This window comes from Aegilops tauschii, chromosome 6 (genome assembly GCF_002575655.3).
Source record: "Aegilops tauschii subsp. strangulata cultivar AL8/78 chromosome 6, Aet v6.0, whole genome shotgun sequence".
Taxonomy (NCBI): Eukaryota; Viridiplantae; Streptophyta; class Magnoliopsida; order Poales; family Poaceae; genus Aegilops; species Aegilops tauschii.
This window is the reverse complement of record NC_053040.3, coordinates 487,514,630-487,586,718: the sequence shown is the minus strand read 5'-3', so window position 1 is coordinate 487,586,718 and position 72,089 is coordinate 487,514,630. Positions and strand designations below refer to the sequence as shown.

The window sequence follows — 72,089 nt, the reverse complement described above, 5'->3', positions numbered from 1 at the left end:
GGCTGGTCTCACCTCGATGTCGGAGGGGGCGGTGACGGGGACGACGGCGGGGATGATGGAGGGGCCGGGGGGACTCCTAGATTTCTGCGAAAACAAAAACCCTATAAGCTATCAACTAATCATAGTGCTCTCCAATTTTAGCATTCAAAGTAGGATCGGAGTAGTTTTCCACTTTGAGCATTCAATAAGCAAAATCAAATCACAAAATAAAGTAGTATTCAAATTAGGATGCATTCAATTATAAGAAAAACTACATCATCTCCATGCGTCCGTACATCGTCGAATATTATCACTAATACACCTCGAATACTATCATACATATAGCATCGCTAGTACAGCTAGAACTGTAGCGCCCGACGGATATCGGCGTGGGCGGTGGACACCCAAAGGGACGGAACCATCACAGGATCATAGCTCCAGTGAGATCCCTGAAGAACCTGCCAGGTATTGTCGAACCTGCCCTCCAACGCAACCATGTAGCGACAGACGTGCTGGTCCTCCTCGCTGACACGGTGACGTACCTCCTCCGCGGTGTCCGGAAGCCTCGGCACCGTCACTGGCACACGCGAGCGCCACCAAACAAGGATCGGGTCAACGACGGGCTGGTTCCTCACCAACCTACGCCCACCGGAAGGTAGCACCTCCCAAAACCAGCCCGGCGGAGCCCAGTCCCGGACATGGCCCCTCTGATCAAGCCGGCCTCCTCCGCCGAGTCGACGACGAGGATGCGGGATAGGCATCGTCGACGTCGATGCGGAAATAATTGCTTTAACTAAAAAAACAAACTAGTTTTATTAATTTCCTTGCTAAAAATAAAGTACTTCTATAGTAAAATAAACTAGTTTTGTTAAATCAACTAGTTCAACTACTAATTAAGCACTTACTATAAATAAAATAAAGTAGTTTTATTAATTAATCAACTAGTTCAACTACTAAGCACTTACTATAAATAAATAAAATAAAGTAGTTCTTACTAAAAATAAACTACTTCTATATATAGTAAAATTTAATAAAGTAGTTTTATTAATTAATCAACTAGTTCAACTACTAAGCACTTACTATAAATATATAAAATAAAGTAGTTCTTACTAAAAATAAACTAGTTTAACTAGTTCTACTATTTTTCTAACTAATTCTATTAAACACTTTCTCTTCTTATTCTATGAACAAAATTACAACAGAAAAAATCATAAAAATTCTATGAACAAGATAAAAATTCTAACATTTGCATATTCTAACAGAAAAAAATCATAAAAAATCTATGAACAGAAAAAAATTCTAACATTTGCATATTCTAACAGAAAAAAAATCTATGAACAAAAAAATCTATGAACAACTAAATTAGGAAAATTCATATGAGCTCACAAAGGGGGCGGCGATCGACGAGGAGGCAGGGCACGGGGGCGACGGTGAGGGGCGCGGCCACGGGCGACGAGGATGCAGGGGGCAGCGACGGCGATGGTGAGGGGCGCGGCGACGGGCGACGAGGAGGCAGGGGGCGGAGGTGAGGGGCGCGGCGACGGGCGACGAGGAGGTAGGGGGCGCGGGGCGGCGACGGCGTCTGGGCGGCGCGGGACAGCGTCGGAGGCAGGGCGACGACGGCGACGGCGAGGCGCAGAGGAGCAGCCTGGCGGCGTCGTCGGGGCGGGATCGAAGAACTGAACGAAAAATTTCACAAGTGCTGTATATATAGACAGAGCATTGGTCCCGGTTCGTGACAGCAACCGGGACGAATGCGACCTTTAGTCCCGGTTGGTGCCACCAACCGGGATCAAAGGCCTCTTTTCAGCAGCCCAAAGGGCGGGAAGCGGTGGCCTTTGGTCCCGGTTGGTGGCACCAACCGGGACTAAAGGGGGGCATTGGTTCCGGTTGGTGCCACGAACCGGTACCAATGCGCCCCTTTAGTCCCGGTTGGTGCCACCAACCGGGACCAAAGGCCTCTTGCTGCCCGCGTCGCGGCCAAAAGTTTAGTCCCACCTCGCTAGTTGAGAGGGCTCGAGAGTGGTTTATAAGCGCTGCTGCGCCCACCCTCTCGAGCTCCTCTCAACTGCAGGCTTTCGGGCCTAATCTGTCACTATGTGTCTGTGGGCCTACTGGACCTCCTGCGGGCCTGAATCCTGGTCCATGGATGGGTTTCTAGTCGTATTCAGGCCGTGGTGGCCCAGTAGGTGGCATATTTTTTATTTTTTGCCTTTTTTTTGTTTTCTTTTTTGCTTTATTATTTTGTTTTGTTTCTACTTACAACAAAAAACTTATTTATTTTATTTTGTTTTGTTTCTAATTACTTTTTTTTCAAACATTTCGCTAGCTGAGAGAGCCCAGTAGGTGGCCCAGTAGTCCCACCTCGCTAGCTGAGAGAGCTCAGCACCTGTTTATAAGCTGCGTTGCAGCTCAGGTGCTGAGCTCCTCTCTAATATGCAGGCGTTACACATGCCTACCTTTGTCACTGCCATGTTGAGCCTATTGGGTCTGCGGGCCTGCATCCTGGCCCATGTGCAGATGGGTTTCTAGTCGTATGCAGGCCGTGTGGCCCATTAGGCGGCATTTTTTATTTTTTTCCAGTATTTTTTTGTTTTTTGAATTATTTATTTTCTTTTGATTTTTGCTTTATTTTTTTATTGTTTTTGCTTTTAGCTCAGAATAATTATAAACTTTCTGTTACTCCATTAGTTTCCAAATTTGAATAGTTTAAATTTCATCCGGAAACTCGTCTGTTACAAAGGGATTTCATTTTTTAAAACTTATTTGAACTCCTGACTTTTTGTGTGTTCAAAATGCACCATTCAAAGCCACATCATCATTTTTCAATCCTTTCTGACTTCATTTGTTATTTTTCATGCATTTACTAATTATTTTGAGCTATAAGACCCTAAAATTGAAAAGCATTTCAAATGAACTCTGAAAAGGTTGAAAGTTGGCATGATATCATCATTTCATCCACATAGCATGTGCAAGAAAGTTGAGAGGGTTACGGCAAAAACTGGATGCACTTCGTGTACAAAACGGACAATCTCTTTCAAAGTATCAGGATTTCATCCGGAAACTCGTCTGTTACAAAGGGATTTCATTTTTTAAAACTTATTTGAACTCCTGACTTTTTGTGTGTTCAAAATGCACCATTCAAATCCACATCATCATTTTTCAATCCTTTCTGACTTCATTTGTTATTTTTCATTCATTTACTAATTATTTTGAGCTATAAGACCCTAAAATTGAAAAGCATTTCAAATGAACTCTGAAAAGGTTGAAAGTTGGCATGATATCATCATTTCATCCACATAGCATGTGCAAGAAAGTTGAGAGGGTTACGGCAAAAACTGGATGCACTTCGTGTACAAAACGGACAATCTCTTTCAAAGTATCAGGATTTCATCCGGAAACTCGTCTGTTACAAAGGGATTTCATTTTTTTAAACTTATTTGAACTCCTAACTTTTTGTGTGTTCAAAATGCACCATTCAAAGCCACATCATTATTTTTCAATCCTTTCTGACTTCATTTGTTATTTTTCATGCATTTACTAATTATTTTGAGCTATAAGACCCTAAAATTGAAAAGCATTTCAAATAAACTCTGAAAAGGTTGAAAGTTAGCATGATATCATCATTTCATCCACATAGCATGTGCAAGAAAGTTGAGAGGGTTACGGCAAAAACTGGATGCACTTCGTGTACAAAACGGACAATCTCTTTGAAAGTATCAGGATTTCATCCGGAAACTCGTCTGTTACAAAGGGATTTCATTTTTTTAAACTTATTTGAACTCCTGACTTTTTGTGTGTTCAAAATGCACCATTCAAAGCCACATCATCATTTTTCAATCCTTTCTGACTTCATTTGTTATTTTTCATGCATTTACTAATTATTTTGAGCTATAAGACCCTAAAATTGAAAAGCATTTCAAATGAACTCTGAAAAGGTTGAAAGTTAGCATGATATCATCATTTCATCCACATAGCATGTGCAAGAAAGTTGAGAGGGTTACGGCATAAACTGGATGCACTTCGTGTACAAAACGGACAATCTCTTTCAAAGTATCAGGATTTCATCCGGAAACTCGTCTGTTACAAAGGGATTTCATTTTTTAAAACTTATTTGAACTCCTGACTTTTTGTGTGTTCAAAATGCACCATTCAAAGCCACATCATCATTTTTCAATCCTTTCTGACTTCATTTGTTATTTTTCATGCATTTACTAATTATTTTGAGCTATAAGACCCTAAAATTGAAAAGCATTTCAAATGAACTCTGAAAAGGTTGAAAGTTGGCATGATATCATCATTTCATCCACATAGCATGTGCAAGAAAGTTGAGAGGGTTACGGCAAAAACTGGATGCACTTCGTGTACAAAACGGACAATCTCTTTCAAAGTATCAGGATTTCATCCGGAAACTCGTCTGTTACAAAGGGATTTCATTTTTTAAAACTTATTTGAACTCCTAACTTTTTGTGTGTTCAAAATGCACCATTCAAAGCCACATCATCATTTTTCAATCCTTTCTGACTTCATTTGTTATTTTTCATGCATTTACTAATTATTTTGAGCTATAAGACCCTAAAATTGAAAAGCATTTCAAATGAACTCTGAAAAGGTTGAAAGTTGGCATGATATCATCATTCATCCACATAGCATGTGCAAGAAAGTTGAGAGGGTTACGGCATAAACTGGATGCACTTCGTGTACAAAACGGACAATCTCTTTGAAAGTATCAGGATTTCATCCGGAAACTCGTCTGTTACAAAGGGATTTCATTTTTTAAAACTTATTTGAACTCCTGACTTTTTCTGTGTTCAAAATGCACCATTCAAAGCCACATCATCATTTTTCAATCCTTTCTGACTTCATTTGTTATATTTCATGCATTTACTAATTATTTTGAGCTATAAGACCCTAAAATTGAAAAGCATTTCAAATGAACTCTGAAAAGGTTGAAAGTTGGCATGATATCATCATTTCATCCACATAGCATGTGCAAGAAAGTTGAGAGGGTTACGGCATAAACTGGATGCACTTCGTGTACAAAACGGACAATCTCTTCCAAATGCATTTTATTTTTATTTATTTTACTGCTGCTATTTTTATTTATTTTTCTGCTGCTATTTTTACTTAATTTATTATGGTTTATTTATTGTAGTTACTATAGTTTATTTTATTAAGGTTTATTTAGTTTTATTTATTTTATTAAGGTTTATTTATTTTATAAATATAAAAAAATGAAAATAGATGCGCTTATAGAGAAAATTCAACCTAAATTCATAATAAATTTCTATGAAATTTACTGTGAATTTAGGTCAAATTCCCTGTATAAGGGCATCTATTTTCACTTTAAAAGGCAGAGAGGGACGGGCTTATAAACTGGTGTGAGCCCCCTTCGGTTGGCGAGGTGGGACTAAACACTGGCCGCAACTAGAACCAGCCCTTTAGTCCCGGTTTGTGGTATGAACCGGGACTAAAGGGTGGTGGGCCAGGAGCGTGGCCCATTGGTCCCGGTTTGTACCACCAATCGGGACCAAAGGGTCCATACGAACCGGGACCAATGCCCACGAGGCCCCGGCCGGCCCCCTGGGCTCACGAACCGGGACCAATGCTCACATTAGTCCCGGTTCGTGACTGAACCGGGGCTAATGTGAAAACTGCCCTGTGACCAAAGCCCTGTTTTCTACTAGTGCTCGTACCTACACAAGCAAATAAGAACCTTGCAACCAACGCGATAAAGGGGTTGTCAATCCCTTCACGGCCACTTCCAAAAGTGATATCTGATAGAGATGATAAGATAATATTTTTGGTATTTTTATGATAAATACTGAAAGTAAAGATAGCAAAATAAATGGTGATAGAAATAACGGGAGATTAATATGATGGAAAATAGACCCGGGGGCCATAGGTTTCACTAGTGGCTTCTCTCAAGATAGCATAACTATTACGGTGGGTGAACAAATTACTGTCGAGCAATTGATAGAATTGAGCATAGTTATGAGAATATCTAGGCATGATCATGTATATATAGGCATCACGTCCGCGACAAGTAGACCGAAACGATTCTGCATCTACTACTATTACTCCACACATCGACCGCTATCCAGCATGAATCTAGAGTATTAAGTTCATAAGAACAGAGTAACGCATTAGGCAAGATGACATGATGTGGAGGGATAAACTCAAGCAATATGATATAAACCCCATCTTTTTATTCTTGATGGCAACAATACAATACGTGTCGTTTCCCCTTCTGTCACTGGGATCGAGCACCGCATGATTGAACCCAAAGCTAAGCACTTCTCCCATTGCAAGAAAGATCAATCTAGTAGGCCAAACCAAACTGATAATTCGAAGAGACTTGCAAAGATATCAAATCATACATAAATAAATTCAGAGGAGATTCAAATATTGCTCATAGATAATCTTGATCATAAACCCACAATTCATCGGATCTCGACAAACACACCGCAAAAAGAGTTACATCGAATAGATCTCCAAGAAGATCGAGGAGAACTTTGTATTGAGATCCAAAGAGAGAGAAGAAGCCATCTAGCTAATAACTATGGACCCGAAGGTCTGAGGTAAACTACTCACACATCATCGGAGAGGCTATGGTGTTGATGTAGAAGCCCTCAGTGATCGATGCCCCCTCCGCCGGAGCGCCGGAAAAGGCCCCAAGATGGGATCTCACGGTACAGAGAGTTGCGGCGGTGGAAATAGGGTTTCGTGGTGCTCCTCGATGTTTTTGGGGTATAAGAGTATATATAGGCGAAGGAAGTCGGTCAGGGGAGCCATGAGGGGCCCACGAGGGGGAGGGCGCACCCAGGGGGCAGGCGCGCCTCCCTGCCTCGTGTGTTTCTTGACGTCCACTCCAAGTCCTCTGGATCACGTTTGTTCCAAAAATCACGCTCCCGAAGGTTTCATTCCGTTTGGACTCCGTTTGATATTCTTTTTCTGTGAAACACTGAAATAGACAAAAAAACAGCAATTTGCACTGGGCCTTGGGTTCGTAGGTTAGTCCCAAAAATAATATAAAAGTGTATAATAAAGCTCATTAAACATCCAAAACAGAATATATAATAGCATGGAACAATAAAAAATTATAGGTACGTTGGAGACGTATCAGCGGCGTGGTGCTGGGCGAGGGCGGCGGAGCTGCTAGGCTCCGAGGAAGATCTCGTGGCGCCGGTCGTTCGATGGGCTCGCGGGGTCATGGCGGCCATGGTCGCGGTGGCCGGCGGCTCGGCCTGTCAGAGGTGGCTGGATCGGGCGGCGGCCCTAGAAGGTGGCGGCAAGTGAAGCTCAGGCTTCCCGCGGCGGCATGGCGTGGTGCTGTCCCTATCCAAGGCGGATCTGCATCGCCGATCTCGTGGTTTTGCCGCGGATTGGTTCAGATCAGAGACGGTGATGAGTGTGCGGGATCATCTCAGCGGCTCTCGCGGTTTGGCGAGGTGGGGTGAGAGCCCTCCTCCCAGGCTCCAGTGGTGGCGCACTCACGCAGTGGCTAGTGCGCCAGGGCTCCTACGGTGGCACTGTTGTTGCGGTTGGTCGCCGGATCTAGGAGGCTAGATCTAGGACTTTGAAGGCGGTCGAGACAGTGCACAGGTTGTCGGGTGGATTTCTTGGAACGGATCCGGGTGAAAACTTGTTCTTCGGTCGTTGGCCGGAGCCGGTGATGACGATGCCCTTATCATCGTTTCCTTCATGAAGGTATCATCGAGGTGAAGCTCCCAACCCCACCCAATACCTCCGGGGTAAACCCTAGATCAGCTGATCGGATGATGGCGACATTCATGTGTCGTTACCCCCTTGGGGCGGCATTCTTGGAGAGGCACTCGGGCTCGAGGGACCAGCTGATGGCCTCTTCGGTGGAGCGGTGATTATTTCTACATATTCATGGCGGCGGTTCTCGACGGCATGGAGCAGTGGAGGCTTGGCGTCAGTTGTGTGGCGATGGACACGCGCAGGAGGTCGAAGTTGTCTGGCGTCGTGGTGGCATCGATGGCAGAGAGGCCTGACAAGGTCGATGCGTCAGTACATGCTTTGAGAATAGATCGAGGGAAGAGGAGGCGACGGCCCTTTGCAGCGTGTGCGTGTGGTACTCACTGAGAGTGCGCCGGACCAGAGTGTTACCCAGTCCCGCCTATGTGGCTTGGATGGGGCATCCGGCGTTAGATGTTAGGCTTTTGTGCGATGTTTGTTTGGTATTTGGCCCGAACATTCGGCACCCCTTCATCAAGAGGATAGGAGTAGCGACATATGTCGTCTAGATGGTGGCCTCGGGCTTACTGTTATATCTCTTTGTAAGGTCTTTGTGAATAATAAATAATATGGCCGCATGCATCTCCCAGATGCAGAGGCCGGGGTGATTCCTCCTTTTCTAACAAAAAGAACAAGTTATGTGCCCAAGCAAAAAATATAATCACTAGGAGAGCACTAGCCAGTCCAAGAACTGAATAAAGTCAGCAACCAAAAGTGTAATAGGATAGAACCATGTCCCACAACGAACTGGATGATCTAAGTTCATAAGTAATAGACTGCGGACTGTAGACCGTCACTTTGAGTACAATTGACATATGATGCGCACATAAAAAAGTAGTGGAAGAGGAAACCACAGAAATGAAAAGATTATGTAACTGTCTACTGTATATCTGCACAAGTAGAAAATGCTCAGTTATTTGGCAGTGAAAGCCTAATTCATTCAAGTGTGGAGTTAGGGCATATATAAGCAGTACAAGGACGGACTAACTGCAGCTATACTGGTCATGGACATGAAGTGCTACAAGTACTGACGATGCATACATAACCAACCCATCCCCTTGCACTCCAAAAATCCTAACTCTACTTAGATTATCATGTACTCCCTTCGTTCGGAATTACTTGTCGTAGAAATGAATGTATCTAGACGTATTTTAGTTTTAGATACATCCATTCCCGAGACAAGTAATTCCAAACGGAAGGAGTATATGGTGCAATGGATGGAGGGAGCACCGGCGCTGCGCCGGTGCCAGCGCTGCAGTGAAGCATCGCCGACGGCGTCCGGTGCTGTGATGGAGAGCCAACACGCCAGAAGGAAGGAAAGCTCCACATCTACCACACACGGACACAAACACCAAAACTTGCCTGTAGCCGCCTACGTACATGACGCTGGCTCGGAGTCGATCGACGCCAGTCATACTCGACTACGAAACGGACGGACTTGATCTACCTATATAGCCGGCAGGTAGTACTAATTTATATACAAAGTCGATCCGATCGATCGCCACCGGTCCTGTGGTACTCCTCTTCGTTGCTCTCCATCGGTCCATCCAACGGCGCCTTCCCCAACTTGATCGATCTGCACCGCCGATATGGAAGTGACCAACAGCGACGGCAACGGCATCTGCTTCCCCTACGACGTGCTCCTCCACATCCTCCGCCAGCTCCCCTGCCGCCCGCTCGCGGAGTCCCGGCGGGTCTGCCGCGCGTGGCGCACAATCGTCGACGGTCACAAGCTCCTCTTTCGATACATCTTTCCAGCCTCCTTCCCTGACATCTTCACCAAGAATTCTAACTGCGACGATAAATCCTCGTTCTTCGCCCCGTCGTTGCCGGCGCGCTCGGCTCGGCTACACGGAGCTCATGACGGGCCTGTCTTTCGCCATCCTGTTTTTCGGCATGGTTTGGCCTCTGTGATCCATCACTGCAATGGCCTCCTCCTCCTCCACAACAACGATTATTCATCATATTATGGTTCATATTATGTCTGCAACCCCGCGACCGTACGATGTGCTCCCCTCCCGAAGAAGGGGTTGCGGTTGTCAAAGGACAAGTGCATGTTCCTTGCTTTCGACCCGGCCGTGTCGCCGCACTATCAGGTTTTCAAGCTCCCATCAGAAAATACCCAAGAATATACCGGGATTACTACACTAGGGGCTGAGGAGCCAGAGGATAAGGTGATTTCTGTATTGGTGTTCTCTTCACAGACCGGCCAATGGGCTAGCCGGGAGTTTGTGCCGGGGCCTTGCGCCGCTGGGCATCTCTGTGACATGGTGACTGCGCCACGATATACGCGTGTGGGTATGTGGAAGTCGGCTGAGTACTGGCGGGGGTCGCTCTATGTACATTGTCAGAACAACATCATCATGATCCTGCACATTTCGGATGGGACGTATGACATGGCTCAACTTCCGGGGAAAGCTTACGATGAAAACCAATATCTGGGGTCTTCCAAGCTGCTCGACAGGGCCGTGGTAGCGAACTACGAGAGTGGGGTTCACTATGTGGCGCTTGACAAATTCAACCTACAGGTATGGAGATTGACGGAACTAGTCGATGGCCAGGTGTGCTGGATGCTAGCACATGAGGCAGACCTTAGTCTGTATGAAGTTAAAATACGAGAGCAGTGGCAGCCTAGAGTGTTGTGGGAGGTGGTCGAAAAGAATGCATTAGTCAGCTTGTACGAACCTCCCGACACGAAGGAAATCATATGATGTTGATGGCGACGGTGACGACGATGAAGAAGAATGCATCCATGAGGAGGATGACTCCGATGACACAACCGACAATGATGATGAGGATGGTCACAATCATAGAGGAGATGCACATGAAGATGAAGATGGTGAAATCAAAAGCGAAGAGGGCTCTGAGTACGACTCGGAAGACTCTCCCACCGACATCGACGAAGAAGACGAATCCAATGGTGAAGATGGCTCTAAGTACTACTGGGACTCAGACGAGGACAACTTCATCGACCTCGATGAAAGTGTCGTCCACTTCAAGGACGAGGAGTCTTGGCAAAACTACAGGGTTTGGGGAATACATCCACACAAGGATGTGGTGCTCCTACGCAATGCGATCTTCGGCCACATCGTGGCATACCATTTCAAGACCTCAAGGATACAACATTTAGGATGGCATCTCGTGCGTGGTGTTGGCCCTTCTGGCGCCCACGCCGCGTTCCCTTATCGCCCATGCTATGTGGATGCGCTTCCGGCAACTAAACTACTCTATAACAGAAGGTATTATTACAATCATTATTGATCATGATCTGGCCCATAGTGTGTAACTCCTTGGAAGGGAAGAAGAAGCATGATGAAGGTAGAGCCTATGTAGTACATATCCTCGAATACGTTGCGACTTTGCTATGGATGATGAGCTACGTGTCGGATCGAGGACGGTTGATGGATCAGAGAGATATAATGAATTTTTGTTTCTTTTAATTACCAGCCCGTTTATCAGCTGGATGCATATGAAAGCAGATGGATGATCTATGCAAACTTGAGAGAGGATCTAAGAACTTATATATTTAGTCCTGGCTAATTATTAATTAGTAGTACTTCGCATAGCTAGTACTAAAAGATTTGCATGGATTCATCCTCGCTGCGTTAGATAAGATAATGCAACATGCAAACGAGAGAACGAAAGTGTGTGTACATGCTGTGGTACAGGCATATATAACATTGTTGGCTGTATATAAACTCATTGCAGGATGCATGCATGTGCTTTTGTGTAAGTTTTCATTTCTGAAAACTGATAAGACAAAACAGCAGCATGTGTTCATCGAGTTCCGATCTCGGCAGCATCTCGCAAACTCAACTAAACTGCCTAAACAAACCAAAACCAACGAACCAACACTCTCTCCATTATTACAGTTCACCTACGAGGCCACACAGAGAAGTGACCAGCAGACCTCGACCACATTAAACTGAAAACAGAGAAACTGGAATAAAAACACTGGCATCTACTAGCACATAATATCATACACCAAAATAGCTTAAACCATCATAGTTTGGACACCAAAGCTTGATCCAGCAATACGAAGCACAATTGCAGAGCATGCTCATGGCGTCTATGTCGCATTCCCTTACGGCCCATGCTACATCGACACTGACCCCGCGACTAGACTACCATACCATCATCATGGTCTGTGGGGGGCAATCCTCCTTTTCTAATTTTTTTTAAGGTTGGTGATATGGCCCGACTCTCTGTAAGGAAAAACAAGCATGGTGAAGAAGATGGACCAAGGTTGCACATGGAATGCATTGTGCCTTCGAGGATAGCATGTGGAGAGAGGGGCCACTTGTCAAGCTGGATGCATGCAAGATCTTTTCCCACTTGGTCGATACGGTCAACAGATTGCAATGTGTACCATCCAATTCTTCGCGAATACTGAACAAATATACACCTCATTTTACTTGATTGGGATATCTTCTTCTCATGTACATCTACTTCCTCCTCCTCTTTTTCAATATATATAAAATGTACAACCCAAAATGCCTCCGAGCACCACCATGAATTGCATCATCCGTGCTCGGGGGCCTCCCAGCTTCTTTATGGTACAAGACTTACCCCACAGGCAACAAATGACGGCCCGAACATTCACAATTTTAAAAATGTACATGCCTATATATATCCATATGAATCATATCTTCTTGTTCCGTCGTGTTGATAATCATAAGCTCTCTGTTCAGTTGCTCTTGATGAGCAACAGGCCGATGCCGGTGACGATGAGCATCGCCGGGAAGCCGAACTAGAGGTGGCTGAAGAAGGAGAGGGTGTAGCCAAACTGCTGGGACCGGCGCGCCTGGTCGCAGACGATGGGATTCGCCGCCGACACCAGCAGCGACAGGTTGCCGGCCACCGTGCTCACCCACGCCAGGATCAGCCATGCGTTGGTCTACGCCACGGGGTCGATCGCCGCCGCCGAGGCTGCCACCCGTGCGCCGAGCAGCAGGACTGCAACGAAGAACGAAGCTATGCAGAGTGTGTTAGTAGTATGTTTGGTGTGTTTGTGGTGCAGGGATTTTATCATGTTCAGCTGGTTCTGGTGTTCTTTAGTAGAATGAATGATTTGCCTATCTGAAACAAAAGTTGGGACCCAACATTCTGGCTAGCATCATCCAATACATTCAGACATCCAAACGGAATCATGTCATTGTTTCATTTCCCAGGTTAATGTATTCAGATTAGTTGTGATATTCCCGGGGGAAAAAAGATATGCTATGATATAGTTTTCTAATATTTTGGAGGCATCTAAAACATCTAGACTTCCAAGCTGAATAATGCTAATATGCAAATTAGGTATACGTGAAACATTAAGTATACGTCCCTATCAAAAAAAAAAATTGAACAGTACAGATGCAAGCGCTCATATACACGCGCATACATTCATCCCTATGAACCCACACACGCACACCCTACCCCTATGAGCATCTCCGAAAGACTGAGCCGGCATATTATCTTGAAATTTACGAAGTCACCTCGTCGTCGACGGGAACGTCTTCACCCACTGAATGCGCATCGCCGAAAATTCTGAAATAAATCCAGAAATAAATGCGAGCACCAGGATTTAAACCCTGATAGGCATCCAACCACAGGTTGGTTCGCATCGTCCCTACCAAATTCACATAAGCTGGACATGGGCTCGATGAGAGTTGCACTACGTGTATACAACTCAATATGTACGTACTCCAATGTACGCTGGCCGTATATTAGCCGGAATTGGTCAAATACCAAGTACGTACGTACAGTACAGAGATTGGATCTTGATAGCTAACGGACGGTCGGGATCTTGCTAGCTAGCAGTCCTTTTTTTACAACTCGATCGTCGATCTTTGCCACCTTCTCTAATTGTCTTCGTCGCTCCCCATCGATCCCTCGACCGGCGCCTTATCCGAGTTGATCGATCTGCACCCCTGCCGGACGCCCAGATGGACGGGACCGACGGTGACGGCAACGGCGTGTGATTCGCCTACGATGTGCATGTGCTCGTCGACATCCTCCGCCGCGTTCCCTGCCATGCGCTCGCCGTGTCCCGGCGAGTCTGCCGCATGTGGCGCGCTGTCCTCGACAGCCACAAGCTCCTTCTCCCCTACATCTTTCCCGGGACACTTTCTCTGGCATCTTCACCGACAACTTTGGGAGCGACAAATGAATCCTCCTTCTTCGCCCCATCGGCGCCGCCACGCGGAGCTCATGACGGACCTGTCTTCCGGCGTCCTCTCTTCCGACACGACTCCTTCGTGCTCCACCACTGCAACGGCCCCCTTCTCCTCAAGAGCGATTCCCTTCATCGTTACGTCTGCAAACCAACAACGGCATGATACGCTAGCCTGCCATTACCGGCACATGTGCTATGGGAGTCCACAAGGGCATGTTCCTCGCCTTTGACCCGGCCGTGCCGCCGCACTACGAGGTGTTCCTCCTTCCAAGAGGAACGATCCAACCAGACGACGAAGAAAAGATCCAACAACAAGGCACGAAAGTGAAAAAGACCCAACAACAAACTTCGATTGAGCCAGAGACCAGGATCGAGATTATAGACATGGAGCAACTGCACTTACCTAAATTGTTTGAAGAAGAGCAACTATCTGATGAGGACAAAGAAGTGATAGAGATCAAAGAGCATTTTGGTTATGTCCGAGAGTATGATACAACACCGCCATCAAGATTAGATGTGATAGCCGAGGTATTGTAGGTACCTTCACAACAAGCCGAGGCTTCTCTGTTGGCCAGCCTGGGCGCCGGTGCGCCGGTCGAAAGTTTCTGCCGGTCTGCCCCCAGCCGCCCGATATGGCCACGCGAGACCGTCAGATCGCAGCTCCTCTTCTATCTTTTTCTCACCTTATCCTCCGGTCCAACACACACAGAGAGGAGCGAGCCAGTCAGGGCCGCCATGGATGCACGACCACGAAGCACCGCCGGCTCACACCGCCCGCCGCGCTGTCGCAACAGCATGCCTCACCATCGCCGCTGCCGTCGCCCCTCGCCGTCGCCGTTGCCGCTCGCCGTTTGGAGCACTGGTGCCCCATGGCCCGCCCCCTCTTATGCAGCAAAAAAAAAGGACCGAGCAAAAAAGAAAAATCGAACCCCGCCGCTCACCATCCTCGTTCCTGAAAAGCTGCAGTTCTAGAAGCCCACCCATGGTTGCAGCAAAAACCCCACGCAGGTGGAAGCTTCCACGGTTGTCTGTTTGTAGCAAATCTGAGTGCCGGTTGTAGCTTTCCTGCTGCCGGTTGAAGCAAAAAATGCAGCTCCACCGGACCGCCGTTGCAGCTCCGCTAGACTACGGTTCCAGCTCTTGTGGCCATGGTTGCAGCTCCCCTTGCCTGGTAGTAGCACGCCATGCCAGCGGCCGTGTCGTCCGCCGTCATCGATGCAACAAAAATGATCGCCGGTAGTAGCAAAACCACCAATGGTTGTAACAAAAAATCGTCGTCCGTCGTTTCGCCATGACTGTTTGTAGCAAAAAGAGATGCAAGTTGTAGCACCGATGCTCGTCGGTTGTAGCAAAAAATCCTCATGGTCGTAACCTTGACGTCTGCTGGTTCCAGCAATTTTGCGCCGAGGTTGTAGCACTGAGGCTTGTCGGTTGTAGCAAAAAATCACCATGGTTGTACCCTCGACATCCGCCAGTTCCAGCAAAATTGCGCCGAGGGGTGTAGTCCCATCATGGACGGTTGCAGCTCCAACGTGGCCGGGTTCGGCGAGTTAGGCAGAGCTGTGGCGCGAATCCAAAGCGGATCTGGCCGAGGGCGGCCGGATCGGCTGATTCCCGTAGCGACGGCGCCCTGAGAGGCCTCCGGGCGACGACAGTCGACCATGACAGCGGGGCCTGAGAAGGAGGCGGAGAAAGGAGAGACGAGCGACCAGAGAAGAGAAAAAGGAGGAAGAAGACGCACGTGGGCAGGCCCCCATCCTATGTGTCGCTAGCCGTGTCGCTGGATGCGTTCACGCGTGAACGTGACTGGCCGAAAGGTTCGACCGGCGCTCCGTCGTGAAACGTTTTCCTTCTCTGTTGGAGCTACAACAAAAGATGCATGTCCATGTGCCGACAACCGATGAGTTAAAAGGATAAGGCGATCTCTGTTTGGGTGTTCTCGTTGCAAACAGATCAATGGGTAAGGCGAGAGTTTGTGCCGGGACTTTATGCCCCTGGGACATGTATGAACTGCTCCACACCCTAGTTATGTGAACATATGGAAGTCAGCTGACTACCGGCAGGGATCGCTCTATGTATATTGTTTTTTTTAATGGAGGCAAAAGCTTTGCCTTAAGCAGAAGAGAATTGCCCAGTTAATTAGTGGAAAACCGGGCGAAAACCGATACAACAAGGGCCAAGTGCACTCCCTCACAATCAAGCACACATGACTAGGCCCACTCTTGCCGACAACATGTTGAACACACAACTTCCACCGCTGCCGGAAAGAAGAATCCATGACTACTATGAGAGGAGCAGCCACGGGACCCTCCCGCAGAAATGAAGAGCATGCACTCCACATGGCCCGCGCCCCTGATATGACAACGAGCAACATTGAAGGCAATCTCGTCGCCCGGACGACACAAAGCTGAAGCTCTCAATGCTGTGGGAGGCGGTCAAATACAACGAAGCATTAGTTAGCTTGTTCGAGTCACGTAACATTAAGGTTGCATATGATGAGGAGAATGACCAGAGTGACACAATTAATGGTGTTGTTGGCAAATTCAAAAGCGAAGAGAGTTTCAACTACTCTTGATGAAAGTGACACCAATGATGACAAGGAGGACGACAGCGAGGAGTATGAGCCATACAAGATCATAGGATCACACCCGCACAAGGACATGGTGCTCCTTCGAACAAGCTATAGCATGACGGCATATCATCTTAAGACCTTGAGAATACAATATTTGGGATGGCGGCTCGTTAGAAAAGCTCACTCGCATGGGCATGGTATCATCAACGCTTTTCCTTACCGTCCATCCTCAGGGACAGTCCTGAGATTTCAGGGGGCCCGGGGCAAGAAAACACAGAAGGGCCCTAAGGTCACATTTTTCTGATCAGAAGTGCCAATAAGAACTCTTTTCGCTCGAATTTGTGGTTTCTTATCACCTCAACTATCTAAAAAACCGGGGTCACATTGTGAAGCTTGGTCGCACTTGTCAATCTACACATATTTCCTTTGTATTATGTGAATTAATAACACTTTCGTGCATACTCAAATTATTATCATCGTATAATTTTTCAGTATAGGTTGTTCTTCAACACTGGAATTCCTAGCAGTAGAAATACTTATATATGTTTAAGAAAAATGTCAATATCTCCTTTCTGGAACTCAATCAATTCGTACATATGTTTTCCTTTTTTATGGATAATTTCTAGCTAACATGTTTCTAAATTAACAATAATTTTGCTAACTACTCCCTCCGTTCCTAAATACTTGTCTTTCTAGGCATTTCAAATGACTATCACATACGGATATATGTAGACATATTTTAGAGTGTAGATTCACTCATTTTACTCCGTATGTAGTCACTTGTTGAAATGCCTAGAAAGACTAGTATTTAGGAACGGAGAGAGTAGAACACAAACATATGATACAAGAAATTAAGAACAGTGGTACTTAAACTAAGAAAAGAACAGTGCTGATGAAACAAAAAATGCTAAGAAAGGCATGTAACAAGGTACCTGGATATGGCTAGAAAATTAGAAATTGTTCTAATTTTGCTGCTTCTTGCGAGTCATCAGCAAAAATGCAAGTTCCTCTTTTCTAGTCCCAAATCAAAACAAGAAATCTGAGTGCGAGGAAGAGATATATACGAGGATGAACTTCACAAATGAATGAATGATCTGACGAGACTACAGAAAGACGGGGTTTTCGTTGAAGATGAAGTTGATTGGAATCTGAAAAATCGCATTATCTACTTCCACTAATCACGCCTAACAGGCAAAACCACAATTAGAAGACGCGAACGGGGGCGTCTTGATTCGTTGCCGAAATTGGGGAAGAGGAGCAGTAGCCGAGAAGATTGCGGCGTGCGGCAAGCCGGTGATTAGTCGATCTGTTAGGTTTCTTTTTTTCCTTTTTTATAATCAAGCGAAAGCGATCTATTATATGGCTATAAACATCACGCATGTACCCCTAAAAATCACGCACGTACAGGGAACCAACATCGAGCCCCTCTCGCCATCCCTCAGGGCCGGCCCTGTGCGTGGGGCCGCTTCGTCAGCGAGAGGAGGGCCTTTTCCCACCGTTTCTTCCCGCTTTCCCTTCTCGGCTTCCCTCTCATTCTCCATTCCTCCTGCCAATCTCCTCCTCCTCCCTTTCCAGCCGGCCATCATGCCGCCGAAGAAGTACGTGGTCCCCTGCGCCGCGACGGGTCCGACCGCCGTCGTCGCCCAGCCGAAGCAGAGGAAGCCGAGGGTGCCGCCGTCCAAGCCCCCCGGCATGTCCAACGCCGACTGGAGGGCGGAAGTTCAGTGCCGGGAGGCTGTCACCACCGGCCATCGGAAGAAGAAGAAGCGGACGGCCAGGACCGGCGAGCCGCGCATCAAGTGGGCGTCCAAGAAGGACGACTGCCTCGCCGAATCGTGGAAAGTCGTCTGCCTCGACCTGGTCACCGGCACGAACCAGAGCATCGAGACGTATTGGGAGCGCATGATGTCTATTACACAACCTTCTTCTTGTATACGTTGTTGGGCCTCCAAGTGCAGGGGTTTGTAGGACAGTAGCAAATTTTCCTCAAATGGATGACCTAAGGTTTATCAATCCGTGGGTGGCGTAGGATGAAGATGGTCTCTCTCAAGCAACCCTGCAACCAAATAAAAAAGAGTCTTTTGTGTCCCCAACACACCCAATACAATGGTAAATTGTATAGGTGCACTAGTTCGGCGAAGAGATTGTGATATAAGTGCAATATGGATGGTAGATATAGGTTTTTGTAATCTGAAAATATAAAAACAGCAAGGTAGCAAGTGTTAAAAGTGAGCGTAAACGGTATTGCAATGCTTTGAAACAAGGCCTAGGGTTCATACTTTCACTAGTGCAAGTTCTCTCAACAATGATAACATAATTAGATCATATAACAATCCCTCAACATGCAACAAAGAGTCACTCCAAAGTCACTAATAGCGGAGAACAAACGAAGAGATTATTGTAGGGTACGAAACCACCTCAAAGTTATTCTTTCCGATCAATCCATTGGGCTATTCCTATAACTGTCACAAACAGCCCTAGAGTTCGTAGTAAAATAACACCTTAAGACACACATCAACCAAAACCCTAATGTCACCTAGATACTCCAATGTCAACTCAAGTATCCGTGGATATGATTATACGATATGCATCACACAATCTCAGATTCATCTATTCAACCAACACATAAAACTTCAAAGAGTGCCCCAAAGTTTCTACCGGAGAGTCAAGACGAAAACGTGTACCAACCCCTATGCATAAGTTCACAAGGTCACTGAACCCACAAGTTGATCACCAAAATATACATCAAGTAGATCACGTGAATATCCCATTGTCACCACAGATAAGCACATGCAAGACATACATCAAGTGTTCTCAAATCCTTAAAAACTCAATCCGATAAGATAACTTCAAAGGGAAAACTCAATCCATTAAAAGAGAGTAGAGGGGGGAGAAACATCATAAGATTCAACTATAATAGCAAAGCTCGCAATACATCAAGATCGTGCCAAATCAAGAACACGAGAGAGAGAGAGAGAGAGAGAGAGATCAAACACATAGCTACTGGTACATACCCTCAACCCCGAGGGTGAACTACTCCCTCCTCGTCATGGAGAGCGCCGGGATGATGAAGATGGCCACCGATAAGGGATTCCCCCTCCGGCAGGGTGCCGGAACAGGGTCCCGATTTGTTTTCGTGGCTACAGAGGCTTGCGGCGGCGGAACTCCCGGTCTAGGTTTCTTTCTGGGGTTTTTTTTATTTATAGGAATTTTTGGCGTCGGTCTCACGTCAGGGGGGCTCCGAGTCGTCCACGAGATAGGGGGCGCGCCCTCCACCCTCGTGGATGGCTCGGGTCTCTTCTGGCCCAACTCTTTTACTCCGGAGGCTTCTTTTGGTCCATAAAAAATCATCAAAAATTGGCACGTCAATTGAACTTCGTTTGGTATTCCTTTTCTGTAAAACTCAAAAACAAGTAAAAAACATAAACTGGCACTGAGCTCTAGGTTAATAGGTTAGTCCCAAAAATCATATAAAACAGCATATAAATGCATATAAAACATTCAATATGGGTAATATAATAGCATGGAGCAATCAAAAATTATAGATATGTTGAATACGTATCAAGCATCCCCAAGCTTAATTCCTGCTCGTCCTCGAGTAGGTAAATGATAAAAATAGAATTTTTGATGTGGAATGCTACCTAACATATTTATCAATGTAATCTTCTCTATTGTGGAAATAATATTCAGATCCATAAGATTCAAGACAAAAATTTAATATTAACATAAAAACAATAATACTTCAAGCATACTGACAAAGCAATTATGTCTTCTCAAAATAACATGGCCAAAGAAATCTATCCCTACAAAATCATATAGTCTGGCTATGCTCTATCTTCATCACACAAAATATTTAAATCATGCACAACGCCGATGACAAGCCAAGCAATTGTTTCATACTTTTGATGTTCTCAAACTTTTTCAATCTTCACGCAATAAATGAGCGTGAACCATGGACATAGTACTATAAGTGGAATAGAATGGTGGTTGTAGAGAAGACAAAAAAGGAGAAGATAGTCTCACATCAACTAGGCGTATCAACGGGCTATGGAGATGCACATCAATAGATATCAATGTGAGTGAGTAGGGATTGTCATGCAACGGATGCACTAGAGCTATAAGTTTATGAAAGCTCAACAAAAGAAACTAAGTGGGTGTGCATCCAACTTGCTTGCTCACGAAGGCATTTTGAGGAAGCCCATCTTTGAAATATACAAGCCAAGTTCTATAATGAAAGATTCCCACTAGTATATTAAAGTGACAACTATCATGAAGATCATGGTGCTACATTGAAGCACAAGTGTGGAAAAGGATAGTAGCATTGCCCCTTCTCTCTTTTTCTCTCTCTTTTTTTATTCGGGCCTTTCTCTTTTTTTATGGCCTCTTTTTTTTCGTCCGGAGTCTCATCCTGACTTGTGGGGCAATCATAGTCTCCATCATCCTTTCCTCACATGGGACATTGTTCTAATAATGAAGATCATCACACATTTATTTACTTACAACTCAAGAATTACAACTCGATACTTAGAACAAAATATGACTATATATGAATGCCTTCGGCGGTGTACTAGGATGTGCAATGAATCAAGAGTGACATATATGAAAGAATTATGAAAGTGGCTTTGTCACAAATACGATGTCAACTACATGATCATGCAAAGCAATATGACAATGATGAAGCGTGTCATAATAAACGGAACGGTGGAAAGTTGCATGGCAATATATCTCGGAATAGTTATGGAAATGCCATAATAGGTAGGTATGGTGGGTGTTTTGAGGAAGGTATATGGTGGGTGTATGGTACCGGCGAAAATTGTGCGGCACAAGAGGCTCTAGCAATAGTGGAAGGGTGAGAGTGCGTATAATCCATGGACTCAACATTAGTCATAAAGAACTCACATACATATTGCAAAAATATATTAGTTATCGAAACGAAGTACTACGCGCATGCTCCTAGGGGGATAGATTGGTAGGAAAAGACCATCGCTCGTCCCCGACCGCCACTCATAAGGAAGACAATCAATAAATAAATCATGCTCCAAATTCATCACATAACGGTTCATCATACGTGCATGCTACGGGAATCACAAATTTTAACACAAGTATCTCTCAAATTCACAACTACTCCACTAGCATGACTCTAATATCACCATCTTCATATCTCAAAACAATCATAAAGAATCAAACTTCTCATAGTATTCAATGCACTTTATATGAAAGTTTTTATTATATCCCTCTTGGATGCCCATCATATTAGGACTAAATTCATAACCTAAACAAATTACCATGCTGTTCTAAAAGACTCTCAAAATAATATAAATGAAGCATGAGAGTTCATCTATTTCTTCAAAATAAAAGCACTGTCGTGCTCTAAAAAGATATAAGTGAAGCATTAGAGCAAATGACAAACTACTCCAAAAGATATAAGTGAAGATCAATGAGTAGTCGAATAATTATGTAACTATGTGAAGACTCTCTAACATTTAAGAATTTCAGATCTTGGGATTTTATTCAAACAGCAAGAAAAACAAAATAAAATAAAATTATGCTCCAAGCAAAACACATATCATGTGGTGAATAAAAATATAGCTCCAAGTAAGGTTACCGATGAACGAAGACGAAGGAGAGGATGCCATCCGGAGCATCCCCAAACTTAGGCTCTTGGTTGTCCTTGAATATTAACTTGGGGTGCCTTCGGCATCCCCAAGCTTAGGCTCTTGCCACTCCTTATTCCATAGTCCAACGAATCTTTACCCAAAACTTGAAAAACTTCACAACACAAAACTCAACAGAAAACTCGTAAGCTCCGTTACTATAAGGACGCCAGCGCCCCCCGCCTCCTCGGGCCCCTCTCCCACTCGCCCCCCCCCCCCGCTCACCCTCTCGGCCTCTGCGCCTCTCCCTCTCCCCCCAGCTCCACGTCGCTCCCTCCTTCCCCACCGCCCGACGCGGTCGCCGCCGTTCTCCGTCGTTCCCGCGGCCACCGAGCCCCGTTCCCCTCCCCGACGTGTCCACGAGCTCCGTCGCGTCGAGCCCGTCCTCCCCGACCACCTGCTCAAGCCGGGACCCCCTACATCACCCCCCAACGCCGTCGCCTTCTTCCTCGGGTCGCCGCCGTCTCCTTCGACTCCGGCGACTGCTGCTGCTACTAAGCCACCCACGGGCCTTTCTTGCGCCGTGCGGTGAGCCCCTCATCCTCTCCCCTCGCTCTCCTGGCCTCTTGAGCTCTTGTAGCCGCCGCTCTGCTTGCGCCCGAACGCGTCGCCGCGGAGCTCGCCGCCGGCAAGGCTCCGGTGACCTTTTGGTCACGGGCTCAAGCCCGTTGCACTCCCCACAGCGCGTAGATGCTCCCCAGCCCCTCCGCTTGCTCGATAGCACGCCGTAGCCCCGTTTCCGTCGGGCACCCGTGCACGCCGCCGCCTCCGCCGCTCGCCGGCGCCGATTCCGGCCAAGTCCGGCGAAGCTACGGCCACCACTGGATGCGGCGCTGCGAGCTCCTTCGAATGAGCCTAGCCCCGCTCCTCCCCGAGCCCCGTAGCGCGATTCCGGCCAACTCCGGCGAGGGGCCGCCTCTGTTTTGGTCGCCGGAGTCGCTCCGGCGCCGGCTGCCGACGTGGCTGGCCTGGGGCCACCCCAGTGCCACTGCCAGTGGGCCCCGTGGGTCCCAGTTGACTGGGTTGACCCAGTCCACTGCTGACTGGGCAGGCCCCAGCCGCTGACATGCGGGCCCCGCCGCATAATTAACAAAAAAATGTTTTTATAAATAAAACTAATTAATTAATCTAATTAGGCACTGACAGGTGGGGTCCAGTAGTTAATTAATCTAATTTTAGTTAATTTAATCTTCTGATTAGTCCACTGTCTATGACAGGTAGGACCCACCTGTCTGGTTTGACTGGTCAGCCGACCTGTTGACCTGCTGACGTCAGCATTATCTCATGCTGACGTCATAATTCATTTTTGCTAAATTCAAATAATTCCAGAAATTCAAATAATCTTCGAAAATTCATATCTTTTAAACCGTAACTCGGATGAAAATGTTTTTTACATGAAAGTTGCTCAGAACGACGAGACGAGTCCGAATACGCAGTCAGTTCGTCCACCACACCTCCCTAACCTATCGAACTAGCAACTTTCCCCCTCCGGTCCGTCTGTCCGAAAACGCGAAACATCGGGAATACTTCTCGGATGTTCCCCCCTTCGCCGGAACCACCTACTGTCGCGTTAGGAGACACCTAGCACCGCTCATTGTCATGTCACGCATTGTCTTGTTTATGTTTGCATTGTATTTACTGTTTCTTCCCCCCTCTTCTCTCCGGTAGACTACGAGACTGACGCTGCTGCTGCCCAGTTCGACTACGGAGTCGACGACCCCTCCTACTTGCCAGAGCAACCAGGCAAGCCCCCCCCCTTGATCACCAGATATCGCCTATTCTTCTCTATACTGCTTGCATTAGAGCAGTGTAGCATGTTACTGCTTTTCGATATCCTATCCTGATGCATAGCCTATCCTTGCTACTACTGTTGATACCTTTACCTGCAATCCTACATGCTTAGTATAGGATGCTAGATTTCCATCAGTGGCCCTACATTCTTGTCCGTCTGCTGTGCTATACTATCGGGCCGTGATCACCTGGGCGGTGATCATGGGTATATACTTATGTACTATATACATGACACATGTGATGACTAAAGTCGGGTCGGCTCGTAGGAGTACCCGCGAGTGGATCTTTGTGGCGGAGCAACAGGGCAGGTTGAGACCGCCCAGGTGAGAGGTGGGCCTGGCCCTGGTCGGCGTCCGCGGTTACTTAACACGCTTAACGAGATCTTGGTATTTGATCTGAGTCTGGCCATTTGGTCTATACGCACTAACCATCTACGTGGGAGTAGTTATGGGTATCCCGACGTCGTGGTATCAGCCGAAGCTCTTTTGACGTCAGCAACTGAGTGGCGCGCGCCGCATTGGACCGTAAGCTCGCGCTTGTATTAAGGGGGCTAGTTCTGCTTCCGGCCGCGTACGCAACGTGCAGGTGTGCATAGGGCGATGGGCCCAGACCCCTGCGCGCATAGGTTTAGACCGGCGTGCTGACCTATCTGTTGAGCCTAGGTGGGGCTGCGACGTGTTGATCTTACGAGGCCGGGCATGACCCAGAAAAGTGTGTCCGGCCAAATGGGATCGAGCGTGTTGGGTTATGTGGTGCACCCCTGCAGGGAAGTTTATCTATTCGAATAGCCGTGTCCCTCGGTAAAAGGACGACCCGGAGTTGTACCTTGACCTTATGACAACTATAACTGGATACTGAATAAAATACACCCTTCCAAGTGCCAGATACAACCCGGTGATCGCTCTCTAACAGGGCGACGAGGAGGGGATCGCCGGGTAGGATTATGCTATGCGATGCTACTTGGAGGACTTCAATCTACTCTCTTCTACATGCTGCAAGATGGAGATGACCAGAAGCGTAGTCTTCGACAGGACTAGCTATCCCCCTTTTATTCTGGCATTCTGCAGTTCCGTCCACTGATATGCCCCTTTACACATATACCCATGCATATGTAGTGTAGCTCCTTGCTTGCGAGTACTTTGGATGAGTACTCACGGTTGCCTTTCTCCCTCTTTTCCCCCTTTCCTTCCTATCTGGTTGTCGCAACCAGATGTTGGAGTCCAGGAGCCAGACGCCACCGTCGACGACGACACCTACGACAATGGAGGTGCCTACTACTACGTGCAGGCCGCTGACGACGACCAGGAGTAGTTAGGAGGATCCCAGGCAGGAGGCCTGCGCCTCGTTCGATCTGTATCCCAGTTTGTGCTAGCCTTCTTAAGGCAAACTTGTTTAACTTATGTCTGTGCTCAGATATTGTTGCTTCCGCTGACGCGTCTATGATCGAGCACTTGTATTCGAGCCCTCGAGGCCCCTGGCTTGTATTATGATGCTTGTATGACTTATTTATGTTGTACAGTTGTGTTGTGATATCTTCCCGTGAGTCCCTGATCTTGATCGTACACATTTGCGTGCATGATTAGTGTACGGTCAAATCGGGGGCGTCACAAGTTGGTATCAGAGCCGACTGCCTGTAGGAATCCCCCTTTCCACACTCCTTGGCCGAAGTCGAGTCTAGACATTACAAAACTTTTACTAACATGGCTGTGTGTCTTACGGGCCCACGTCGCCATTGGGTGGTACTAGGATCTTTTACTCCTCGACCTTTACTCTGGGACTCTGAACTCTCTTCTACTCGGGTTAAACGAATTTACTAACTCTAACACTAGGATCCCGTGACCGCATTCACCCCAAAGTTGGATAAGCCATAGTTGTTTCTTAGAATAGTAATTTGAACAATTCACACACTGTCATTTGACTCCTTTGAAACGTCTTTGCTTTCAGATGGAACCCACGAGGCAGGTCGTGCGCCACACGACGGCCATTGGTGCCTCGGGATCACCTGCTGTGCTAGCTGAGATGATGACCTATCTGGGTTATCGCTGGCACCCTGAGTACACCGTCTACGAGGAGTACCAGGACTTTAACTAGGAGCAGTACTGTGCCATCGTCCACCTCTACTCTCGGGAGTATGACTCCACTACTGTGCTGCACACCGCACATGGTGTTGGTGTGACCATCGATATGGCTGTCCACGATGCTGCCTATGCTGCTCTGACACGTCTTCGTGGAGAGTATCGGGAGTTGGACACCTCCCCTTTCAGGCACATTGCTATCGCATCTGATGTTGGTGCGGAGGGATACTATACTGCTGCCTACTCCACTGTCACCCGAGAGCCCTTCTACCACCAGAACCTGGTTCTGCATGCTGATGGGCTGGATCGAGCTAACAGAGCTCTTCGCCATGAGATGTACACCACCCGTCAGCACCTTTACCGTGCTCTGACGCTACTACACCCCTTTGTCCGATCTGGACAGCTACCGCGTACTACGATCTACCCAGCCAGGACCGTGATGCCCCACGGTGTCGGTTGGCCAGAGGTGGGAGGCTACTCCCCCGCACTTGGTCCTCTTCTGCCACCTGAGCGTCGGGCTCTACACATGAGTATCCGTGGCCCAAGTCTGCTGACGTGGAGGGCTATCCGTTGCCTCACTACCAGCTGTCGGGCTACGATTACCTCCACAGTACCTCTTGGCACTGATGTAGGCTTGCTTGTAGTGTTAGATGCATTCGCCGCGAGCCTGTGTGCCGCCTATGATGTTTTAGTCTATGTACTGAACTCTATGTACTGAACTCTATGCATGACCCCTTTGTAAGTTATGCCGACTACTATGTAGTAGCTATCGTGCTCCTTTCATTATGCATGTCTCATCATGAATGATTCTTGTCTTTGCAAATTTCTCAATGCTGAACTACCCCTGTTATATATTAGCAGGATGGTTAGACCAGGTGGTCGTGGTCGTGGTGGCAATGCCCCACCACCACCTGAGTACATGGCTGGTATGATCCAACAGTTCGAACTGAACCGCCAATTCATGGAAAATATGACGGCTCAGTTTCCTCGCCCCAATATGAACCAGCAGCCAACCCAAGTGACTCTTCAAGATTTCATACGCCTCAACCCAACCATCTACCGCAGCTCAACTCAGCCTCTGGATGCTGATGACTGGCTCCGTGACATCACCTATGAGATGGAGTCTGCTGATGTAGCCCCTGCCAGCTATGTCACCTTTGCTTCCTTCTTCTTGAAGGGACCCGCAGCTCAATGGTGGGACAGCCACAGGCGTACTCTGCCAGCTGGAACAATCATCACCTGGCCAGACTTCCAAGCAGCTTTCCGTGCCCGCTTCATTCCTCAGGGAGTCATGGACCGGAAGAAGCGTGAGTTCCGCAACCTCACCCAAGGCAACAAAACTGTTGAAGCTTATCAGCGGGAGTTTCTGGACTTGTCTCGCTATGCTGAAGAGGACATTGCAACTGATGCACGCAGACAGGAGAAGTTTCGTGATGGCCTTCAAGCTGACATCAAGCTCGCACTTCTAGTGCATGACTTTGCTGATTTCGCCACCTTGGTGAACAAGGCCATCAATGTCGAAACTGGTCTGCAGGAATACCAGAGCTCTCACAGGCGCAACCGTGACACGGGCTCATCTTTGGGCTCGCCCTCACAGAAGCATAAGATATGGATCCCGAACAGCATGTACCGTCCAAATGCATCTGCCCCAAGGCAGAACTATGCTGCACCTCGTCTGCCTCCGCCACCATCTAGGCAGTCAAGACTTCCAGCTCCACCATCCCAAGCTCCTGTTCCCACTCCCAATAATGGTATGTGCTACAAGTGTGGACAACCAGGTCACCGTGCCAGGGACTGCCATCAGAATCAGAATCAACTTGCCCTTCCAGCAACGGGCCGTGGTAACAATCAGCCCCGCAACAACAATGCTAAGTCTTATGGTCGTGCTCATGCCAACCACGTTGATCTCAACGAAGCTCAAGACCAGCCTGCTACTGTGATGGGTACACTCCTCGTAAATTCAGTACCAGCATCCGTTTTATTTGATACAGGTGCATCACATTCATTCATGTCAGAAGATTTTGCATACAAGCACGACGTTAAATGTGAGGAGATGAACACCTCTGTATTGGTCAAAACCCCCGTGGGACAGTGTCAAACCTCCTTGGTTGGCATCGATGTCCCCGTGGAAATCGAAGGGCTGGAATTCTATGCCTCTCCCATTATCCTGAAGTCGTCTAACATCGACCTCATTTTGGGTATGGATTGGTTGAAAGCGCATACTGCTTCTATTGTTTGCACCACTAAGACCGTCCATCTGCTACACCCTTCAGATGAAATAGTTGCTTACCAAGCTCATCTGGTGCAAAATGTCGAGGCAAGGCTCTATGCATTGAATGCATTGAACGCTGCACCACTCGAGGGCATTGAAAACATTCCCGTCGTGCGTGAATTCCTCGACGTCTTCCCTGAAGAACTTCCAGGGATTCCCCCTGCTAGAGCTGTCGAATTCATCATCGACTTGAAACCAGGCACCACTCCTATAGCCAAGCGACCCTACAAAATGCCGCCGCATGAACTCCTTGAGCTTAAGGAGGAAATCGACAAATCTCTTCGCAAAGGATTCATTCGCCCAAGTTGCTCTCCTTGGGGAGCACCTTCTCTCTTTGTCAAGAAGAGGGATGGGACAAACCGGTTAGTTCAAGACTACCGTCCTATAAACCAAGCTACCATTCAGAATAAATACCCTCTTCCTCGGATCAATGATCTATATGATCAACTGGCGGGTTCGTCAGTGTTCTCTAAGCTCGACTTGAGGTTGGGCTACCACCAGATCCGTGTTCGCGAGGAGGATATCCCAAAGACCGCCTTCGTGACTCGCTATGGTTCATACGAGTACACCGTCATGTCTTTCGGTTTAACCAATGCTCCAGCCACCTTCTCTCGTCTGATGAACTATATATTCATGGATTACCTCGACAAGTTCGTCGTGGTTTATCTGGATGATATCCTGGTATTTTCCAAGAACGAAGAAGAACATGCTGAACATCTTCGACTTGTGCTGGAAAAGCTACGAGAGCATCAACTATATGCCAAGTTCTCCAAATGTGAATTCTGGCTACCGGAAGTAACCTATCTTGGGCATGTCATCTCTAAGGATGGTATTGCCGTCAACCCCGAGCGAGTTCAGGCTATTCTTGATTGGACTCCTCCCAAGAACGTTAAGCAAGTCAGAAGTTTTCTCGGTCTCGCCAGCTATTGCCGTCGATTTGTCGAGAACTTCTCTAAGATCGCCAGGCCTCTGACTAACCTGTTGCATAAGGGTGTCAAGTTCCAATGGACAGACAAATGTCAGGAAAGTTTCCAGGCACTTAAAGACAAGTTGACTTCTGCCCCAGTTCTAGCTCCACCTGATACTAAGAAGGACTTCGTCATTTACTGCGACGCTTCCCCTCAAGGATTAGGCTGTGTCCTAATGCAAGACCGCAAAGTGATTGCTTATGCCTCTCGGCAATTGCGCCCTCACGAAGAGAACTACCTAGTTCACGACCTCGAACTAGCTGTTGTCATTCATGCGCTGAAGCAGTGGCGACATTACCTTCTCGGTAATCGTTGCGAGATCTTCACTGACCACCAAAGTCTGAAGTATCTGTTTACTCAGCCAGATCTGAACCTCCGTCAACAGAGATGGATGGAGCTTGTTGCAGACTTTGACTTGGGTATTTCCTATACACCAGGCAAGGCTAATGTAATGGCTGATGCCTTGAGCCGCAAGTCTTACTGCAACCACCTCCAGGTTCACAAAGTTCAGCCCTCGCTTGTTGAAGAATTCAGGAAGTTGAACCTCCATATTGTTCCTCCGGGTGCACTCGCTCCCCCTCCTAAGGAGTTTGGCAAGGTGAACCTCCACGTTGTTACCCAGGGTTCCCTCAATACCCTAGTTGCTAAACCAGATCTCGTGGATAGCATCAAAAGGCTACAGAAGTATGACTCTGAAGCCCACAAGATTAAGCGCTACCTCGCAGAAGGAAAGCCCTCATTCTTCACCATTGCTGAAGATGGCACCCTATACTTCAAGGGCCGCCTAGTGGTGCCATGTGCAGAGAAAAACCTGGATATGACACAGGAAGTTATGAAAGAAGCTCATGATACGCCTCTATGTATCCATCCTGGTAGTACAAAGATGTACCAAGACATCCGTCAGAGATTCTGGTGGTCTAATATGAAGCAAGACATTGCTCGTTATGTTGCTGAATGTGACGTTTGCCGTCGTATCAAAGCAGAACATCAAAGGCCTGCTGGAACTCTGCAACCTATCTCTATTCCTGAATGGAAATGGGACCATGTTGAGATGGACTTCGTCACTGGATTTCCCAAATCACAGAAAGGTAATGATGCTATTCTTGTCGTCATTGACCGGCTTTCCAAAGTTGCACATTTTCTGGCAGTCAAAGAAATGATCACTGCTAGCCAGTTGGCAACGCTCTATATGTCCAGGATTGTTTCACTCCACGGTATTCCATTGGTTATCAGCTCAGACCGTGGCAGCTTATTCACTTCAAGATTCTGGGCAAGTTTCCAAGAAGCTATGGGAACTCATCTGTCATTCAGTACTGCGTTTCATCCTCAATCGCAAGGGCAAGTTGAACGCATCAACCAAGTTCTCGAAGACATGCTTCGAGCTTGTGTTATTTCCTTCGGCAAGAAATGGGAGGAATCTCTCCCGTATGCTGAGTTCTCTTATAATAATAGCTATCAAGCTAGTCTGAAGATGGCCCCCTTCAAAGTGTTATATGGACGAAAGTGCCGAACCCCTCTGAACTGGTCAGAAACTGGGGAACGTTCACTCTTCGGTCCGGATATTATCCAAGATGCCGAAGAACAAGTCCGCATTATCCGTGGGAATCTCAAGACTGCTCAGTCACGTCAGAAGAGTCAGTATGACCGTCATCATAAAGACATGGTCTATCAACCTGGCGAAAAGGCTTATCTTCGAGTCACACCTATGAAGGGTGCTCACCGCTTCGGGATCAAGGGCAAACTAGCTCCTCGCTATATTGGCCCATTCACTATTCTCGAAAGGCGTGGAAAAGTGGCATACCAACTGGAGCTACCGCCGAACCTTTCTCAGGTTCACGATGTGTTCCATGTGTCACAGCTCCGCCGTTGCTTCAAGGACCCAATCCGAGCTGTGGATCATGAAGTGCTCGAATTGCAGCAAGACCTCTCCTATAAGGAGCATCCGGTCCACATTCTCGACCAAGCTGAACGCCGCACACGTCAGAAGGCGATCAAGTTTCTCAAAGTCCAGTGGTCGCACCATTCTGAAGATGAGGCCACTTGGGAACGAGAGGATCGTCTGCGCGAAGAATACCCCGCACTGTTTCCTTCTACCTCCTAAATCTCGGGACGAGATTTCTTGTAGTGGAGGAGATTTGTAACACCCCGAGAATCATGCTACAGTACTCTCTGTGATTAAGCTAATCATGTTGCTAAACAGGGCTTGATCACATTGGAATCACATTTCTTTTCAAACTCCTAATTCAAACTTCAATTAAATTTAAAGTGGAAAATAAAAGTTTTCAAAAATTTAAACAAAAATGTTCGGGCCATGCCAAATATTACAAGGGTAATTATACTAAAGAAAACATATTTTTATAAAATGCCTAAATAAATTAAATTGAAATAAAACAGAAAAGAAAATAAATAAATAAAAAGAAAATACAAAAGAAAACAGAGCAAACAAAGAAAGAAAAGAGAAGGAGAAGCCCCCCCCACTGGACCCCTGGCCCAACTGGGCCGACCCCAGGCCCAGCCGGCCTAGCCCACCTCCCCGGGTCGCCCTCCCCTTCCCTGTTCCCCCGGGCGGGGTCGGAACAGGGGCAGGTCCCCGCCGCACCCCCTCGCCGGCGACGGGGGAGGATAAGGACGCCAGCGCCCCCCGCCTCCTCGGGCCCCTCTCCCACTCGCCCCCCCCCCCCCCCCCCCCCCGCGCTCACCCTCTCGGCCTCTGCGCCTCTCCCTCTCCCCCCAGCTCCACGCCGCTCCCTCCTTCCCCACCGCCCGACGCGGTCGCCGCCGTTCTCCGTCGTTCCCGCGGCCACCGAGCCCCGTTCCCCTCCCCGACGTGTCCACGAGCTCCGCCGCGTCAAGCCCGTCCTCCCCGACCACCTGCTCGAGCCGGGACCCCCTACATCACCCCCCAACGCCATCGCCTTCTTCCTCGGGTCGCCGCCGTCTCCTTCGACTCCGGCGACTGCTGCTGCTACTAAGCCACCCACGGGCCTTTCTTGCGCCGCGCGGTGAGCCCCTCATCCTCTCCCCTCGCTCTCCTGGCCTCTTGAGCTCTTGTAGCCGCCGCTCTGCTTGCGCCCGAACGCGTCGCCGCGGAGCTCGCCGCCGGCAAGGCTCCGGTGACCTTTTGGTCACGGGCTCAAGCCCGTTGCACTCCCCACAGCGCGTAGATGCTCCCCAGCCCCTCCGCTTGCTCGATAGCACACCGTAGCCCCGTTTCCATCGGGCACCCGTGCACGCCGCCGCCTCCGCCGCTCGCCGGCGCCGATTCCGGCCAAGTCCGGTGAAGCTACGGCCACCACTGGATGCGGCGCTGCGAGCTCCTTCGAATGAGCCTAGCCCCGCTCCTCCCCGAGCCCCGTAGCGCGATTCCGGCCAACTCCGGCGAGGGGCCACCTCTGTTTTGGTCGCCGGAGTCGCTCCGGCGCCGGCCGCCGACGTGGCTGGCCTGGGGCCACCCCAGTGCCACTGCCAGTGGGCCCCGTGGGTCCCAGTTGACTGGGTTGACCCGGTCCACTGCTGACTGGGCAGGCCCCAGCCGCTGACATGCGGGCCCCGCCGCATAATTAACAAAAAATGTTTTTAAAATAAAACTAATTAATTAATCTAATTAGGCACTGACAGGTGGGGTCCAGTAGTTAATTAATCTAATTTTAGTTAATTTAATCTTCTGATTAGTCCACTGTCTATGACAGGTAGGACCCACCTGTCTGGTTTGACTGGTCAGCCGACCTGTTGACCTGCTGACGTCAGCATTACCTCGTGCTGACGTCATAATTCATTTTTGCTAAATTCAAATAATTCCAGAAATTCAAATAATCTTCGAAAATTCATATCTTTTAAACCGTAACTCGGATGAAAATGTTTTTTACATGAAAGTTGCTCAGAACGACGAGACGAATCCGAATACGCAGTCAGTTCGTCCACCACACCTCCCTAACCTATCGAACTAGCAACTTTCCCCCTCCGGTCCGTCTGTCCGAAAACGCGAAACATCGGGAATACTTCCCGGATGTTCCCCCCTTCGCCGGAACCACCTACTGTCGCGTTAGGAGACACCTAGCACCGCTCATTGTCATGTCACGCATTGTCTTGTTTATGTTTGCATTGTATTTACTGTTTCTTCCCCCCTCTTCTCTCCGGTAGACTACGAGACTGACGCTGCTGCTGCCCAGTTCGACTACGGAGTCGACGACCCCTCCTACTTGCCAGAGCAACCAGGCAAGCCCCCCCTTGATCACCAGATATCGCCTATTCTTCTCTATACTGCTTGCATTAGAGTAGTGTAGCATGTTACTGCTTTTCGATATCCTATCCTGATGCATAGCCTATCCTTGCTACTACTGTTGATACCTTTACCTGCAATTCTACATGCTTAGTATAGGATGCTAGATTTCCATCAGTGGCCCTACATTCTTGTCCGTCTGCTGTGCTATACTATCGGGTCGTGATCACCTGGGCGGTGATCATGGGTATATACTTATGTACTATATACATGACACATGTGATGACTAAAGTCGGGTCGGCTCGTAGGAGTACCCGCGAGTGGATCTTTGTGGCGGAGCGACAGGGCAGGTTGAGACCGCCCAGGTGAGAGGTGGGCCTGGCCCTGGTCGGCGTCCGCGGTTACTTAACACGCTTAACGAGATCTTGGTATTTGATCTGAGTCTGGCCATTTGGTCTATACGCACTAACCATCTACGTGGGAGTAGTTATGGGTATCCCGACGTCGTGGTATCAGCCGAAGCTCTTTTGACGTCAGCAACTGAGTGGCGCGCGCCGCATTGGACCGTAAGCTCGCGCTTGTATTAAGGGGGCTAGGTCTGCTTCCGGCCGCGTACGCAACGTGCAGGTGTGCATAGGGCGATGGGCCCAGACCCCTGCGCGCATAGGTTTAGACCGGCGTGCTGACCTCTCTGTTGAGCCTAGGTGGGGCTGCGACGTGTTGATCTTACGAGGCCGGGCATGACCCAGAAAAGTGTGTCCGGCCAAATGGGATCGAGCGTGTTGGGTTATGTGGTGCACCCCTGCAGGGAAGTTTATCTATTCGAATAGCCGTGTCCCTCGGTAAAAGGACGACCCGGAGTTGTACCTTGACCTTATGACAACTAGAACTGGATACTGAATAAAATACACCCTTCCAAGTGCTAGATACAACCCGGTGATCGCTCTCTAACAGGGCGACGAGGAGGGGATCGCCGGGTAGGATTATGCTATGCGATGCTACTTGGAGGACTTCAATCTACTCTCTTCTACATGCTGCAAGATGGAGATGACCAGAAGCGTAGTCTTCGACAGGACTAGCTATCCCCCTTTTATTCTGGCATTCTGCAGTTCCGTCCACTGATATGCCCCTTTACACATATACCCATGCATATGTAGTGTAGCTCCTTGCTTGCGAGTACTTTGGATGAGTACTCACGGTTGCCTTTCTCCCTCTTTTCCCCCTTTCCTTCCTATCTGGTTGTCGCAACCAGATCTTGGAGTCCAGGAGCCAAACGCCACCGTCGACGACGACACCTACGACAATGGAGGTGCCTACTACTACGTGCAGGCCGCTGACGACGACCAGGAGTAGTTAGGAGGATCCCAGGCAGGAGGCCTGCGCCTCGTTCGATCTGTATCCCAGTTTGTGCTAGCCTTCTTAAGGCAAACTTGTTTAACTTATGTCTGTGCTCAGATATTGTTGCTTCCGCTGACGCGTCTATGATCGAGCACTTGTATTCGAGCCCTCGAGGCCCCTGGCTTGTATTATGATGCTTGTATGACTTATTTATGTTGTAGAGTTGTGTTGTGATATCTTCCCGTGAGTCCCTGATCTTGATCGTACACATTTGCGTGCATGATTAGTGTACGGTCAAATCGGGGGCGTCACATTCTACTTGGCACTTTATTGAAACAAAAGCTATAAAACATGATTGCTACAGTAGCTTAATCATGTGAACACACAAAAACAGTATGGGTAAATATTGGGTTGTCTCCCAACAAGTGCTTTTCTTTATTGCCTTTTTAGGTAGGCATGATGATTTCAATGATGCTCGTATAAAAGATAAGAATTGAAACATAAAGAGAGCATCATGAAGCATATTACTAACACATTTATGAAAACAATAATCAACTAGCATAGGAAGGCAAAACAAGCATAACTTTAAAACTTTAAGCACATAGAGAGGAAATTTGATATTATTGCAATTCCTACAAGCATATATTCCTCCCTCATAATAATTTTCAGTAGCATCATGAATGAATTCAACAATATAACTATCACATAAAGCATACTTTTCATGAGCCACAAGCATAGAATTTTTATTACTCTCCACATAAGCTCTCATGAATATAAGTGGGAGCAAACTCAACAAAATAACTATCATGTGAGGCATAATTCAATTGAAAATTAAAATCAAGATGACAAGTTTCATGGTTACCATTATTGTTTATAGCATACATGTCATCACAATAATCATCACAAATAGGAGGCATGATATCATCAAAATAAATATTTTCATCGAAACTTGGGGGACTAAAAATATCATCTTCATCAAACATAGCATCCCCAAGCTTGTGGCTTTGCATATCATTAGCATCGTGGATATTTAAGGAATTCATACTAACAACATTGCAATCACGCTCATCATACAAATATTTAGTGCCAAACATTCTAATGCATTCTTCTTCTAGCACTTGACACAATTTTCCTTTCCATCATTTTCACGAAAGACATTAAAAAGATGAAGCATATGAGGCAACCTCAATTCCATTTTTTTGTAGTTTTCTTTTATAGACTAAACTAGTGATAAAACAAGAAACAAAAAGATTCGATTGCAAGATCTAAAGATATACCTTCAAGCACTCACCTCCCCGGCAACGGCGCCAGAAAAGAGCTTCATGTCTACTACACAACCTGCTGGGCCTCCAAGTGCAGCGGTTTGTAGGACAGTAGCAAATTTCCCTCAATTGGATGACCTGAGGTTTATCAATCCGTGGGGGGCGTAGGATGAAGATGGTCTCTCTCAAGCAACCCTGCAACCAAATAACTAAGAGTCTCTTGTGTCCCCAACACACCCAATACAATGGTAAATTGTATAGGTGCACTAGTTCAGCGAAGAGATGGTGATACAAGTGCAATATGGATGGTAGATATAGGTTTTTGTAATCTGAAAATATAAAAACAGCAAGGTAGCAAGTGGTAAAAGTGAGCGTAAACGGTATTGCAATGCTTTGAAACAAGGCCTAGGGTTCATACTTTCATTAGTGCAAGTTCTCTCAACAATGATAACATAATTAGATCATATAACAATCCCTCAACATGCAACAAAGAGTGACTCCAAAGTCACTAATAGCGGAGAACAAACGAAGAGATTATTGTAGGGTACGAAACCACCTCAAACTTATTCTTTCCGATCAATCCATTGGGCTATTCCTATAAGTGTCACAAACAGCCCTAGAGTTCGTAGTAAAATAACACCTTAAGACACACATCAACCAAAACCCTAATGTCACCTAGATACTCCAATGTCACCTCAAGTATCCGTGGGTATGATAATACGATATGCATCACACAATCTCAGATTCATCTATTCAACCAACACATAAAACTTCAAAGAGTGCCCCAAAGTTTCTACCGGAGAGTCAAGACGAAAACGTGTGCCAACCCCTATGCATAAGTTCACAAGGTCACTGAACCGGCAAGTTGATCACCAAAACATACATCAAGTAGATCACGTGAATATCCCATTGACACCACAGATCAGCACATGCAAGACATACATCAAGTGTTCTCAAATCCTTAAAGACTCAATCCGATAAGATAACTTCAAAGGGAAAACTCAATCCATTAAAAGAGAGTAGAGGGGGAGAAACATCATAAGATCCAACTATAATAGCAAAGCTCGCAATACATCAAGATCGTGCCAAATCAACAACACGAGAGAGAGAGAGAGAGAGAGAGAGAGAGAGATCAAACACATAGCTACTGGTACATACCCTCAGCCCCGAGGGTGAACTACTCCCTCCTTGTCATGGAGAGCGCCGGGATGATGAAAATGGCCACCGGTGAGGGATTCCCCCTCCGGCAGGGTGCCGGAACAGGGTCCCGATTGGTTTTTCGTGGTTACAGAGGCTTGCGGCGGCGGAACTCCCGATCTAGATTTCTTTCTGGTGGTTTCTGTATTTATAGGAATTTTTGGTGTCGGTCTCACGTCAGTGGGGGGGGTCTCCGAGTCGTCCACGAGATAGGGGGGCGCGCCCTCCACCCTCGTGGATGGCTCGGGACTCTTCTGGCCCAACTCTTTTACTCGGGAGGCTTCTTTTGATCCATAAAAAATCATCAAAAATTGGCACGTCAATTGGACTCCGTTTGGTATTCCTTTTCTGTAAAACTCAAAAACAAGGAAAAAACAAAAACCGGCACTGGGCTCTAGGTTACTAGGTTAGTCTCAGAAATCATATAAAACAGCATATAAATGCATATAAAACATCCAAGATGGGTAATATAATAGCATGGAACAATAAAAAATTATAGATACGTTGGAGACGTATCAGCGCATCAAGGCCGAGTTCGATTAGCGCAATCTCGTCGACCCCTACTTCAAAGGCGTCTACATGCAGCGCGGGTCGAAGGCAATGGCGAACCATTGGGGGCTCATACAAACGGCGTGTAACAAATGGCATGGGATCGTCGAGGAGATCGCGGCTCGCCCGGGGAGCGGCGCGAGCATGGAGGATCAGGGACGGCACACCGGTCTCCCCCTTTCTTTCACCGTGTGCGCGCCCGCCAACTATTTGATCCTCGGCAGAGCTGCTGCGGATGTTCGCCATGTTTCGCCAGGACAGCAGCGATCAAGACTTCAAGTACCTCCACGTCTTCAAGCGTATCGACAAGTGCGAGTAGTGGGCGGATACCCGGCGCACCCTCGCCAAGGCCAAGGAGACCTACAAGCCGGACGCGCCGACGTCGGGCGTGCGCGACGGGCGCCCAGAAGGCAACAAAGGGGCCAAGAAGGGGAAACACGCCGACTCGGCTACCGCACGGGTGCAAGAGTCCATCGATCATTGCCTCGCCGACGACAGGCCCGGGCCGCCCTGCGTGAAGAGAAGACCGAGGCGCGGTGGTCGGCGTTGATGACAAACAGTGCCGTCAAGCTCGACCTACTCCAGACCAACGTCGCCGCGAAGAAGAGGAACACCGATCTGGCTTTCCTGATGTGCGGGGCGGACATGCTCCAGAGCAACGACGAGCAGCTCAAGGCATGGTACCTGGCAGAGCACGGCCTCATCCTGAACCAGCTGCCATCGACGGCGCCGCCAACTCCCACGCCCACGCTGACGACGCCGCGAAGCCCGAGCGATGATGCCTCCACGACGCCCAACAGCACAGAAGCCACGCCGACGCCGCCTAGCACAGAAGCTGCTCCGACGCTGCCAAGCCCACGCACGCCGACTCCGCCGATGCCGGAGGCCGACCCCGCCGTTTGATGCGTTGCCCACGCGTCATTTATTTTTTTGTACGCCGAACTTTTCATCTGATCGCCGAACTGTGGCAAAGGTGATGGCCGAACTGGGCCGCTGATCGCCGGACCTGTGGTGTTTTTTTTGAAGTGAGAATGACCAAATTTGAATTTACCGCGACTTGGGGGGCGTGGCTGGGAGCTAGATCGCCCCAGGGCCTAAAAAGCACCGGGCGGGCGCCCGAAATAGCGCCGGCCTATGCGCTGGGGGGCCGAACGAGTGGAGATGCTCTTACTGTCGGCAATCGGGTCCATAGTATGCAACTCTTTGGAAAGAAGAGATCGAGCAAGCGTGATGAAGAGTACTCAGCTCGTTGCAACGATGCATTCATCATATTCATGTATATGCTGGATGAACGTCAACTGATGGAGGGGAGGGAAAAGTTATGTTTCTTTCAGTGGTTTTCTAGTTGGATCCATGCTTTGTGAGAGGATCTAAGAATTTATATATGTATGTAAATGTGTAAAAAAAACGTCTTATGTTAAATTACGGAGGGAGTAGATACCTATTAAGTAATTGATTTGCTTGAATCCATCGTCGTAGCTGCCTTCGATGACCAGGTGAGTACATATGCGTACAGCCATATATATCATACATATCGACTGTACAGATACTAAGCTCCCATGATTTGAAGCGTTGTGGTGCTTTGGGGGTTGTGGGGTCGCTAAGGGCCCCACATGTAAGATTATGTGCTACTTATTTAGTTTTATTTCCTATTCTCTTCTTTTCACATGCTTATTCATGAGAAAAATTGTGAGTATTAAAAACATTTTTTTTAATTTAACATTTTGTTCAGATTCATTATTATTTATTAAATTCGTGGATATTTTTAAGTTCACAGTCATTTTTAATGTTTGTGAACATTTTAAATTTGAAACCAATTTTTTTTAAATTCAAGACCTTTTTCTAAAATAAATGATTTTAAATTTGCAACATTTTTAAATCCTTGAAAATATTTTAATTAAATTAGCACTTGCAAATAAAAAAAGATAACCAATTATTATGGAGCTGGTAGTAGGACGAGCGGAAAAAGAAGCTAAGCAACCGAGAGCTTCATGGGCCGGCCCATATGCAAGTGTTATAGCACCAATTTCACGGTTTTGGCGTGGTATAGGAGCTCCCAAGAGGCCCAAACACCACCAACGACTAATATCAAGGTCGAAACATGTAAATACATCAGAATCACACATCAAACAACTTCACTCTCCTCTCTGAACAAATATTGTCTCCGGAGGCAACCTGACACGAGATATACGAACGAGAAAAAACACCACCAAAACATAACTAAAACACAAGCCAACAAGGATAAAATCCAAACAAAACAAGCGATCACAATAGTCTACCAGATACAAAAGAGTTAATCATGCGTGTGAAGAATGGCGCCGCGAAGCGCGCGTTAGCCTCTAGTTAGAAATAATGCATGCATGAGTGCATTATTGGGCACGTAGCATGGAAAGAGAGCTGGTTGACATTCCACCGAGTGAGTCGCTGGCAGGCTGCAGACTAACCAATGTATACGTACATGGACGAATACCATCCCATCCCACCAGGGTACGTACGTGGTACGTAGAGGTTGACAGGATCATGCATGCATGGCTAGCTGGCCGGATCGCTCGACCATCAATCAAGATTACATGAATAATACTCCTACTCAGCTCATGTCCGTGTACGCACCATGCATCATCCTAATAATCAGACAAAACACGTACACACCCGCACGTACGCGTCCGTCTGCTTGCGGATGCATGCATGCATGCATGCTGCTTCCAGGTCTACTTGCAGGCTAGCCGCTTTAAAAATTAAAATACCTTGATCATTCATATGAGGTTAGCTCCAACTAAACATCGCTCCCAACCGCAATATAGCAGCCAGCTCTAGCTAGCTAGCTACTGCTGTGTTTCTTTTCCTTTCGGGTATGCCATGAATAATCAAGGTATTCAGCCTGGAGAGATGCTAAGCTGTGACCGATTTCTTAAATATAATAGGGCTGGGTTACGCCCACTAGCAGTGCCATTACAAGAAGAGAATCCAAAAAAAGAGAGAGAGAGAATGATGGACATGTATGCATGTGAAGATTTTTTTTTTCTAAAGAGGAAAAAAATGAAGAGGGGAAGGTGTGCACGTGTGCAGCGCAGGGCCACGCTGTCCGGCGCCAGTGGGTGACCGAACCACACTACCGCCACCGGTAGTTTATTCCCTTGCGTACGCGTACGGAGCGGCAACGCGTAATTAAAATATAAATACACGAACAAAAGCGGCGAGAGAAGATTCGCGCGAAAAGCCGCCAGCGGACGAGCGGAGACGGAAAAGGGCGAGAAAGGAAAAAAGGAAAGAAAGGCGCCTTTTTCACCGGGGGCCGCACGAGGGGCGCGCGGCGGGGCGGCCTCTCCCTCTGGTCCGACGCCGGCCACCGCGGGCTCGGCTTACCCGTGCCGCCGACGGGTGGGGTAGAGGAGGGGCCTGAGAGCGACGCGGATGTGCGGGTTGGGGGGTTTGTGCGGCCATGATTGCTGGCTGGCTCTGCCGCTGCCTCACCACACGCACACGTGGGGATGGATAGCGCCATCTCATCTGCACCCCGCTCTGACCTAAATGCCCTCGGGGTGGGGTAATTTTGATCGGTTGCCACTTACGTGAGTCGAGGTCAAAGAACCGCTTTTGCGCATTCTATTTTCGTTGTGTGTTCAACACAGCACCATTCGTTGCCAAATACTAAAGTAAGTTTCCCATATTGATGGACCAAACTTATGGTCTAGCCAAGATTTGGCGAATGGAAAAGAAAAGAAAAAACTTACTTTTCTTACTACTATCAGCATAAGTTCTTTGACTTGGCGGCTATCAACTTGAAACACAAGGACACATACCATGCGACGCATGTGGTAAGTTATCTAAACTTGATGAAAAATACCCATGAACATAAATTGACATCCATAGCCATACCCATCAGCTATCCAACGGGTACAATATATACCATTTAAATTTTTAAAAAGATAGAGAATGAGTTTAAAATTCAAGTGATGATGAGTGAGCAGTACAGCACCGACACGACCTTCTATGAATTGTTGGCCTCTTGAAGGCATCAAGCGAGTATGAGCGGCGGCTCGTGGGAAGCCCGACACAGTGAGAGGCGACGGTGGGAATTGGCGATCACTGGATTGAGAGTTGGACGGGAGTCTAGTGGCGATGAGTTGATATTTCATTGTTTTTAGTAGTCACATATGACATAGGAGGTGTGGCGAGCAGGTGATGGTGGGCCTATGAGCCATGGTCGGTTCAGAGAATATATGATTTAGAATTGGGTCATAGGAGTTGGATGTTGACCCCATGTGTCATAGTAGTCATTTCAATTTATTATTTTTGGGGGTATCCATTGGGTTACTCATGTGCAAAATTTTGTTTTCATGTCCTGTTCATATATTTTGCGGGTATGGATGCCCATTATCCATACGTACACAATCTCTCCTAGTCTGTGCATCATCTATAACATACCACAAAAATGAACACGCGGCCAAACCATCCTGCAACTCCAAGCATTGCGCGACATTTTCAAACTGTTTGACACAACTAGTAATTACGTACCAGCAATACACGCCGATATTTGGTAGGACATCAACAGCACGCTGTATTAGGCAGGATATTAGTTTCGCGTCAATTGCATGACCAGCGACTATATATATTACCATTACGAACGATATTAATTACATGCTAAAAATATTAAGCATTTAACACCGAAACAATCTAGATCGTTGGATCAACACGATCTGACCACTGATGACCGGTATAAATAGAAGTTTTTCAATGTCATTTCAAATGAGCTTTTGGCAGGGCATGAAACCTTCCTTTTTTAGGAGAAGAGACTAGACAGTGGGAAAGCAGGCAGGGGCAGGATGGTAAATCCGCGGAGGGCTAATGGCGTGTTTGACCCGAGCAGCGGTATAAGAATCCCCATCCTAAAAATTTCAATTAGTTTCATTCAGTAATCATCATCAGAGGAAGGCGAGTCGAGTCCCCTCCAGTCCCCAACCCCCTCCTCCTCGCCGTCGTCGTCGCGCTCGGATCCGGCCCCGCCCACGGTTCCCCCGCCCCGATCCCGCCGATCCATGCCGCCGCCGCAGCCCGCCGCCTGATCCCGGGAGGCGGGAGGGAGGAGGGAGGAGCTCCGCTCTTCCGGCTGGGGAGGCGTCCCCTGCGCCGCTCGGGGGCGGAGGGGAGATCCGCCCGATCCGCTGCTCCGGGGCCGCCTGCTTCGGCGGTGAGGAGCCCTGCCTTGCCTGGAGTGTTATTACTTTGCTCTTGCTTTTGATTTTGCTCTGGTCTCTGATGCGAATCTTCGCTGCTCTTCCTCTCCCTTGCAGCGTGCGTGACCCGATGGAGCGTGGGAGCGAGATGAGGCCCGTGCACAACAGCGTCGACACCGTGAACGCGGCGGCGGCGGCCATTGTCACCGCCGGGAGCCGCAGGCAGCCCACCGTGGAGCCGGTTCGTGCTTCGACCCTGCCCTCTGTGTGAATTTTTGGTATCCTACATGTCGCTACTGGTTGGGTCGTTTAGCGAGCTTGCTCTGATCGTTATGCTGCTGCGGCAGAGTTCACGGTTGCTTAGTAGATGCATCGTCTGTCTCTGTTTTTGAATTGGAATCGCTGGTTTGGGTATCTCAACATAGTCGACTGCTACTTTGCGCCATTTGATTTGTGCCACGACGAGAGCTGGGCATGATTGATGCATCTCGTTATGATATCGCCTGGTCGCCAACTCACATGTGCATGCCGGGTACCTGCTTGCTGTGTAATAGGTACACATTCTGTACAACTATTAGAGTTCAAATGGGAAACACATGTTACAGATTACTGACTCCATGAGCGAGTTAGGATGGGAGGTTAATTACACAGGTTAGTTGTGTGCTTTCAAATGGTAGTTGCACACTAGTAGATCATTGCGGGCAGGTTTGCTTGCTTCACCTTCACTAAGTTGACTTGTAAGCTTTGGTGACATCGTTTAACAATACGTGGTGGAAGTCTCAGGACTTTTATGGTGGGCAAAACTGATATGAAATCAAGTTTTGCACCTGCCCTGTATTCTTATTGGGAGTTGCAATACATGTTTTTTCTTCAGATTTGTTTATACTGTTTGCCACTTTTGGCCTCGGATGAAACAACTATCAGCACTGAATACTTGCATGGAATTAAGGCCACCATAGCTGAAACGGTCAGTTTGAATTGTTGAGAGGACCAGATGGGACAAAAATATTCTCTCTTAGCTGGCGATATGCCACCAGCTATTATTTCTGTTTTTAATCCCTGGCGTTAGTTACTCCTTTTTTAATGCATGGCCTGCTGTTTAGGCATTCGTCCTGTTATGTTAGTTAGTCACAGTTTTGTCTGTTCATGAAAAATTAAGGTAATGCAGTGCACCTATGATTGCTACTCTCCAGTACTTTTAGCTTGGACCACATGAAACAAATAGTATTCGTAGTGTCTGTCTTATTACAATATCAGCCGGCACTTGCTGATGTGAGATCCCTTAGTAGTGGAGCTATGATTTTAACCCTGTGACTTTAAGTGGGGACTAACTACATAAAAAGGAACAAGTATGTGGTATCTACTCCCTCCGTCCCAAAATTCTTGTCTTAAATTTGTCTAGATACAGATGTATCTAATACTAGAACGTGACTTGATACATCGGTATCTAGACAAATCTAAGACAAGAATTTTGGGACGGAGGGAGTATATGTTACAGTTGTGGCTGGAATTATGGTTTCTCCCTTGTTTACAACTCCATCCGGCTGAGCTACCTGTTGTAATTTTGGGTGACTTGTATGATTTACCTTTACTATTTTTTGGGTTAGTTTCAGGCTAACCAGTATGATGTTTCACTTTTCTATATTTCATCACATAAACAGCAGATAATAATTTCACTCATGTCTGCTTTGATTTTTACAATAATTGTGTGGAAGTTGCATATTGTTGTTGATTATACTGAGGAGCTAAGGGAGACGATTTAGTATAGAATGTATATGTCTGTGGAAAGTGCATATGATCCTGATTATACGTAGGCATTGAACTCTTCAATTCATACTTTATTAAGGTGCCTTGTTTATTTGTGAACATTTTATGCTGCCACATGCTATATCCTTTGTTTAAAGACTGCGCAATGACAGCCCTTTGTTTCTGTACTAATGAGTAGTATTGTTGAATTGCAGAGAAGGAAATGGACTGATTGGTTGAGCGCATACTTCTGCTTTGGAGCTCAAAAGAATGACCGGCGCATCAGCCATGCGGTCCTTGTCCCAGAATCTGCATCTCAGAGGATAGATGCACCGGTGCCAGAGATTCCAAATCATCCACCTCCCCAGGTCTTCCCCTTTGTTGCACCTCCATCATCGCCCGCCTCTTTCCTCCAATCAGGATCTGCATCTATTATACAATCACCAATGGGCCCTCCATCTTTTTCGCCTCGCTCGCCAAACTCTCCGTCACCCACAGGTCCTCCATCCATCTTTGCTATTGGGCCATATGCACATGAGACACAGGTAGTCTCCCCTCCAATCTTCTCGGCCTTCACAACTGAACCTTCAACAGCTCCTTTCACTCCCCCACCAGAGTCTGTTCATCTGACAACCCCTTCCTCGCCTGAGGTGCCATATGCAAAGCTTCTGACTTCACTCAACAGCAGCAAGAATGGGGAAAGGGGTGAACTTCACTCATACCATATGTACCCTGAGAGCCCAATAGGGCGTCTCATATCTCCAAGTTCTGCTTGTTCTGGCACCTGCTCCCCATTCCCTGACCCTGAGTTGCAGACTTCCTCAAACAGCACTTTCCCCTCCTTCCCAGTTCGTGAGCCCCCAAAGATCCTGGATGGCGAGGGCATTGCCACACAGAAGTTGATACCTCGCCATATGAGGAATGGTGGCTCCCTTTTGGATGGCCACATTACAGCAGCTGTACCTGTCGTGGACTTCTCTGCACGTCTCCAAAACAATGATCATGCTATGGATCACCGGGTCTCATTCGAGCTGACAGTGGAGGATGTCGCCCGGTGCCTGGAGAAGAAGACCGCCATTTCTGGAGAATCTGCTGCATCATCTTTCCACCTTCCATCCAGCAATACTGGCGATCACTCCAGAGAATCCAATGAGACAAGGGCAGGGCTGTACGTTGATGAAACATACCATGACCTGCCCGAGAAAGCACGGCGCTCCCTGTCCCTCCGTCTGGCCAAAGAGTTCAAGTTCAGCAACGTCGACGCCCCGCACGTGGAGGAGACGGGCGCGCTCGGGTCCGACTGGTGGGCGAACGAGAAGGTGGCCGCAATCACAACGGAGCCGAGGAAGAGCTGGTCCTTCCGTCCAGTGGCGCAGCCAGGGGTCAGCTAACCGTTGCACTGACCATAACCTTACAACAGGAAGATACAAGTTTCTTTTTGCTTCTTTTGCTCCTGCAATGCAAACAGGAAGATACCATCATCTCAACTGCAGGAGGCGCCAAAACCTATGCAAACATTCAGGTTGTAGTGGCAAGTTAAAGTTAGATTATAGTGGTAAGTAATTCAGTGTCCAGCTAATCATCATTCATATAAAGAGACCAAAGGTGGTGATGCATGCAGATCCTGGAACCCTCCCTCCATGTGTTGATGTTGTTGTTATTGTCGTCGTCGTTATAAAACCAAACCGCAAATACTTTTACCGTTGTAGCAGCGTGTGTTGTAATCCTGTTTTTAACTCGCTTGCTAGCTGCTGTTGGACTGATGATGCTGTTTATGTACATAATAAACCTAGCCAGAATTGTAGAACTGTTCCTCTCAGCAGCATCGTCAGGTGGAGCCATGTTCTACCCTGATCCTTATCTCACATGAGAAATTACTACTCTGTTGTTCATCAGTGTGGCTGGCTGATTGATCGGGATAGCATCAGAAAGAACCACTCTGATGTTCATGACATGAATCTTCTGTGCCTGTTGGTGTGGATATTGAAATTACAAGGAGAATCATCCAGGCTGTGCCTTGGTTGAACCATGTGGTTTCTGATGCCAATATTTTGCCGGGCACCATCCAAGGAGTGCACACGGGTCGGCAATGGCTCCGATGTCAATGTTTTGCGACGGTGCGGAGCATTTTGTCTCTTCAATCTAACTTTTCTGGGGTATATACATGTTGTTTTGCTGCAGTTTGCAAGAACCTGAATAGGATCAAAACGACAGATAAAAGAGAGATCCTGAAAGGGGCCTTCCCCCTTTGAGAAGTCTGCAAATCTCTAGCCGGAAGCTACTACTGTCTGACGCATGAGATGGGCCAGCAGAGAGATCACATGGAGATCACGAGACAGTTGAGTAAATAGACGGGAAATAATCGTAGTACTAATTACTAAATATCATGACCCCCAAGAATCGTCAAGGGGTGCCGTTAAACCACGACGTCAGTCTCAGCAAGTTAAAAAGAGAGGGAAAAGGAATCTGTGTCTTCGAAGAAGCAAACAACAATGGCGGCGGCGGCGGCGGCAACAACAACAACAACAACAAATATGCGCTCGTCTCGTCCCGTCGTACGATAATTTTGACGATCATAGTCTAATTCAATAATATGCAGACGACAACGAGTTCGGCTCTCGTCTCGTCCCGTCGTACGATAATTTCGATGATCATATCAATCTTGGGTCTAATTCAGAAAAATTATGGGGATGAACTTGTACGATTCATTAGTGTAGGCTGGCCGGCCGGCCGGCCAGGTGGCAACAAGAGTACATTAGGTGGCACCAAGCTTCATTATGGAACATCAATCATGCGGTGATATTTTTCTCCTCTTCTTCTTCCTCCTGGTGGGCCCAGCAGGTCAGCATCTCGACCAATCCACGTCCGGTCGAAAGCGAGCCGGCGCAGCAGGAAACAGGAAATATCGTAGCACTCTTCCCCTCCCTCTCCATGATCAACAAGGTGAAGTTTAAGGAGAAGCAACAGGACATGATTAGTTTTAAGGTGATGAGTCAATTAATTGAGCACAGGAACATGGGGGTGTGCATGGCTGAGGGTTCAGACAAGGGACGGATAACGTTGATCCGGCACCAAACATAACCAAGCACCCCCAAATCACATCCCACCACCCTCCACATCAGCAATCAATAATCTAATCCAGCTCCCCCCTCTCCCTTCGCCGTCGCGCCACCCCCGGTGAACGCGTGCACACCTCCATCTCCATCGCCATCGCCATCGCCATCGCCATGGCAGTCTCAGGGCCCGGCGGTGTTCTTGCGATTTCCTCCGGTCAATCATTGTGATATCTACATTAGTAGGAGAATAGTAGTAATACCAAAGGTTACCTCACTGGTAATAGAATGGTATCCAAGCCAGACAGTTACTTCTCTGTCTAATTAACCTGTCAATTTTGTGCCAGCAGAAGGCGAAAGTGACCTCACTAATTACCCCTAATCATTCTCTACAACCAAGTCAAAGAGCAAGTCTTTTTGTACCAGCATAAATAATTTTTCACCTCTCCCTTTCAGGCACCATTGCACCATTCACGCCCAATCAAAATCAAACCCCAGTGATCATCATAGTTTAAGGAGTGAAACCAAGAACAAAAAGAGTGATGCAAAAATTGTATCTTATTCCTGGCGCCACAAAAATCCAAGCCCAGTCCACCTCCATGGCTTAACTGGCAACAGTTTCTCCCTTCTCCCTAATCATAGCCATGGCCATGCATGTGAGGACGCGGTGAGAGCACCGGGGCGGCTCCACATGAGCCAACCACATTTCTCTGTTTCTGGAAATACAGAAAAATATTTTCCTCATTTGGTTGCAGACATCCCATCGACTGGTGGGGAGAGAGGCAAGAAAATAATATCCATGGCGGGCAATCTACTAGGAGGCCATGTGGAGCTCGCCAAGTGGTCAATGCCTCGTTGCCAAGTGTTCCATTGTTAACTTCCTCCGGTGACAAGTAGTTTCTCCACGAGCTCCTCCTCCCTCCTCCTCATCGTCGTCCTCTTCCTCATCGTCGTCCTCCTCCTCAGCGTGTTCTTGGGATACATCCATCCATGGAGATGGAGGCTTCTAGCTGACGAGGCTGCTGGCTTCCGGATTGGTACGTACGTGCTGTTGGCGCATGCATGATTGCCGCTTGCGCCCCCACCATTAGTTGGTTGGAGCTTGCTCTGCTTCTTGTCCAGCTCTGTTTTTGCGAGCCGGTGGTTGCAGATCTTAGCTCCTGTTCATAGCTAGGCCACAGATTGCAGATTTCTTTCTAGGTGGATGATTAGTTAGGTCGCTCGCTGTTCTTGAATCGAATCTGCAGGAGTGGAGAGGAGATTCTTGCAGATTCATCAGTAGTGTAGAGGAGAAGCAGAGATTTGGATCTTGGGGGTGGGGGCAATATAATGGCGATGGAGCCGGCGGTGAAGGTGGCGCTGGGGACGGCGGCGTTCGGCATCTTCTGGGTGCTGGCGGTGTTCCCGGCGGTGCCCTTCCTGCCCATCGGCCGCACGGCGGGGTCGCTGCTGGGGGCCATGCTCATGGTGCTCCTCAACGTCATCACCGCCGACGAGGCCTACGCCGCCGTCGACCTGCCCATCCTCGGCCTGCTCTTCGGCACCATGGTCGTCAGCGTCTACCTGGAGCGCGCCGACATGTTCCGCCACCTGGGACGCGCGCTCTCGTGGCGGAGCCAGGGCGGCAAGGACCTGCTCCTCCGCACCTGCGCCGTCTCCGCGCTCGCGTCGGCGCTCTTCACCAACGACACCTGCTGCGTGGTGCTCACCGAGTTCATCCTCAAGATCGCCCGCCAGAACAACCTCCCGCCCAAGCCCTTCCTCCTCGCGCTCGCCTCCTCGGCCAACATCGGCTCCGCCGCCACCCCCATCGGCAACCCGCAGAACCTCGTCATCGCCGTGCAGAGCGGCATCTCCTTCGGCGACTTCGTCTTCGGCATCCTGCCGGCCACGCTCGTCGGCGTCGTCGTCAACGCCGCCATCCTGCTCTGCCTCTACTGGCGGGAGCTGTCCGACGAGAAGTGCGTCGACGTGTCCTCCCACCACGACGCGCTCCCCGCCGAGGTCGTCGACGAGGACGACGTCACCTCCCACCGCTTCTCGCCGGCCACCATGTCGCACCCGCGCCGCGGCCGCCTCCCCGACGGCTCTGTTCTTCCCGACGCGGCCGGCTGCGAGGTGCACTGCTCATGCGAGCCGGTCAAGCCCAACGGCGACGTCGTCAAGGCGGCGCCCGACGGCGTCGGGATCCACCAGAGGCGGGGCTGTGCCGCCAGAGTGACCACCAAGGAGGAGGAGGATGAGTACTGCTGCTTCAACTCGACGGAGGAGAAGGAGGCGGCCATGGACGAGGAGTGGAAGAACAGGCTGTGGAAGACGTGCGTCTACGCCATCACCTTCGGCATGCTCGTGGCGTTGCTGCTGGGGCTCAACATGTCCTGGAGCGCCATTACCGCCGCCCTGGCGCTCATCGTCCTCGACTTCAAGGACGCCCGCCCCTGCCTCGAGAAGGTAACTGTCTCTCTGTCTGTCTGTCCGTCTTCAGTTAAACTGAACCAACAGCTTGTCTGCGAATTGAATTCATCAGTTCCCATCTTGAATGAAACTTTTGTTTACAATTGATTGAAATTATTCAAATGGTTTGATCGAATTTTACACCTGCTCACAGCAAATTGGATTGGTCAGTGTGTTGTTTCTGAAATTCTGAAACTAAAACTCACACCAGAATTACTAACTAGTATTGTACATCCCATTCGTTGTTGCTTACTGTGGTGCTGCTGAAAAACAAATTTCAGGTCTCCTACCCACTGCTGCTCTTCTTCTGTGGGATGTTCATCACCGTGGACGGCTTCAACAAGACCGGCATTCCCAGCACCTTCTGGGAGTTCATGGAGCCCTACGCACGGATCGACACGCCGACCGGGGTGGTCATCCTCGCCCTGGTCATCCTTCTCCTCTCCAATGTTGCGTCGAATGTCCCGACCGGTTAGTTCCTCTCCCCCCTCCCATTGCCTGAAAAACATGCTCCACTGCCATTTCGACGCCATCTGTCGTAATATATGGAAATTAGAGTGCATTTAATCTAATTTTGCGCAAATTTCATAGATGCTTCCAAACTGTAATTAAGGGACACCAAACAATGGCACGATTCATTTTTGGATCACTTGTGCAATTATTTCTGAATGTGTTAGATGCTAGCCAGACTGTCAGGTCCCAACATCTTTCAGATCGGCCAATCATTCATTCTACTAAAGAACAAGAGGACCAGCTGAACATGCCAAATTCCCTGCACCACAAACATACCAAACATGCTACTGACAGACTCTGCATTGCATTCTTCTTTGCTGCAGTCCTGCTGCTCGGCGCACGGGTGGCGGCGTCGGCGGCGGCCATCTCCCCGGCGGCGGAGACCAACGCCTGGCTGATCCTGGCTTGGGTGAGCACGGTGGCGGGCAACCTGTCCCTTCTGGGGTCGGCAGCGAACCTGATCGTGTGCGAGCAGGCGCGCCGGTCCCAACAGTTCGGGTATACCCTCTCCTTCTTCAGCCACCTCCAGTTCGGCTTCCCGGCGACGCTCATCGTCACAGGCATCGGCCTGCTGCTCATCAGGAGCAACTGAACAGAGTCCTCATGATTATCAACACAACAGCAGAAGAAGGAGACATGATTCATATGGATATATAGGCATGTAAATTTTAAAAATTGTGAATGTTCGGGCCGTCATTTGTGGCCTGCGGGGTAAGTCTTGTACCGTAAAGAAAAGCTGGGAGGCCCCCGAGCACGGATGATGCCATTCATGGTGGTGCTTGGAGGCTTTTTGGGTTGTACATTATACATATATATATATTGAAGAAGGAGGAGGAGGAGGAAGATGTACATTCTGGAATAGCTGCTATCTCAATCAAGAAAGTAAAAAAAAAAGGTGTATATTTGGTCAGTATTCATACTGAATTGGATCTGTTGACCGACCAAGTGGGCCCTGTCCCCACATGCCATCCTCCAAAGCTCAATGCAGCCCATGTGCAACCTTGGTCCATCTTCACCATGCTTGTAAGCTTGTTCTTCCTTGTAGATCGAGTTACACGCTACGGGGCAGGTCACCAACCATAATGGGAATACGGTAGTTTAGATGCCGGAAGCGCATCAACGTAGCATGGGCGGTAAGGGAACGCAGCGCCGATGCCATGGGCATTCGTACAAGGGTTCCTAATGAGGTCATAGCCTAAATATTGCATTCTCGTGGTCCTAATATGATATGCTGTAACGGCGCCGTGGGTTTGGAGGAGCACGACTTCCTTATGCAGGTGTAATCCTATGATCTTGTAATCCCGTGACATGCTTTCGGAACTTTCATGTAGGTCGATGAAGTTGTCCTCGTCCGAGTCCCAAGAGGACTCAAAGCTGTCTACACTTTTGAATATGTCATCTTCATCTTCGTGAGCAGCATCTTCTTCACTGTGACCATTGTCATCAACATTACTGGGTGTATCATCGAAGCCACCATCCGCCTGATGGATGTCTTTTGCTTCGTCGTTTCCATCGTTCACATCACGATCATCAGTTGTGTCGCTCTGGCCATCCTCCTCATCATACATGAAATCCTCAATGTTATAAGGTTCAAACAAGCTAGCAATTGCTTTCTTGTTTCCGATGGCCTTCCATGGCACTCTAGGCTCAATCCATTGTGGTATTTCGTGACTAAGCTCTGCTTGGTGTGCTAGCATCCACTGAACCTGGCCATCGTCTGATTCTATCAGTGTCCACACCCTTAGTTGGATTTTGTCGTGCGCCACATAGTGAACCCCTCTGTCGTAACTCGCTACGACAGAGCTCTCGAGCAACTTTGACCAACTTGTGTGTTCATCAATATAAGTTTTACCTGGTAATTGGGCCATGTTGTACACCCCCTCCGAGTTGCGCAAGATCAAAAGGATGTGGTTCCAGCAATGTACATAGAGCGACCCTTGCCAGTACTCGGCCGACTTCCATATTTTGACGTGACTAGGGTGTGGCGCGGTCACCATGTCATAGAGTTTCCTAGGGGCGTAATGCCCCGGCAAAAACTCCCGGTTCACCCATTGATTGGTCTGTGACGAGAATACCGATATAGAGATCACATCTGATGGTGGTGTTGTATTAAAATCTCTCACATAATCAGAATGATATGTGATGTCTATCTCCTCTTGGTCTTCTTCAGCTAGGTTCTCTTCTTCAAACAATATAGGCAAGTGCAGCTGCTCCAAATTGACCTCGACCCAAGTTTGTGCCTGGGTCTTTTCCTTTGGTAGGATCTTTCCCTTTGGAAGGAGGAATACCTCATGGTGCCGCGACACGGCCGGGTCGAAGGCGAGGAACATGCCCTCGACGAATAGCCACGTCTCCTTGTCTGGCAATGGCGGCAGGCTAGCGATTCGCACCGTGGCCGGGTTGCACACATAATGATGATGTTGTGACCTGTTCTTAAGGAGAAGGAGGCCGTTGCAAAAGTGGAGCACGGAGAAGGTGTCATGCCGAAAGAGAGGATGCCGGAAGACAGGCCCGTCGTAAGCCCCACGTAGTTGTTCTGAACGCGCGGGCGCGGACGGGGCGAAGAAGGATGATTTATCGGCGCATCCGTAGTTGGTGGTGAAGATGCCGGGGAACGGGCCCCGGGGGAAGAAGTGCGGGAGGAGGAGCTTGTGGGCGTCGACAATGGCGCGCCACGTGCGGCAGACGCGCCGGGACTCGGCGAGCGGGCGGCAGGGGAGACCGCGGAGGATGTCGAGGAGCACGTCGTAAGGGAAGAATATGCCGTTGCCGTCGGTCCCGTCCATCTGGCCGGCGGCCTGGCGGGCGCTGTGACTTGCAGAGGGCGCTGATCGATGGAGAGCGACGAAGGCGAGGGCGATCGATGAAGTTTCATATAAATAGTAGGTAGTACTGGGTGTAGATATATAGAGAGTCTCTCCGTAATCAATTCTAGGTTGAGTTGCGAGTTGATTCGGATCGCCCTGCAGCCGTACGTGTCAAGCCTAACACCACATGGTCTTACCGTTAATCTCTGAGCTTACTTTTTGTACATAAAACAAAACGATTTTTTTTAACTACGCAAGCTTTTACGTAACGTTCAATCTTCTCCCCCCTCTACCCCGCGAATTTAAGTTACAACAGGCTTAAAAAAATAAGCAATACAAAGTTACAACAGGCTAGACACGAGCCATCCAATCTCGCGTGCGTATTGTTCCGTGGCTACCAATCGATCAAGTCCTTCACGTACGTGTGTGTCTCCAGCCTAAAGCAAGCAATCGGCTGCTGTGTAGGAGTACATGCGTAGGAGTTGTGCTGCTAGCTCTCTTGCCAGGGGACACCTCCAAAGCGCATGGAATCCATCCTTGCGTTCAACACCACACAAGGGAAAAATGTCAGTAAGCTCGAGGTGTCGCGAGGCTTTATTGGCCCAAGTAGCAAGTGAGTTGGTGACGACTCTCCAAGCGAACACGTGTACCTTAGAGGGAGCAGGGCACCCCCATATGATCTTCCAGATGGCGCGACGACCATCCGATGCCCTGCTCGTGGCGGAAGCCGAAGGACGCTCGCGCTCGTCCATGGCCAGGCGGTAGGCGGACCGAACGGTGAAGATACCGTTCCTCTCCGGTGCCCATGCAATAATATCCTCAGTGATGCGGGTCGACGTATGGATACTGGTGATGACGTCGACATCCGCAGGGAGGAAGTAGCATATACATGGTGTTACTAAAAAAAATCTCTCTACATGGTGTTATTAAAAAAAAATCTCTCTACATGGTCTACACTATGAGAACATTCTTTTTCATCGAGAAACTAGCATATACATGCTGCCTTGATAATTAAACAGTTATTCAAAAGAGCGAAATCAACCAAAAACCCAATGCATACGGACTACTCTTCAAAGAGAACAATACAAGAGATATTGAGGCGTATGTTCTGCAAATGCCAAGTCTCAGGCGTCCCCCATGTGACCCGTTTTCCGATGAAAATGCAATGGTTTCTGTGGTTTGAAACATTTCAGATGACTTAAATGCGGTGTAATTCCGAGTATGGCTTGAGGTTTTCGAAGGTAAGTGCAAGGTGTCTCCCCCCTGGTTGACGATTTGAGATTCGCGTAGGAAGGCCAAGGCGTGATGTTAACGGCAGCGCTTATGCAATTTTATATTCTTGACGATCCGGCCAGCTTTATTTTAGAAATCTACATGCCCCATTCATGGTGTCGATACAGAACAACTGATTAGTCTGCACTGTGTCAATTGTTCTTATTTTTTGTTTTGTCAGTGTCAATTAATGTCAATGTCAACCAACCCTATTTCCGTGCTACTGACCGATGCACCACAAAGAAACAAACATAATATACGAGCAATGCTGTGTATGCATGTCACTCATACTTGATTATCTGATGCAACCAGGACAAATTGGTTTATGCAAAACCCTTATAGTAGTACTATCTAGCCATACCGAGTACATATCAATTAGCCATAATAACCATATAAATATCGCTTTTCCTCTGATCCGTCTTCCTCCCAAAGAGTTACACCACATGGGAGAGGACAGATCACCGACCGTAGTAAGAGGCTGGTTTAGGCGCCGGAAGCGCATCGACGTAACATGGCCGGTAAGGAAATGCAATGTTGGCGCCATAAAATGACCAAGGGTCTCTAACAAGCTTCTTTCCTAAATATTGTATTCTTGAAGTCATGACATGGTATGCCGCAACAGCACCAGGAGGGGTTAGGAAGAGCACCACGTCCTTGTGTGGATGTAATCCCATGAGACGGTAATTCCCATAGTCCTCGGGGTGGGCAGCACTTTCATCCACGTCAATGAAGTTGTCCTCATCCGAGTCCCATGAATACTCCGAAACCTCTTCGCTTTTCAATTGGTCATCGTTGTCTTCATGTGCATCTCCTTCTTCATCTTGGCCACCATCGTCAATATCATCAGTTGTCTCGCTGAAGTTACCGTCCTCATAGACTTCATCTTCGTCATCATCACTTTCGCCATCAACGTCTTCAGTTGTCTCGCTGAATTCATCCGCATCATAGACCCCATCTTCATCATTGTCATTACCGCCATCAACTTCATCCGTTGTGTCATTGAAGTCATCTGCATCATAGACACCATCTTGATCGTGGTCACTATCATCATCAACATCATCACTTGTGTTGCTCTGGCCATCCCCCTCATCGTATATGATTTCCTCAATGTTACGGGCTTCCAACAAGCTAACTAGAGCTCCCTTGCTGTCGACTGCCTCCCACTGCAGTTTCGGCATCATGTAAGAGTAAGCATCTATTTGACGACCATAAGGACCAAGGTCAGCCTTGTGTGTTAGCATCCACTCCACCTGGCCATCAGTTGATTCTCTCAATATCCATATGTGTAGTTGGTATTTTTCGAATGTCACATAGTGAACCCCTTTCTCATAGCTCGCGAAGACAGACCTCCTTACCGGCGTAGTAAGAGTGACATATTCCTTATCTTCGTAAGCTTTCCCCGGTAGCGGAACCATGTCATACACCTCCTCCGAGTTGCGCAGGATCATAATGACGTTGTTCCAGCAATGTACATAGAGTGACCCATGCCAGTATTCAGCTGAGTTCCATCTTCTCATGTAACTGGGTTGTGTTGCAGTCACCGCGTCATAGAGGTACCCAGGGGAGCAATGCCCCGGCACAAACTCCCGGCTCACCCATTGTTTCGTCTGTGACGAGAACACTAACACAGAGATTACCTTATCCTTTGGTTCCTCAACCGTTGGCACATGGACATGTATATCTTTTTTGCGTGGTTCTTGCATGTTTTCTTCGACGTCTGGTTGGACCGTTTCATTCGGAAGAAGGAATACCTCGTACTGCAGCGACACAGCCGGGTCGAAGGCGAGGAACACGCTGTTGAGTAAATAGGCAATTTCTCGATTAAATTAATCCACGAGTAAATCACTAGCATGGCATTGACACATATAATCGCATACTGATATTCAGTCAAACTAGCACATACTACGCTAATTGCAGAAAGATCTACGTATAACGCTAGCATGGCTAAAACAGAAAACGGTAGGAGCGGGATAAACGAGTTATACCCTCCAGTAGGCCATGCAGAGGCCGCGGCTTTGGTGGTAGCAGCGGCGTCCTCGGCGGCCTTCTTGTCAGCTTCAGCTTTCTCGGCGGCAGCACGTTCGGCGTCGGTGGACATGATGATGATGAAGGCGACGCGGACGTAGAGGAAGTAGACGATCGGAAGTGAGCAGTCGCGTAATCGCTGCCCAAAAACCTATTCGCCCCTCACCCCGTACAGGAACCAGAAGGGCGTCGTTTCGGAGACCTGCTCTCCCGTCGACCGTGTACGCGGCGGACGGGATGGAGTCACCGGCGGCAGCAGCAGCAAGGGAACGACGGTGGGCGTGCGCGTGGAGCAGATGTGATCTGTTCGTGGCGGCTAGGGTTAGGCACTTATATAGGCGCAGCCGCGTGGAGAGACGTGGGCTCGACCCACGTCCGAGTCTGTGACAGCCCACGATCTGACGTCTCAGATCGTGGCCCAGCTGTCAGAGAACTCTCCGTTAGTGACTGGAAAAAATAAGCGCGTAGGTGTAAGCTCGGCTCGGCTCAATCCCGCAACCCGCGGCGCGGCGCGGCGAGGCGTGGCGAGGCGGGCGACGGAGGAGGAGTGCGTAGGTGTAAGCTCGGCTCGGCTCAATCCCGCAACCCGCGGCGCGGCGCGGCGGGCGGCGGAGGAGGAGTGCGCGAGGGCCTCTTCTCTTCTCAAGCTCCAATAGCATGTAAAAGAGAAACCCTTATAAGGAGGTCCAACTCCTCTTCCACTTCCGGGGTGGGACTAAACTTCCCACTACACCTAGTGCCATATAACCCACATGGGCCCTTAGAGATTTTTCAGAAATTGCTACATGGGCCTAGAGCCCATCTCAAATTTCAGCAATCCCCCACCAGATCTCGAGCGCCCATTGTGTCCTCTGTTCCAATTACTGTTTCGATATACCAGTGTTTCAGTGAAGACCTGTTAAGGTTGAGCTTCACCTAGAGCAAGTAGCTACACTCCTTCACAACTGAACAATGGACTATGCCTTGAATTGTCAGTTTGGCGTAAAGAAGTTTCACCACATGTCTCACTAGTACTGGGCTGCCGAAGGCTGACCCCTCGGGTGGAGCATATAAGTCACACTCGTGGCCTATTCATGAGCTTACTAGAGATCACCCCAAATCTCATAGACTGTGTGACTAGCAGTCGGACTCATATAGGTGTGTTCCTCCAAAGATCACTCTGTAGGATAGCATCTTGCTTATATAAGCTTCGGAACACATTAAGACAGTAGTCATCCTATCATACAGTATCGAGAGTATTGCATCTCCAACGGAGTGGGTTAGTATAGTTACTCTCCTCAGTTCACCACTGGCTTGTTTTCCCAGGTCCTAATTCACGGGATCTCCGATCACATAGGTTGGGTTACTACCATGAGAACTCATGTGGGTCTGATACCCATCTCCCTCGATGCATTATCTATCACAACACGTGATAGCCCTTTCCTAAAGGGATCTGCCAGATTCTTAGCCGTATGGACATAGTCCAACGCTATCACTCCGGAGTTTCTTAATTTTCTGACAGCTTTTAATCTCATTCTTATGTGTTTGGTGGACTTCATGTTGTTTGAACTCTTCACCTTGGTGATGACAGTCTGATTGTCACAGTTCATAAGGATAGCCGGGACCGGTTTATCAACCAATGGCAAGTCCGCAACCCGCAACCCGCGTAGGTGTAAGCTCGGCTCGGCTCAATCCCACAACCCGCGTCCGAGGGGAAGCATATGCCGCTCGGATCGATGAAATGAGCTCGGCTCAACTCGTGACGAGGCGAGGCGAGGCGAGGCGGGCAGCGGAGGAGGAGTGCGCGAGGGCCTCTTCTCTTCTCAAGCTCCAATAGCATGTAGAAGAGAAACCCTTATAAGGAGGTCCAACTCCTCTTCCATTTCCGGGATGGGACTAAACTTCTCACTACACCTAGTGCCATATAACCCACATGGGCCCTTAAAGATTTTTCAGAAATTGCTACATGGCCCTAGAGCCCATCTCAAATTTCAGCACACGCCCCCGTTGAACAGACGAAACTCGTCTGATGCTAGTGGTAAGTCGGCATAACGCATCGTCGCCGGGTTGTAGACATACCAATCATCTGACTCCTCGAGGAGAAGGAGGCAGTTGCAGTAGTGTGGCATGGAGGCGGAGTCGTGCCGGAAGAGAGGACGCCGGAAGATGTGGCCGCTCTGAGCGCGGCGCCGGCGGGGCAAAAAAGGACGACTCATTGTCGGTCCCGTAGTTGTCTGTAAAGATGCCGGGGAAGGGCCCCCGGGGGAAGAAATACCGGAGGAGGAGTTTGTGGCCGTCGACTATGGCACGCCACGCTCGGCAGACGCGCCTGGACTTGGCGAGGGGGCGGCATTGGAGGCGACCGAGGATGTTGAGGAGGACGTCGTAGGGGAAGCATATGCCGTTGCCGTCGCTCCCGTCCATCCGGCCGGCCGGCCGGCAGGGGTGCAGATCGATCAGCTCGGAGAAGACGCAGATCGATGGAAGCAACGAAGGCGAGTAGCACAGGATAGGTGGCCATCGATCGAGTTGTAGATGGACTCCGTCTCCGTCCGTAGTTGAGCCTAGGCTGAATTAGTTGTGCATATCGATCCGGTACGTGAGTTGGTTCCGAGTCCATGTCCAACACGTACGTGTTTTGGTTTTGTGTCTGTTGAAGCTTTCTTTCTGGCCTTCCATATCTATCGTATCAATGGCTGCCGCCGTACACCACATTCCGAGGATCGGCGGAGCTGCCTGTCTCCGGCCCGGAGCGCTCGATCCGTGACAACTGACAAACAGCTTGAACAGGAGCGAAATATGTGTTGCGCCCAGCAGGTACTACAGTAAAATCTAAAGGAAACTAGTCCATGAAAGTTTGCCATATGCACATGTTCTCTAGTGATAAACATGTCTTTTTTGTGTGTGGGTAGATTAACATGTCTATAAATTTAAATGGAAAGAAAGAGTGCTTTGTGGGCTAAAAAGGTTTGTGCTCTACATAAAGAAATTTTAAACTCTTTATTTTGCACATAGATTTCTTTTTTTTTTTGAAAAGGAGGATTAGCCCGGCATCTGCATCAAAGCAATGCATGCAACCATCTTATTGCCAAATGGTTGAACAAACGTGTAGTACGTTAGAAAAACTCATCAAGAGATAAATAAAGGGAACTCAAAGCCACAACCGGCAAAACATAGAACTAGATGCCTATACACATATCCTATGGTTCCCAGGTGTAGCAAAAACACATGCTAGTTGCAGAAAAAAAAAGATCAATGAATCCAGCAAAAAGCGCACCATCACGCCGGCCACAACAAAAGTCTCATCTATCCACCAGCAAAAATTCTTGCGAGTTCCAGGAAAACCTATCTCGACGTTTTTCTACGCTCAACTTGATGAGTTTTTCTAGTAAAACCTATCTCGACACCATCCTGTTGCATCACCGATCGATAGGGGTTGCAAATTTTCCTTCACTGGTTCCAGCAAAAAAAATCCCTAGGAGAAACTTGTGGGTTCCAATTAAACATGGTAAACTTGTGGAAGCAACGAAGGCGAGTAGCACATCCTTGTATGGATGCAATCCCATTATTCTCCAATTTGCACACTCGGGCTATTGTAGTTGGGTGCGACTCTGGTCCGGTTTAATGAAGTTGTCCTCGTCTGAGTTACTCAGAACCCTCTACGGGTTTCACTTCTTCATCCTCATGTGTATCTCCGTCGTCATCAACATCATCTGTTGTTTCGCCCTGGACATCCTCCTCGTCGATGCCTTCTTCTTCTTCCTTGTCGTCATCACCAACATCATCATCAAATGTGTCACCCAGGCCATCCTCCTCATCGTATATAATAATACAAGGTTCAAACAAGCTGGCCATTTCTTCGTTGTTTTCCACCACCTCCCATGGCACCCTTGGCTCTATAAACGAGTTCTTGATTTTATGATCATATGGACTCAAGTTGGCCTCGTGCGACAACATCCACCCTAGATTGGCATCGGGTGATTCCTCCAATGCCCAAATTTGGACTAGTTGATGCTTGTTGAGCACCACATAGCAAATACCCCTCTCATAGATCGTTAATACAGACCTCTTTGGTAGCTCATACCGTCTACCTTTTTTCTCAGTGTAGGCTTTCCCCAACATCTGAACAATGTCATATGTCTGATCTGAGTTGTGCAAGATCATAAGGATGTTATGGCAATAGTACACGTAGAGCGAGCCACGCCAGCACACAGCCGACTTCCACGTTTGCACATGCACAAGGTGTGGCGTTGCACCATATCGTAGAGGTGCTTAGGTGCACAAGGGCCCGGTACAACTCTCGGCTCGCCCACTCATTGGTCCGTGATGAGAACACCTTTAAAGAGAACACCTTATCCTATCGGAATCGCGGCCACCGGGTCACATTTCCTTTGACATCGTCCTGTTCGATCTCTTCTTCGGGGAAGTGGAACATCTCGTAGTGCGGCGACACGACAGGGTCAAAGGCGAGGAACATGCTTTTAGGGTACGGCCAGGGCGCCTTCTCCGTCGTATTGGGGTGCTCCGAGGAGAGCACAACCCACCAGGGTGCGCCAGGAGCCCAGGCGCGCCCTGGTGGGTTGTGCCTACCTCGGGTGCCCCCCGGACCGCCTCTTTGCTCTATAAATACCCCAATATTCCCAAAACCCTAGGGGAGTCGACGAAATATTCATCCAGCCGCCGCAGAGTCCAGAACCACCAGATCCAATCTAGAAACCATCGAGGATGGGGTTCACCACCTCCATTGGTGCCTCTCCGATGATGCGTGAGTAGTTCTTTGTAGACCTTCGGGTCCGTAGTTAGTAGCTAGATGGCTTCATCTCTCTCTCTCTCTCTCTCTCTGAATTCTCAATACAATGGTCTCTTGGAGATCCATATGATGTAACTCTTTTGCGGTGTGTTTGTTGGGATCGATGAACTTTGAGTTTATGACCAGATCTATCTTTTTATATCCATGAAAGTATTTGAGTTTCTTTGATCTCTTTTATGCATGATTGCTTATAGCCTCGTATTTCTTCTTCGATAGTGTACCTGGTCCACGATTTAACTAAGTCTGAATGGAGAACTCTAGGGAATTCTAATTTACATGCCTGAGAGTTCACATCTACAGTTCAGTACTACTGAAATTTGAACTACTATGATCAGATTGTAAACTACTCCCTCCATTCACAAATATAAGATGTTCAGCTGATTCCAAATGAAACTTTTGAAAGAGAGAGGGTTCCCATGACAGTGGCATGCAAACGAAGAGCTTACCACCTAATTAACACACCGATTATAGCCCACGAAGCAAAGAGAAGAACCAATACCACGGGTTACACAATCTGGAAAAGAGGAATAGCATGAGCCAGGCATAGAAAGCTATGCATAATATTGTCATATGGGTGAAATTTTCAATGATATGCTATTATCAACTATAAGCAGAATATCATGTCAATATATAGAAAGTTCAGAATTTCAGGGATCAACTATCTTGTTTCCTTTTCAGAAAGTTCATTTTTCTCTCAGTCTGGGAAATTACAAATTAATATTGACCATTATCGATATAAAGGATAGATAACCATAATGGAAACTGGAAAGGTTGAGGCACGGAAAAAAGTGTTAGTGAAATATCAAATTTTGTTTGGTATTTTTTTTAAATGTCATTAACATATAAAAAATTCTTTTTTCCATTAAAAAATGTTTGTAACACTTTGAAATTTTACGCATGTTTAAAAAATGTTCATGACATTTGTAAAAAATGTTATATGCGTGTTAAAAAAATGTTCCATGTGCATTTGACAAATGTTCAACATGTATTCAGATAAGTGATCAATGTGTATTCCAAAAAAGTTCAATGTGTATCTAATTTTTTTAACATGTATACAAAAAATGTTCAACGTGCATTCAACAAAAGTCGACATGTATTTAAAAATAGAAAAGACAAACAGGAAAAATAGAAAAACAAAATGAAAATCGATAAAAATGGGTAGAGAGAAATTCAAAAGAGAAGTAGAAGGAAAGCTGCCATGAACCTTCTCAAAACCGGATGGAAGGTTCCTCCAACTTCTCCTTAAAAGCTTCCCACAACTATTAGATACCACATTGTCGGGCCAGCTCATTTCATCGATCCCTGTAGGTGAGCGCTGCTTATGTCCCACAACAAGCGAGGCATTGCATTTGCGATGGGATTATGCCACTAATAATGTTGCGCACAAGCCATAACAAGCTGCCCGTAGTGCACTAGGTTGTACGGTCCATCGTCCAAATTATCATGGTGACCAGTCGGTGTGATTGTGACATGTTCACTCATATTTAACCAGTTGAAAACATCCCATGAGCTACATAACTATTGTGCATATTTGGAACAAGTTTATAGACCACTGGTGTGTTTTAGTCGTTTCGCTGTCATTGCCTCGTCGACAAAACCTCCTTGTCTTCACACTGTTTTCCCTCTTGTTCGTACCGTTTCACAGGACCCCATCGGCGTTTCTCGAACAACCTCATATGTTTGTGCTCCACCTTCTATCCATGTCCGCCTTCGAGAGAATATCTGGTGCTCCCACCCCTAGGGTGCTCCCGGTGCTCCGTACTCGGTAGCACATTTTTAAATGTTCAAAAAATTCAGAAAAAAATTAGCACATTCACACAACATCAATGTATGTTGTCACAAAATTTGGAATAAAAATTCGAAACATAGCTTGAGAAATATATATGACAAATTCGACAGTAAATAGTACATAACATAAGTTGGGCTTGAGATTTGGCCCATAATCACATTGATGTTAAATTTGTCATTTTTGTATCTCGAGCAATGTTTCAAATTTTGATTTAAAATTTTGTGACAAGATACATTGTTGTTGTGTGAATGTGCTAGATTTTTCTTCAAAATTTTACGAACATTTTAAAATGTGTGGAGCACCGGGAGCACTCCAAGGGTGGGAGCACCCGATACATTCCCATCCGCCTTCTCCCTACAGCCAAGTGAGGATGAACTATTTTTGTATCCATACTTTGATGTGGTTCCGTGGCGTAGCACGGGCATCTTACTAGTGTATCAAAAGTAACTCGATAGAAGCCAACCGGTGATGGCCATCCTAAATTTAACACCACTTCATAACCTTCTCCCAACCAACATGCCAAGAATCTTTCAGAACCGAAGGACAAGCAATAGCTCATGCCGGGTTGGCATACGAAATTTTGCGGGACTTAACTGTTCTCTCAAACACATCAGTATTGATGTCAGGAACAGATCTTTTGAGATGTAGATACCCTTGGCTTGCGAGCACATCATTCATTCTATTCTAAGAGAGCATAAATTCAATTCAAGCATCTTTGAGGTTACTGCAATGAAGCTGCTTAGCTAGAGCTAATATTGTCGCCACGGTCTCAACATCAAGACTCAAGCATAGCATGCCTTCATGTATCACCTTCATCCTTTCAATCGCATACTTATCAGCAGCCACAAGTAAGTGCTTAACCATTTCTCTTTTGTCATCATCATCAAGATCAACCATGTAAGGCAATGAATCTGTGTAGATGAAGTGAAGAAATACCTTGAAAATAGCTGGCTGCATGTCGTCGATAGTTATGTCCTGTGACTCTTTGTCCCTCGTAGCCATAGGCCTATAGAACTTGGCATCGAAGACCGCCGACCTCATCGCAAGCAAAATCTTATGAGCAGAAACGATCTCCCCTTGAGCCTTGAAAGTCATGTCTGTTCCTTTCTTCCCCTCTAGCAATGTTGCAAGATTATCCGAAAGGTCAGAGGGTGGTACATGGATCTCGGGTATTTCCCTGTCCTTGATAACAGTGACTTCCCACTCGATCACGAGAAATTCGTTCCGCACCTACGCGGCTCAATGATCTTCACGAGCTTTGGAAAGCCCCAAGATGGGCTTTTAGGGTCGAACACTTTTGTCACTTGGCTTATGGACACCGCATTAATCGTCTGCCCCCTAACCGCATCCAGAGGCCACAACCTGTGGAACTCGCTCACCACGGCGTTCTTGGTCAGGAGCTTGTGGAAGACAGAGGCGCAACCTTGGACTGCGTGGAGAAGGAAAGACGGGAAGCGAGGAGGACGCCGTGGACCTGCAACACTTCCATCATCAACAAGTTCTTGCGAAGCTCTCCGTCTTCACAGCCCTATTCCTCCTCTTCACGAGCTATGCAACACGATGGCAGGGATCGGCTTCATCCCTGAATCCTTGGTTGACGAAGAAGCCTATTGACCGTCCGTAAGTCTATTACTTTTGTTTGAAAACTATACGAGGGGTTGTGGGCATTCAAAACTGAAGCAAGATGCAAATTTTTTATAATGCTAACACTTCTATACCCGGTGCTAGAATTATCAAAGCATGATGGATGTGTTGGAATTCTCTCGAGCGAATTTGAAAATTTGAGAATGGGAAGGCCACGGGCAGATGAAGAGCAAAGCGAGGCTCTTCCTGATCAACTCAAAGTAAATCCAGATAACTCATGGTCTAGAAGTGATATATCTGAAACTTCATCTCTGCCGCTAGCTCATGGTCTGCACTCTCCACCATGACTTTTATTTATCCAGCTTCATCTCTTCAACGGCGTCCCTGGCCCTTCCACGCGATGGCAGCGTCGGCGTGCACTACGATTTCATCGGACGAGTAGCGGGTGTTAGGTTGAATGACCCTTGTTGGCACAGCCCGAGGAAGAAGAAGACTCTCTCACACACAAAGGTAGAAGAACACACACAGAGGCTTGGCACCGCACACAACTTGTGCCCTTTTCTCTTGTATTCTCACACTTGCAATGCAATTACATGATGGCTTAAATAGCCGGAAGCACACGGCTAAAATGCAGCCACTCACCCACTAACTCCATGCACACACACGCACAGGCCACAACTGTCTGACCCGGTTACTACTAAACTAACCCACGTCTAGATTGAGTCACTTCCAAGTTTCTGCAGATCAACTAGGAGTTCACGCAGCCGGCACATGCCACAACTGATTTTGCCCGCTTCTTTCTCCACCTCTTTCTGCTACACAACTCGGCCGCTTGGACTCCACGGAACTAGACGCATGCAGCTGGCCTATCCATGCAAACTACTAACAAATTCAACAGGACACACTATTGACTTGCATACACACACACGCTCTCTTCTCTACATGCCCACAGCCAGGTAGGTTGGACGTGACAACATGCATGACACTGCTAAATAAACATGATGAAAAACAAAACAGCAAAGTTAATTCTAACAACCCTCCCTCTCCTGGACCTCCGTTCGTGCGCTTGTTCCGCGTCTGGCTTCCCGCCCGCCGACGCCGCCGTCATGAGAGGCTTCACAGCTCGGCCTTCTCCGACTGCTGCCGGGGCCTTTCCCTTCTCCTTCTGCTGCTTCCGGCGACCACGTCCACGTCCCGCTGCAGCGGCAGGCAGTTGCCCGCTCTTCGTCCCGGAGCCGGAGGAGTCGGCGGCCGAGAGGCTCATCTCCTCGAGCCGCTTTTCCAGTTCGATGACCGTCTCCTTGTTCCGGACATTCTCCGCCTCCGTGGCGGCCAGTCGCGCGCGCAGGGAAAAGACGTCCTCCTCGGGGTCGACGGTGGGGGCCACGAGCACCTCGCCCGCGAAGTTGCCAGCCGGGAGCTCCTCCTCGGCGCGCGGCGCGTCCGTCGCCTTGCCCCCCTGATCCTCCGCCTCGAGGTCGACAGGCACGTCGTCCGCCTCGTCCATCGCCGGCCGCACGACCTCCTCTGCGGCGGCGCCGTGAAGGACGGGCTCCTCGACCTCGTCGGGGAGCACCACCTCGCCCGCCCCGGCCGCTTCCCCCTCGATCTCCACTGGCACATCCTCGGCCTCCTCCTCGGTGGCGCCGTGAAGGCCGGCCTTCTCGACCTCGTCAGGAAGCACAACCTCGCCCGACCCCGGCGCTTCCCGCTCGAGCTCGCCAGGCCCGTCGGCGGCGCCGTGAAGGTCGGTCTCCTCAGGGAGCACCACCTCGCCATCTTCGGGCTGCTGCACGACGTCGAGCTCTAAGCGCGCCTTCGCCAGCTCCTCCTCCGACCCTGTCTTCGCCGTTGGCTCGCCGCCGACATCCGCCTGGGCTATGGGAGACGCATGCGGCGGCGGAGGCAGAGCCACGCCTCTGCCATGCTTTCTTGCGCAGCCTGCTCTTCCCTTTCTTGCCCATTTCTACCACTACCAGAGCTCGAACTATTCTGGCGTTCTCCGTTATTAATAGGCTGCTGCTGGGGACGGAACGCGAACGGCCGGCGGCCGGCGGCGCGAGAACCCAAAGGGCATGCATGGCATCCTGAATTTCTGAAACCGATGCATGGTCGTGGTGGGATCGGTGGAAAACAAATGGAGATTGATTGATTGATTGGGGGATGTGAAAAGATCGATTTGCTGTGTAGTAATTGCTTGATTAATTCCAGAGAATACGCGTGGCCATGCAACCAAATGCATGCAGCTGTATGTATTTCGGAACGACTAAAAATCAGTCGACTGATTTCTATTGAAGTCTCAGTCGATGCCTTGATTTTTCTTTTATGCTAGCTGCTTGTCACGTTTAAATCAGTCTGTTAAGATGACACGGCCGGCATGTTTCTTTTTGTTTTTTTCTGTTGGGCTACGATCAAAAATAGACTGTGCAAAATGCAGAGAGCAAAGCGTTGTGTTTTTTTTTACTAGATCAGCATGTGTGTCCAATGTTTCCCTATATCTTCTAGCATGTCATAATCAATGCACACTTCTATTTTCCTCCATGCATTTTTTTTATTTTTCTCCACGTTGTGGGTCAAACTTTGCTCGTATAAGATTTTGTAATGCGATAAATCGTTTAATCTATGCGCCAATTCGTGCAAATGTGTTGCATTTCCTTTTTCCGGTCGCAACATTCTGTATTATTTTTTCAAAATGGCTTGTGCCAATTCTTTTTGGATTTCTAGGATAATTTTCCTTTTGATTTTTTTGTTTGTTCTTTTAAAATTATCAATTATTTCCATTCTTCTCATTTTTTCTTGTTCTTTTTTCTCTCATAATTTCTTCTTTGAAGTATGTTTGTGTTTTTTTTTCATTTTTATTTTTTTGAATTTTATTAATTATTAATTGTTCACGTTTATTTTTGTCATCAACACACATTGTATTCGTGTGTAACTATGTTTTTATTTATTCTTTATTTTTAGCCTCGAAGGAAAAATTGATTGTATGTAGCATGTTCGTTTATCCTTGCACAACTACACACGTCTCACTCCAGATGCAATTGGTGAAGGATTGACCTTTGAGTATATGATTTTTTTTCTTTTTTTGTCGGGAGAGGGGATAGTTGCATGTCTGCCACTAGGCACACAACTCCAAGTGCGGTCCCCAACTACAACTACATGTCTTCAACGCGATTGCAACTCAGTGGTGTGTTTGTCAGGGGAGGGGGGTAGTTGCATGTCTGCCAATAGGCATGCAAATGTAGTGTCGTCCCCGACTGATATTGCAACTCAGTAGTGTTTTATCGGGAAGGGGGAAGTTGCATGTTTTTCACTAGTCACGCAATTGCAAGTGTCACACCTGCCCGCAATTCTATGGTGTTTTGTGGAGGGAGGCAGTTGCATGTTTGCCACTAGGCACGCAACTGCATGCCCACACCCGACTGCAACCGGCCTTTGTTTTGTAAATCAGCCGTGGGAGAGGGGGTGGTTGCATGTCCAACATTAGGCCTTGCAACTGCAAGTGTCGCCCCTGTTTGCAATTGCATGTCTGCCTCCCAAATGCAACTAGCCTTGGGTTTTTGTCGGAAGGCGATGAGAGAATGAGGGGGCATTTGCATGTCCAACACTAGGCTTGCAACTGCAAGTATCGCCCTTGACTGCAACTGCATGTCCACACACCCAACCGCAACCGACCTTTTGTTTTGTTGGTGGGCCTCGAAAGAGGGGGTGGGTAGTTGCATGTCCGACACTAGGCTTGCAATTGCAAGTATCACCCTCGACTGCAACTGCATGTCTACACACCCAACCGCAACCGACCTTTTGTTTTGTAGGTGGGTGTCGAAAGAGGGGGTAGGTAGTTGCATGTCCGACACTAGGCTTGCAAATGCAAGTGTTGCCCTCGACTACAATTGCATGCCCACACACCCAAATGCAACTGACCTTTTGTTTTAGTGAGAGGCAGGAGAGGGGGCGGTTGCGTGTCCGACTCTAGGCTTGCAGCTGCAAGTGTCACCCTCGACTACAACTGCATGTCTTCCAACATGGTTGCAACTGGATATTATTTTGTTGGACGGGGTGGGGGTGGGGGCATGGGAGGGGCTAACACTAGGCCTGCAACTGCAAGTGTCGCCCCCGACTGCAACTGCATGCCCACACACCCCTGCTGCAACTGACATTTGTTTTTGTAAGCCGACGGTTGGAGAGGAGGAGTTGCATGTCCGATACTAGACATGCAACTGCAAGTGTCGCCCCGACTGTAACTGCATGTCTTCCTTCAGGCTGCAATTGGCCTTGTCTTTTTGTCAAAGGGCGGCGGGAGAGGCGGGGGCAATTGCATGTCCGACAATAGGCTTCCAACTGAAAGTGTCATCCTCGACTTCAACTGCATGTTCACACATCCAACCGCAACCAATCTTTTTTTTTCTCGCTAGTCGGTGGGAGAGGGGGAGGAGGAAATTGCATGTCTGACACTAGGCTTGCAACTGCAAGTATCGCCCTTGACTACAACTGCATGTCTACACACCCGACTGCAACTGACCTATTCATTTTGTAAGTGAGGGGCGAGATAGGGGGGGACAATTGCATGTCCAACACTAGGCATGCAACTGCAAATGTCACCCTCGAATGCAACTGCATGTCTCCAACATGGTTGCAACTGCAAGTGTCGCCCCCGACTTCAATTGCATGCCTTCGATGATGACGTGGGATAGCGATTCACTTTTTTGGAGATCGACCGTGCATGCATGTACATGATGCAGACGTATGTTTTTTATGCAGGAGTGGATGCGTGTACATGATGCATACGATTCGTGGTACCTTTTTTAGATGTGTGAAAAAACAAATTTATTTCCCAACTGATAAATATAATGGTAAAATGTAAGTAAAAATGAAAAATAAAAACAAAAAAATGATAGAAACCGTTAAGAAATTTGTGCATACAACAATTTTCCTTTTTGAGGGGTACCTACAGCAGCTTTTTTTGGAGGCACCTACAATATCTTGTTTTGTTTTTGAGAAATGGCACCTACAGGAGCTAATATCCCGACTGTTTCTTTTTTGAGTTGATAATATCCCGACTGTTGCAACATCGAGATGAGCAGCAGCTGCTGGCCCAACGCTGCTCCAGTACGCACGAAGACATTGACAGCCCAAAAAGCAACAAGGAGGAGGACATGGGCTCGCTTGACAACCAACAAGCAACGAAGGGATGACGTGTTCTAGAAAAAAAACTGATGATGTCAGCCGACTTAGACTTCGCGAAGTCTAATTCGACTGAGACCTAGACAGACCCTATGTATTTTCGTCTCCCGCACGCACGCAAGCAAAACAAAACAAACGTATCAGTGTGAACAGCGAGCATGCAGACGACAAACATGGAAACTTTCCGCTTTTCCCAAGAAAAAATGAAAAATGAAGAGGAAATATGAAAACGAGTTAATTGCATAGAAGTATCACACAGTTCATACTTCGGCACGTTGTAATGGATTGATACCATTATTCTTTTTTTTATAAGTCAGTACCATCTCAGAGTCTAATTATTGTGAAACGGTCTAAGCCACTTAAAAACGCGTATTGGCGATGTATCTGACCACTCGGACCCATGTGTCAGGAGCCAACTTGGCACTTTTTTGCAGAAATAACCTTAGTTGTAAATTTAATCACTCAAAGCCCCGCCGCCTTCCCTATGCCCCGCCGCCTCGACCTTGCCGGCCTCCCCTCGCCGGAGCCCCGTCGCTGGCTCGCCGGATCCCAGTCGCTGGCTCGCCATAGCACCGGTGCCCCTCTCCCTTCTCCTTCATTTCCTCTCCTCTTCGCTGGCTCCTCGGGGCGGTGGTGGTCGGCGACGCTGGTGGGGCACACGGGTGGGTGATGGTGGCGGTGTGGGCGTCGCCCAGATCTGGTGTTAAGCGGCGAGGGCTGAGGGTGGCACGGCGGCATGGTCGCCGGTGGCCGAACGGGAACCGCCGCTGGATTCAAACCCCGCCACCCGTGTACCTCGTCCCCGAATCCCCGATCCGCTCGACCTATACAAGCCAGCGTCGCATGGGCTGCAGGACAGCCCAACCGTGGCCCAGTGAGGCCAACACAATTTTTTTTCTGGGGGGGGGGGGGGGGGGGTTATGCCAGCACATATAGCCCTGGAAAAGGATAATCTTTATCAGTTTTTTTTTGCAATTATATGTTAGTACTCCCTCCGTTTCTAAATATAAGTCTTTTTAGACATTTCAAATAGACTACAACATACGAATGTATGTAGACATATTTTAGAGTGTAGATTCACTCATTTTACTCTGTATGTAATCACTTGTTGGAATCTTTAGAAAGACTTATATTTGGGAACCGAGGGAGTACTATTTAGTTTTTTTTAGCGACTAGAGGGAATACTATTTAGTGACAAGCACCAGAACCCACGCACGGCAAGATTTTATGTGGATTAGTACTCCCTCCGTTTCTTTGTACTCTGCATATAAGATTTGGTCAAAGTCAAGCTTTATAGAGTTTGACTAACTTTATATTAAAAATATAACCATTCACAATATAAAATCAATATTATCAAATGCACCATGAAACGTATTTTCATACTATGTAGTTTTAGTATTGTAGATATTCATATATTTTCATATAAATTTGGTCAAACTTTGTGTATTTTGACTTTGACCAAATCTTATATGCGGAGTAAAAAGAAACGGAGGGAGTATTATTTAGTGCCAAGAATGAACTTTTTTTAAAAATATGTGGACTAAAAAAACAAATGTAAGAAAATTTTATGTGTCTTCACTCAGGACCACACGCATGCACAATTATTATGCATCCTCATTATATTTAAAATACACAGTTAAACAAATTATATGCCCAACTCACAGTTACTGCGTATATTTGTTGTGTTTTTTTTAATGCATAGTTACTCAAAAAATTGATAACATGTACTAAAAATTATTGTGTAATCGTAATAAATTTTATAATGCATGAAAAACATTTTAGAAAATACATTTAAAATTTTTAAATATGTGTTCAACATTTTCCAAAAATGTTCTGAACATTTTTTTTCATATGCACAAACACTTTATTTACCTTTCAGAGTAATTTTAAATTTTTTGAACGTCAACC

At 47.8% G+C, this 72,089-nt stretch overlaps 3 protein-coding genes across 3 annotated transcripts; 2 read left to right on the top strand and 1 right to left on the bottom strand.

Moving 5' to 3' along the window:
• The first annotated feature begins 42,698 nt into the window (after positions 1–42,698).
• Positions 42,699–46,524, top strand: LOC109742528 (uncharacterized). Its single transcript, XM_020301621.4, has 3 exons — positions 42,699–42,985; positions 43,089–43,212; positions 44,933–46,524. The coding sequence occupies exons 2-3, from the start codon at positions 43,102–43,104 to the stop codon at positions 46,106–46,108; spliced, it is 1,287 nt and encodes a 428-aa protein (XP_020157210.1). The 5' UTR covers positions 42,699–42,985; positions 43,089–43,101; the 3' UTR covers positions 46,109–46,524.
• Positions 46,525–48,358: 1,834 nt separating this feature from the next.
• Positions 48,359–51,596, top strand: LOC109742538 (silicon efflux transporter LSI2). Its single transcript, XM_020301639.4, has 4 exons — positions 48,359–48,807; positions 49,018–50,221; positions 50,506–50,695; positions 51,061–51,596. The coding sequence occupies exons 2-4, from the start codon at positions 49,100–49,102 to the stop codon at positions 51,327–51,329; spliced, it is 1,581 nt and encodes a 526-aa protein (XP_020157228.1). The 5' UTR covers positions 48,359–48,807; positions 49,018–49,099; the 3' UTR covers positions 51,330–51,596.
• A 12,528-nt stretch (positions 51,597–64,124) lies between these two features.
• LOC141026242 (BTB/POZ and MATH domain-containing protein 1-like) lies at positions 64,125–64,514 on the bottom strand. The gene has a single exon (XM_073502244.1). The coding sequence runs from the start codon at positions 64,512–64,514 to the stop codon at positions 64,125–64,127; it is 390 nt and encodes a 129-aa protein (XP_073358345.1).
• Between the last annotated feature and the right edge of the window lie 7,575 nt (positions 64,515–72,089).

Excerpts from the sequence above, each read along its gene's own strand:
- LOC109742528 (XM_020301621.4), top strand. The coding sequence starts at position 43,102 with ATGGAGCGTGGGAGCGAGATGAGGCCCGTGCACAACAGCGTCGACACC. Across the intron at positions 43,213-44,932 it reads GGCAGCCCACCGTGGAGCCG|AGAAGGAAATGGACTGATTG; the intron begins GTTCGTGCTTCG and ends GTTGAATTGCAG.
- LOC109742538 (XM_020301639.4), top strand. The coding sequence starts at position 49,100 with ATGGCGATGGAGCCGGCGGTGAAGGTGGCGCTGGGGACGGCGGCGTTC. Across the intron at positions 50,222-50,505 it reads CCCGCCCCTGCCTCGAGAAG|GTCTCCTACCCACTGCTGCT; the intron begins GTAACTGTCTCT and ends AACAAATTTCAG. Across the intron at positions 50,696-51,060 it reads TGCGTCGAATGTCCCGACCG|TCCTGCTGCTCGGCGCACGG; the intron begins GTTAGTTCCTCT and ends TCTTTGCTGCAG.
- LOC141026242 (XM_073502244.1), bottom strand. The coding sequence starts at position 64,514 with ATGACTTTCAAGGCTCAAGGGGAGATCGTTTCTGCTCATAAGATTTTG.